At 36.5% G+C, this 72,089-nt stretch overlaps 1 protein-coding gene and 1 long non-coding RNA gene across 2 annotated transcripts; one reads left to right on the forward strand and one right to left on the reverse strand.

Annotated features, from left to right (window-relative positions):
• The first annotated feature begins 21,666 nt into the window (after positions 1–21,666).
• Positions 21,667–26,616, forward strand: LOC141402956 (uncharacterized). Its single transcript, XM_073985083.1, has 4 exons — positions 21,667–21,855; positions 22,756–24,385; positions 25,127–25,534; positions 26,216–26,616. The coding sequence occupies exons 1-4, from the start codon at positions 21,667–21,669 to the stop codon at positions 26,614–26,616; spliced, it is 2,628 nt and encodes an 875-aa protein (XP_073841184.1).
• A 35,429-nt stretch (positions 26,617–62,045) lies between these two features.
• LOC141402139 (uncharacterized) lies at positions 62,046–62,945 on the reverse strand. The gene is made up of 2 exons (XR_012412537.1): positions 62,451–62,945; positions 62,046–62,382 (listed from the first exon to the last, which is right to left on the reverse strand). It is a non-coding gene; the product is annotated as an uncharacterized lncRNA (long non-coding RNA).
• Between the last annotated feature and the right edge of the window lie 9,144 nt (positions 62,946–72,089).

The raw sequence follows: 72,089 nt of genomic DNA on the forward strand, positions 1-72,089 counted from the left end.
TTCTTACAAGGTTCTCCCTCAGAAAATTTTAAGGCAACCACAAAAATCAAGAGTGAACACGAAAAATATTTTGCCAGGTGTCAACAAAAAAAGATGATGACATGTAAAGACGGGAAAACACAGTTCTATTATTGTTTACCGTTGACATAACAAGGGTCTCTTTGAATTGTTGACACACGAAATGAAATTAAATATTGGAAAACTTTTCAATTGACCCTTTTTAAGGTGTGCAGATGATGCAAAATTACCCACTGAGAGGATCATAAAATGTTGGTGTTTAACATTTTAAATTGGGGTAAATATTTTAACCGAATCGGATATTATAAAAATATTAAATATATAATGCTTGACAATTCAAAAATAGGTATTTTCTACCTCACTTCTTCCGTCCATTGTCAAACCGAGGAGGATTTTAAATGTATCCACAGATTTCGTCTGTAACCTTTCTATTCTCATACTGACTTTGTCGAATTTTTTCACCCATTGATGCTGTTTAGGATATATTATAGTCTATGTCCGCTGTCTGTTTACTGAAGCGATCTAATTATAAAAGTTAATAAAATGGTTTAGTCGAATTCTCCAGCTTATTGAGACTTATATGTTTTTCATGGCTGATGGACCGTTGAACCTCACCATTTAAGAAATTTGTAAATATATCGTTTTTCTTGGTAGGAGGCGCAACCACCGTTGCACACTGGTGCCAACCTGCGACAAAAATCAAAAAATCGATATCATCAAATCTTTGTGATAATTCAGCAAATTTTCTCTTAACGTATTTTATTTTAATATTCCAGCAATGTTTTTGTAATTTATAACGGTATTTAACAAAACAAAACAGAAGAAGTTGGCATTTACGTATGATCTCTTAAAAACTTTAAAAACATTAGTAAGGCTGTGAGTTCTTACAAGGCAAGTAACTCAAAATTGAAAGGTTACAATTATTTTTTTCGAAAGGGAAGTTTTAGTACAAGGTTTTCTAAATACTTTAACATAAAAATTTGCATAAAATGTGCTGGAAATCAAATTTTTTATAATACTTTTTTTGAGGATTTTTTTTCCAAGTCCTTAAAATTGAAGTAGAGTTTTACTAATCTCCAAATTTTTGGAGTAGATAAATAAGTAGTTACTCCCTGGTTACTTCAAGTCGTAACTACTTATTTAATTACTTATTTATTTACTTTTAAGTTCCAAAAAATAAGTACTTACTCCCTATGACATGCCTGTGTTAAAATAATGAGAAAGTTGGCCAATTTGTAATGAGTATTTTTGCTTGGTACTGACGATGTCTTTGGTCGTTTCAGGGAATATGCCGTATTACTGTATTCTCAGTTTCTTCATTGTTTTGTGTTTTAATTGTTTGTTTTGATTTTTTCTTTAAATATTTAGACATTTTTGGTTTAGAATATACTTATGAGTGTATTTTTATACCCTATACCACAATGTGGAAAAGGGTATAATAAGTTTGTTTTCCCAAAAATTCATGTAACGCCGCGAAATATTCGTCGTAGACCCCTCATGTGGTATACCAAACTTCATATCTCGACGAGATAAAGCGATTTAGCTATGTGTGTCCGTCCGTCCGTCCGTCCGTCTGTCCGTCCATTAAAAATTGTAATCAAGCTACAGGCCGCAATTATGGACCGATTGTCACGAAATTTAGTATGAAGGTCGGGGTTGTACCAGAATAGAACTGATTAGTTTTTGGCGATGATCGTGAAATATTAAAGGGATGAAATGGACCAAAAACAAAATTTTTGGTCGATTTTGTAGCCGCTCTGTAGGTCGCAATAATAGTTCGATCGCCGCGAAATTTTACACAAAAGTTAAGTTTATGATGGAGAAGGCGTCTGAAAAGCAACATGAATATCGGATAATATTTAGCGGGTTAAATGGACCAAAACTTTTGTGTGAAAATTGGTAAAATTTGTAATGTACAGGTTATATTTATCCATGGAGGAAAGATATTGCAAATCTATAGTGGTATAGGGTATCACATGGTCGGCCCTGTCCGACTATAGCCTGCTCTTACTTGTTTTACATTTGTATATTGTTAATATATGTATGATGCTACATATAATATGAAAAACAAATAAAAATAAAAAGTTCGGTCGCACCGAACTTTATTATATCCCCTACCATGAAATATTCTGAACTCAAATGGAATAATTTGTTTCCTTTCCTGTCCACGATACCAGTCGGAGACGTTTATTGATCACTAAGAACTCCAAATAGCAAATTACAACCAATTCGAACCGAAAATGTAGATAAAAACCTCAAAATAACTGAAATAATAATATAAGGGCTATACCGAAACCTGGACCTAAGACCAGGGTGTCGGAGTCGAGCAATTTTGCTGGAGTCGGAGTCGAGTCGAAAAAAATAACTCGACTCCGGGCATAATTTTTTCCGCGTTATAGAAATGTAACATTAAAATTGGAACAAGAACATTTTTTTAAAATCATTACTTATTTTAAAGGTATAAGAAAACATATATGCAAACGGTATATTATACTAAGTTAAAGGACTATTCACAGGATATTTACTATCCTCTGAAGTGTAGTCTATTCATCCCTATTTTGTTGATTCAATTGGATTTACATTTTTGCAAACAAAAGTAAAGTTCTATGACAATCGAATTTGGATTGGACCTTTAACCTCTTTCGTCAGAAGTCTCCTTACGAAGGTCTATTGGTGTTCTCATCTTGTTTTCTATGAGAAGTCATCCTTGTCTTCTATTAAAAACATTGTGGTCTCTATGGGAAGTCTTACTGAATACCGTGTGTAACAAAATGAAAGTCAATATCTGGGAGTGAAAAAAATCCTTTTCGGAATGAAAGCCCCAATTTAGAACCCCAAAGGATGCCATAGCTGAAATTTCTGAGTTACGGCACAATGAATTTTTTGATTGATTGAGAAAATAGCTTTATATCACTGTTTGGAGATATTGTTTCATCATTTTAAGATGACATGTTTTCTGTTAAATAGAATGAGGAACCTTTCTGTCGAATACGCTGTTCTTCTCGCTCAGTTCCTTCCATGTTCTTTTTGTTCTTGAACTCAAAAAGTAAAACAATGAAAGTAAAAATTAAATTTTCTACAAAAATTTTCCACCGAAAATTATATATGTATTGTCACGTCTTCATTGTCCTTTATCAGTTTTACCCGATAATTTCTCAAGAAACCATACATTTATGTATTTCGGTAAATTTCACATAATCTATTAACTATATATGGAATTCGGATGGTTACGCTTCTGAATTAGGGCATCATAAATTCGTTGTTGGTCAACGAAAGATTCATCCCGGCATAACTCAGAAGTCTAACAAACGGCGAATCTTTCTTCTAGGATTAATTATATACTCAATGGGGGCTTTAGATGTAGACATTCAAATAACCGGGTATATCCGCCAGGAACAGATATAGTTTATGTGTATCCGAGTTTTCTACACAATCAATAGCATATACAAAATTCAATGAAATACATAATCATAGAATTTTCATGAAAAGGATCGGGTAAAAGTGATAAAGGACAATGAAAACATGACAATATCGATTACTTGTACTAGTGGATCGACCCTACATAAAATTTTCCTAGCAACATTTTTGTAGAATATTTTCATGCACGAAATCTCATTGCGTGCTAATTTTTCAGTTTTTCTCGAAATCGGCCACAAGAATATATGACAATTGGTTCATTAGTTTTTAGCTAGAGTTGGCACAGCAAAATGCTTTAATAAAAACAGGGTTTCGTAGACGGCCTCAAAACTGCGTAATATTTTTCTCTTTCAGATAAAGAAAAAATCTGCCAAAAAGTTACGTAGTTTTCTCGGAAAAAAATCATGAACAATAGCTTTTATTGAAATTTACAACTGGGGGTCTCCTTTTAAGGCTGAGCACACTAAAATGTTGGCTTACATCCAGTTTGAAACTTGGCCATGAATTGCTTATAATTTTTATTTCACGTAGTCCTTTTAATTTGTATTGCCCCTTCATTTTAACATATTTTGAAAGTTTAAAGATTTTCTAAAAAAATGGGAAAACCGACAAAAACTTACTAACTTTGCTATTTTTCAATGTAAGATTCGGCAAAAACAATATTGATATGTTCGAATGTATTCGAACGAATACCCTTTCTAATGAATATGTAAGGAAAAACTAACACTTTACCATATATATAGGCCAAAATATAGGAAAAAATTAAAAAATTGTGCACATTTTATTCATTTTAGTGGTATAGTAATTCACTCTCGGAGTCGACCCGGAGTCGGAGTCGGAGCCGGAGTCGTGAAAAAAACTCGTCTGGAGTCGGAGTCGAGCCAAAAATACCTCGACTCCGAAACCCTGCCTAAGACCACAATTTTTGGCGCAGAAGGTTTTTGATCATTGAGAACTCCAAATCGCAAATTACAACCAATTTGGGCTGAAAATGTTGATAAAATCTTCAAAATACCTGAATTCGGGAGGTATACCGAAACCTGGACCTAAGACCACAATTTTTGGCGCAGAAGGTTTTTGATCATTGGGAACCCCAAATACCAAAGTACAGCCAATTAGGGCCGAAATGGTAGATAAAAGCTTTAAAATACATGCAATCGGGTGGTACCGCTACACGTGGGCTATATGAAAAACTGGACGCATATTGATGTTTTTTTTGGCTAAAGTATTTTTTACTTATTTTTAGCATATACTGAAAAAATCAGATTGATCCGACGATAATAGATATTTTTGTCGCATTTTCCCATACAAGTGAGACCACTGTGCGTTGTCTCGAAAATTAATTTGCAAGCCGATTAATTTGGACCACGGGACATACCTGAACATTTTCTGAAAATAGCATGAACTTTGGTTCAGCTGTTTTCAAAAAATAATGTATTGAAAAGAGTGGGCGTGGTCGTTAGTTTTCAATATATGACATATTTAAAAAGTGGGTGTGGTCCGGTAATTTCGCTCCAATTATGTACCTAGTATACACACTACCCTATTGTCTACCAACATTTATGCTGAAACTGATATAATCATAGAAAGGGGTGAGGAAGGTACTCCACGTCCTCCGAAATTCATAAAATATACACAACAACGTCAAACCTTGAGCATTTCCTGCAAATTTCATGAAAATTGGTTCAGTGGTATTGGAGATATAACATATTTAAAAAAAGTAGGCCTGATTGGATCTTTAGGCCCCTAAGAAGTACCAGGATTTAAACCGATACATTCTTAATATTTGCAAATATAGAATTTTTATACCCTCAGCACTTATGCTAACGAGGGTATATTTACTTTCATACGGGCAAGAAGTTGCTTATCGAAACAATGGTTTTAGACCCCAAGTATGTTTGAACGAAATGCACGGTGCTCTTGAATCAAATTTAAATGGAAGGTGCTTACACCTGGGAAGTTTTTGCGGATTCTGAAACTACAATGTTCATAGATGAGAAAAATCGAAAAACAAAAATAAAATCGCCGGAGCGCTTTTTAAATAAATCGCGATTCAAGTTGACATTTTTAGGGGTTGTTTAGGTTTTCCTTAATTTGCTTAGAAACCGAAAGTCCTATCAAAATAACGCTGAATAAAATAATGTAGCTATGAAAATTCTCTACAAGATTAGCCTTTACGGTATTTTCGTAGGTTTACCATTTTCGAGATATTGAAGTTCAAATTGGGACAATGCACTGACTGTATCGCCCCCTTATGAAACAACGTAATGAAGGGTGCGCCTTAACTAACTTTTAATGAAACCCGTTTACACAGGGGAAGTTTTTGTGAATCTGAAACAGCAATGTTCATTGATGAGAAAAATCCAAAAACAAGAAAAAATCTCTGTAGAGATTTTTAAATAAATCGCGGTCAAAATTCATATTTTTAGGTGTTTTTTAGGTTTTCACGATTTTGCTTGGAAACCGCAAGTTCAATCGAAATGGAGCTAAAGAAAATGTTGTAGCTGTGAAAATTCTCTACATGATCGACGATTACGATTTGTTCTCAGGCTGTACAGTTTTTGAGATAAAGAAGCTCAGTTTTACATTTTTAGGTTTTTTTTGTTAGGGTTTCGCGATTTTGCTTGAATACATCAAGTCTTATCGGCATGGGACCTGAGAAAATCTTATAGCTAAGAAAATTCTCCACAAGACTGGCTTATGTAATTTTTCCTAGGTTGTACCATTTTTTTAGATATATAAGTTCAAGTTGGGAAATTGCAGTCATGACATTGTTTTATAAGGAGACGATACAGAATTGAATTTGAATTGTCCGAATTTTAACTTCTATATCTCAAAAGTTGTAAAACCTACTAAAATATCATTAAGGTCAATCTCGTAGAGAATTTTGATAACTACAACATTTCCCTTATTCCCATTTTGATAGGGCTTGCGGCTTCCAAGCAAAATCGCAAAAACCTAAACAATCCCTAAAAATGTCAACGTGAATCGAGATTTATTTAAAAAGCGCTCCGGCGATTTTTTGGTTTATTGATTTTTCTCATCTATGAACATTGTAGTTTCAGAATCCGCAAAAACTTCCCAGGTGTAAGCACCTTCCATTTAAATTTGATTTAAGAGCACCGTGAATGTGTTTCAGGCAATTTTGAGTTGATTTAGCCATGTCCGTCCGTCTGTCTGCCTGGCTGGTTGGAGCGCACGATAACTCTCGAACGGATCAACCAATTCGGTCTAAAATTTGGCTTTCGTAATATTTTGTCCAAACTTAGTTTAAGTTCGAAAATGGGCCATATCGGTCCATTCCTTCGGGTACCTCCCCCACAAAAGTTAGAAAATGTTCGGACATTTGTGCGCACAATAACTCTTGAAAGGAGTAACCGATTTGGTCCACACTTTGCACATCGTTAAATTTCAAATAGACTTAGACGAGGTTCTAATATGGACTCAATCGGTTTCCTCCTTCGGGTACCTTCCACAAAAAATTGCGGAAAAGTTCAGTTTATGATCTGCTCTCGCTTTGATTTTTGTTGTAACTACTTCTATTCACTGTCTTCTATACGACGGTGCAAGTTTCATCGGGGGCAAGTCCATACTTCCTAAGAAAATAGCCGCAAAGTTGCAAAAAACCCCTATGACACAGTGTGTAGTGGTTGGGGCGCAAGGTAACTCTCGAACGGATAACCCGATTTAGTCTTTGGCCTTCGTTAGATTTTGTTTAAACTTAGTTTACGTTCGAAGATAAGCCATATCGATCCACTCCTTCAGGTATCTTCCCCACAAAAGTTCAAAAATGTTCCGAAAAAATGTGCGCAAGATAGACCTATTTGGTCCATACTTTCTTCTTCTTTCGTTTTACGAATTTATGGCGATCAGTGCAATTACATAAAATATATTACATTATATTAAGTGCATATATGTATTTATAAGTTGTTTATTATTTCAGCAAAAGATTGTCGATTTCTGTACCAGCTGAGTAGAGTTGCAGCATCATTTATGCCGGTCCATTCCTGAATATTGTTAATCCAAGACTTCTCTTTTCATCCCCTGGACTGTCTGCCTTCTATTCTGCATCGGATAATGTTTTGGAGTAGTTTGTATTTGCTGTTTCGCATGATGTGTCCAAGATATGCTGTTTTTCGTTTCTTTATTGTACGTATAAGCTCCTTTTCTTGGTGTATTCTTCGCAGTACTTCATTGTTCGTTACAAACTTGGTCCATGGTATTTTTATAATTCGTCTGTAAGTCCACATCTCGAAAGCTTCAAGTTTTTTCATGTCAACTGCCTTCAGGGTCCACATTTCGACTCCATATAGCAAAACAGACCATAGCACAGAGGGGAAATTTGTGTTAAAAGTTGATCAAAAGCCCTAGAAAGCTCATTTATAGTCCGATTGATATAAAATTTTGCACAAAGCATATTTTCTGTATAAGGATTAATCCTATGGAAAATAATGAAAATCGGTCCAGATTTGGATGCAGCTTCCTTATATATTCGCATCTGATATGAGATAAAAATGCACCAAAATCACTAAAACTTGACACATGCAACCTGAACAAGCCTAAAAAAATATTGAGCCAATTTTCAAACAAATCGGTACAGATGTATATATAGTCCCATATACATATATTTCATTCCAAATTTTAATTTTTGAAACTTACTTAAATTAAATTTTTCTCAATTCACATGAGAAAAGCCGTGAATGTTTCTGAATAATGCAAACATATTTGATAGGTGTTGGTTTAGTCTGATAAATAAGAGCCCCGGTTATAAGGCGGAGCAAAATTTAGTGTGAGTAAACCTTGCAATTCCATATAAAAATATTTCATATTTTAGTTGAGAAAAATTAGATTTTTTTCGGAATGGCGCAAATATGCGCAATTTTTTATGATTGAATCCGATATTTGAGACTCAAGCGCATAAAACATTAGAAGAAACTATGGTCGGGAAACGACGGGGAAATAGACTTTTTCACTATTGAAAATTATTATAATTATTAAAAATTATCATAAACAAATTTCATAAAGAGGATATGTATCACCATTATTAAAGAGCAAAGATGTAAAATCAATCTGAAAATTTTAAATGCTAATCTTGTTCGGAGACTGTACAAAAATAATAAATCTTGAAAAATATAAAATTCCGCGAAAAAATGTCATTTTAATAATCACCTAATTTCTTAGTTTTCGAAAATTTACTTTTTGTTTTCAGTATGGCTGAGTTCAATCGACTGCTGCATTGGATTGATTAATCTTACAAAGTCGAGGATGGTTATAGCAAATGTAGAAAAGAGTCTGGTTGCCGTTTATCAACATTTTTTCATAAAAAACGATTTTCATATTTTGAGTTTTGAGCAACTTTAGGCCTATGTTTCTCCTCTGTGCATAGATATGTTTTCAGATATCTTAGTTTTGACTTTATAGTAATATCATGACTTAAAAACATTTTCTTGTATTTTACAAAAGCTTCTCTCGCCATTTCGATTCTGCTTCTTATTTCATTTGAAATGTTCCATTTGTCATTTATTGTGACACCGAGGTATTTAAAGCTATGTACTCTTTCCACGTCCATATCTTTAATTTGTAATTGTGTTTGATTACCCATACTTTCTTTGGAAATAACCATGTGCTTAGTCTTTTTATACCCTACACCACTATGTGGTAAGGGGTATTATGTGTTAGTGCATTTGTATGTAACATACAAAAGGAAGCGAGATAGACCCATAGTTCCTTCTAGGGATATACATAGAATCACTTTCTGAGTCGATTTATGCATGTCCGTCCGTCCGTTCGCAACATACAGGTCGCATTTGTTGGCCGACTTCGCTGAAAATTGGGGAATACCATTTTTTTAGCCGTCGGAAGATCAAGTTCGAAGATGGGCTATATCGGTCCAAGTTTTGGTATAGCCCCCATATAACGGTACCTCCCGATTTAAGGTATTTTAAGGATCTTAGCCGCATTTGTTGCCCAAACCAGCTGAAATTTTACATTTGAGGTTCCCAATGGCCGCGAAATTGCTCCACTAAAAATTGTCAAGATAGGTCCACGGTTCGGTATAGTCCCCATATAACGATACCTCCCGATTTAAGGTATTTTAGGGATCTTAGCCATATTTTTTGCTTGAACTAGCTGAAATTTTACATATGTGGTTCCCAGTGGCCACGAAATTTCGCCACTTAAATTGAGCCAAATTATATCGAAATCGGTTCAGATTTGGATATAGCTCCCATATATATGTTCGACCGATTTCACGTATTTGCTGCACCAAACACGCTATATACGTCCGATTTTGATGAAATTTGGAATGTTTGACTGAATTCGGTCTAGAAATAAGTGTGCCAAATTATATCGAAATCGGTTCCGATTTGGATATAGTTCCCATATATATTTTCGGCCGATTTCACGTATTTTCTGTACCAAACACGCTATATATTTCCGATTTTGATGAAATTTGGAATGTGTGACCGAATTCAGTCTAGAAATAAATGTGCCAAATTATATCGAAATCGGTTCAGATTTGGATATAGCACCCATATATATTTTCGGCCGATTTCGTGTATTTTCAGCTGCAAACACGATATATAAGTCCGATTTCAATGATATTTGGAATGTGTGACTGAATTCGGTCTGGAAATAAATGTGCCAAATAATATCAAAATCGGTTAAGATCTGGATATAGCTCCGATTTATATTTTACATATTCACAGTGGTGTAGGGTATTATATAGTCGGCCCCGCCCGACTTTGATCCTTTCCTTACTGGTTAATATTTATCTTTAGACCATAGCTTTCACTGTGCGTTGTTAGTCTAGTAAGTAGGTATTGCAGCCCTGCAATGCTATCGGCTAGTATGGTTGTGTCGTCGGCATATCTAATATTGTTGAGAAAAGTACCATTAACCAGGATTCCTTTTTTGACATCATTGAAAGATTCTTGGAATATTCTTTCGGAGTATACATTGAACAATAAGGGGGATAATATACATCCTTGTCTGACACCTTTTGATATTACTATGTCTTCCGTGCATTCTCCGTTTACGTCAACATGTGCAGTCTGATGCCAATACAAGCTTTTTATACATCGAATTTCATTCTGCCCTATACCAATGGACATAAGAATCTCTATTAACTTGTTGTGCTGTACTGTATGGAAAGCCTTTTCGTAATCAATAAAGCATATATATTAGGCCGGGGCGATTTGAAAACCTTAATGGGCCCTTCGCGTTTCTGATTCCTGGGGTTGAACTGAGCAAAAAAGTCCACTGGACCATATATCTACCGTGAAAATCGAGCCTCCCGATTTTGACTTTAAGTTTTTTATTGACGTTTTTTTGGATATTTTGGCACATAACAGCCAAACCATTGAGACTTTCGATCCAACACAAAGACAAACATTGTAGCCAAAACAGTAATTGAAAACTCTCTAATACATCGCAAAAGCATTGGAACGCTCCTTCAGGCAGTTTTGGCCTTAAGAATGTGCAAACTTTTCGGAAAATGTCGATAAATGACATTGTGCTACAAAATTTGACCCGAAAAATATTCAAGTGTTCTGATGCAAAATTATATCGTGTTGGACAACGACAATGCCTGTATTTCGTTTGGGTCACTTCGTTTTATTTTTTTATAACGGTAAAAGTAGTGAAAATCTGGGTTTCTTACATTTTCAAATTTAAACGGGCATATCTTATTTTTTCCACAACGGATTTCTTTTGATCCTTCTTCCTTTTAAAGGGGTGAATAATGTATTTTGAATATGCTATTATTGTTTTAAACCCCACAAAAAACCTATAAAGCAATAAAAAACTTAAAGTCAAAATCGGGAGGCTCGATTTTCACGGTAGATATATGGTCCAGTGGACTTTTTTTCTCAGTTCAATCCCAGGAATCAGAAACGCGAAGCGCTCATTAAGGTTTTTTTCCTTCCACCAAATCGCCCCACCCTAATATATATACATCTTTTTGAAAAGTTTTGCATTTTTGAACTAGGATTTGTAGGGAAGAAAAAGCTTCGCTGGTTCCCATGCCTTCCTTAAAACCAAATTGGGAAGCACCCATAGCTTTTTCACACTTCTCATATATTCGTCCATGAATTATTTTTAGGAAAATCTTCAATGCATGGCTCATTAGGCTGATAAGTCTATAGTCACTGCAGTGTTTCGGCTGGGTTTTTTTTGGTATAGTTATAAACTTTGATCTCAGCCAGTCATTTGGGTATTCCCCGGTCTCATATATGTATTTAAATAGCTTGATCAGGATATTAATGTTATCTCCGTCTATTAACTTCAATATTTCCGATGGAATCTCATCAGGACCACATGCTTTTTTTAAGTTTTAAGGATTTTACTGCTGACTCAATTTCTTGTTTGGTTATAGATGTTCCTTCTGGCGGTTCATTCGTCATCATCACATATATTGATCGTTTCTGATCGGCAAAAAGGAGCTTTATGTACTCTTTCCATATTATCATCTTTTCTAATATATCAAAAATAGGTTCATTTTCCTTATTGTATAGAATTTTAGGTATTGATTTGCGGAATACATCTGCCATTTCTTTGATTTTTTTTGTGAAGATTGAAATCGTCATTTAATTGTTGCAATCTTTCAATCTCCTGGCATTGCCTGTTTATGAGATAATTTTTCGTAATTCTGATTGCGGATTGTATTTCTCTATTTAATTCGTAATATAATTCGTAGTTTCGATTTTTATGTCTTCGACGTTCCTCCATCAGATCTAGTATCTCCTTTGTCATACATTCATTCTTTTGTGGTTTTGTTGTGATTCCTAGATTATTGTCCGCTATGGATTTTAGCGTATTTTTAACAGAAGTCCACATCTGCTCAATATCAGCAGCTTCAATTTTTCTAAATTCTTGATCAATGATCTCCCTCATTCTTGTCCTAATCCTTGGTTCCTCCAGTTTTCCAGTATTGAGTTTTCCACGTGTTTTTCAATTTGAGTTTCTCTTCAATTTTGCTCTTATTTGTGTCATTAACAGGATATGGTCTGATGGAACATCTGCCCCTGGATATGTGGATGTCTTCATTACACATGAAGAAAAGCGTTTATTGATCAAAATATAATCTATCTGGTTCCGTATTATATTTGTTGGTTTGTCCTGAGGGGATTTCCAGGTAAACAATCTTCTTTTTGGCAGGCAGAACATTGTATTTGTAATTTTCAACCCATATTCTTGACAGAATTGAATAAGTCTGTCACCTCTATCATTTCCCTCGCCTAGTCCAAATTTGCCTGTTATGAATGGTAGAATATCTTGTCCAACTTTGGCATTAAAGTCTCCTTGGATGATAGTTATATCATGGGGTTTTGTCACATTTATTAGGTATTTTACGTTTCGTAAAAATCTTCCACTTCTTCTTTGCTCTTGTCTGCAGTGGGCGCATATACTTGTATAATATTTAGTTTTAAGGGTTTTGTTTCTTTATAAGCATTGCTCTGTCAGATTTTGGTACAAATCCTATTACGCATTGTGCTATGTGTTTTTTTTAAATGACACCGTTTCTATGAGTTCTATTCAGGTTTCCTGAGTAAAATGTTTTGACGTTTTGAGATGCAAATTCTCCATTATCAGCCCACCATGTTTCGCAAACTCCAAGTATATCAATATTCAGTTTATTCATCTCATTAATGGTGTTAGCTACTTTTCCAGATTCATATAGGCTTCGTACGTTCCAGGTACCAATATTCAGGTTATTTTTTGTTTTACCTCCGGGTGTTCTTAGCACCCACGTTTGGCCGGAGACTGAGGGCCGTTCATTATTTATATTCATAAATTGTATGATTTTCATGGGATAGTACTCCAGGGGTTTCCCGTTGCCATCTGAAGGGTTTTTAGTTTTCCTTCTCCACTTTACACATCCCAATATATCTTCCAGGTATAGATCAGGTTCGAAAATGGACTGCATTTGTCCACTCCTTTGGTTACATCCCACAAAAAATTTCCGATAAGTTCACTTTAAGACCTGCCATCGAATCACTTTGATTTTTGTTGAAGCACTTTGCATTCGATGCCCCAATTACGACGGTAAAACTTTTTTCAGAGGCAAGTTCATACTTGAGAAAACAGCCATAAATATGTAAAAAACCCTATTGCAACATATGTAGTGGCTGGAGAGCACAATAACTCTCGAACTGATCAACCGATTTGATCCAAAATTTGGCCTTCGTCATATTTTTTCCAAATTTAGTTTCAGTTCGAAAATGGGCAATACCGGTCCACAACTCCCGGTACTTTCTTCCAATATTTTTTTTTTTTTAATTTAATTTATTTTATTAGCCCACGGGGCCAAAACGGTTCCAAATACAACAATAAAGTTACTACTACGAAAAAGAAAAAATGTCACTTTTGTGGTATGCACAATACCTCTTGAACGTGGCAACCAATTTGGTCTAAACTTTGGATCTCCTAATATTTTGTCCAAATTTAGTTTATCTTCTAAAATGGCCCATATCGCTCCTCTCTTTAGGGTACCTCCCCCACAAAAGTTCAATATTTGTGTCTAAATGCAGTTTAGGACTAGTGGACGCGATATCTATCGAAAATATATGACTAACAAAATTAGATCCACTTCCATATGGACCAAGTAGGTCCATTCTTAATCCTCCTCCGCAACTCTTTTGAATTTTAATCCTATTCCACATTTTTGCCGCCAAGTTCAAATGTCCAACAATTATATCTGTCCGTAGATGAAAGTTTAAATTCACATAGGCTGAGGGTATATCTCTGCCGGTAAAGCCGACTGATATTTTTAAATGGGTTTTTAAAATATCGAAGAGGGGAGGTACCGCGCCGAGGCTGGAATTACATAAAATATGTAGCCTGTTTCCAGAGCCATCCCTGTACATTTCCTGACGACTTCAAGAAAATCGGTTCAGTAGTTTTGTATGTAGATGTAACATATTTTAAAAAGTGGGCGGGGTCAAAATTTGTTTTGTCCCAAATAAGTAGGTAAAGTCATGGACACAACGACAATTGTCTCGCAAATTAATTTCCAAACCGATACATTCGTAATTATTGTAAATATATCATTTTTAAAGAAATTGGGTATAGGAAAAGTACCCCGCTCCTTCCCAAATTTTACAAATTATGTAGCCTATTTTCATCGGGGGTATGTATCCCTGTACATTCCATAGCAATTTCTGGAAAATCAGTTCAGTAGTTTTTGTAGAAAAGATTAAAATTGAAAAACCTAAGTTGCGTTATGACAAACATTTCAAAAAAAAAAAAAAAAGAATTATTCAAATGGGTCCAGCCGTTCTCAACTGATGCCACTACCAACGAACGATTTATGCGCTTGATTTGTGTTTCCCCATTTTAAAAGGTTTGTGGTTATAAAATTTCCTCATAGTATGTAATTTTATATGTACCTTTAAAATATGTTGTTGGATAATATATATGCACATATTTCAATAACACTTTCCCATTGCGATATTTAACATTGTTCAAATAATATTAAAAATAAAATCATTTGTTACAAATTAGCACAATTGATTTATGCGTTTGTCATTTTGCGATTTTGGTTATTGTAAAACCAAACTTTCGAAATCTCGTGTTTCTAAAATACAATTGAATTGAATTTATGGCGTGTCATTGACACACAACATTTTCGGCGACAAAGCCAAACGCTGTATCAGCAGCATCTCTATCGATTCGGACGGAAATATGCAAACAATTCATTTATCACAATTTACCAATTAGACAACACGTACAAACATGTACTTACAAACGAACGAACGGACAAACAAACGTACAATCGATACAAATCCGTATATAATTGCATTATAATTCCTAATGAAATTAAATTCTGTTCTATAAATTCGTATTTAGCAAATACAAACAATTAAGCTTGTAATTATACAATTTAGAAATATATCCAAACACACACATAGAGATTCTATTTTATTGGCGAAGGATAGTTTGGCATTTCAGGTCAATAGATGTCAAATATGAACATACTCGTACATATGTACGTTTTGTTTATACATACATTCATATGTACATACATATATACATATTTATGTTGTCACTGTAATATTGACACATATTTAGATAATCCTTGAAAAGTGTGTGTGGAGTGAGTATTCATAAATTGTTAGTGTTGAATGAAATACAGGACTGTCAATGTCGTAAGAGTGCATAATTTATACCTAAACCTACAAATTCCATCCACGTAAGTTACATTTGGAAGAAGAACGCTGGACCTCTCCATTGACACTAAATATGTTGATGTATGTACGTGCTCAGATAATAGTTTTATAAATACCATAAATACCAATCACGCAAAAGGCTGCAGCAAAAATTAAATTGTGATAACATTTTCCACGAGGTAATAGTATAGGCCAAGGAAGATGCCAATAAGGTAGAACGATGATTGGATTGTGTTTGGCTGGTAAGTTTAACCACATCTTTTGTGTGAAAAATGAGCAAGTTTGAGAGGAAAGCCTAAAACTGGAGATGGATACATGAGTCAAGCAACCAAAGAAAGGGAGTTTATAACGGGGGTTTTGTCTAAGGCTGAGGTGAGTTCAGTCGCAGCCAGGGTCAACTCAAGGATCCACGAAACCTTAAGTGAAAACACGAGTGATGACAATTCAATTCTTTATTATCACCCCTTGGTGCTTAATTGATGATTAACATGTGATACTTATGTAGTAAATGCAATTATATATGGTGGTTATTCGTCTCAGCTGGGTGGAGCCTTACTGTGGGCTCGTAGTCAATCGTCTTCGGGCGACACGAGAAAGAGTGATGTTGGTAAAGTTGTGATTGTAGCGGTGTTGGCTTGATCGTAGCCAGTGGTAGTGGTCGTAACGTTGATGCTCGGCTGTAATACTCGCACCCAACGACTCGGCTTGTTTGGCTTCTGGGTTTTGTTGTCGTGTTGAATCGACTCGGGTTGATGGTATTCGGCTTGGTGTAGTCGTGTTGAAGCGACTCGGGTTGATGTTACTCGGCTTGGTGTATGTCGTGTTGAAGCGACTCGGCTTGTTATATTCCGGTTGATGTGGTCGTGTTGAAGCGACTAAGGTTGATGTTACTCGGCTTGGTGTAGTCGTGTTGAAGCAACTCGGGTTGATGTTACTCGGCTTGGTGTAGTCGTGTTGAAGTGACTCGGGCTGATGTCTTCGGCTTGGTGCAGTCGTGTTGGAGCGATTCGGGTTGAAGTTACTTGGTTTGGTGCAGTCGTGTTGGAGCGACTCGGGTTGATACCCTCGGCTAGGTGAAGTCGTGTGGTGACCCTCGGCTCTGGATTCGGTTGTGGTAGTCGGGTTGGTGGTTCTCGTTGGGACCCTTTGGTTTATTCAGCCTGGAACGAGAAGACGATCGTATTTAGAGGGAAGCGAACGAGTCGCGGAAGCAAACGAACCGCGGAAGCGAACGAATCGCGGAAGCGAACGAATCGCGGAAACGAACGAGCCGCGGAAGCGAACGAATCGTGGAAGCGAACGAATCGCAGTATATACAAGAGAAGCGAACGAGTCGCGGAAGCGAACGAATCGCAGGAAGCGAACGAATCGCAGGAAGCTTCGTTTATGTTGGGTACCAGGCGACTGCAGACACTGCCACACGTCAACTTCGTGTATCTTCGGTTAACTCCAGCACTTCACCACTTCTGGTGTCCAAAACCGAAATACTTATAGGGATAGCAAAAGGAAGCGAATGAGAATTATATTCACACACTGTGGAAATGATTATCATTTATATGCACCGAAGTAAAATAATTCCATTACATCGAGTGTTATGACTGAGGGTATTTTATGAACATTGCAGAGTATGTATTGACCAATGGTAAATTCATAGATAGCGGGACTCGTAGAAATATGCACATTAAGGTGGGGCATATAATGAGGTGGGTTAACCACAAAATAAAATATTTTTAAGGAAAAAGGAATAAATGTAATGGTCACGTTACAAGTTTAATTGAAATTTGTTGCCGAAAGTGATGCACATCGATAAAATCAGCAGCTTAACAGCTACTCAGATCTGTATCGAACGGAGGCTTAATAAGTTAGTAATGATGAATATGAGAAGACTACTCTTAAATTTTAGCTCCTATCGAAAGTCCGTGACGACGACAGGCTTAAGATTAACAAGTAAGAACGGCGTTAAGTTCGGCCGGGCCGAACTTTTTATTCCCTCCTTTTTGACTATACCAAAATATGGACCTATGTTGACAATGTTTGGTGTAGCATGTTTGTGGCCACTGTGAACCCTAAACATCAATTTACAAGTAGTTCGGTTAAAAATTGTAGCTAAAATCCGCCATATACCAAAAATCGGTTGGAACCGTTATATGGGGCTATAGCATAACATGGACCTATGCTGACAAGTTTTGGTGGTTCTATAAGTGGTTCGGTTAAAATCCTCAAAATACCGAAAATCGGTAGGTGCCGAATTTGGAGAGCTATACCAAAACATGAACCTATGTTCATTTTTATACCCTACACCACTATGTGGTAAGGGGTATTATGTGTTAGTGCATTTGTATGTAACATACAAAAGGAAGCGAGATAGACCAATAGTTCCTTCTAGGGATATACATAGAATCACTTTCTGAGTCGATTTATGCATGTCCGTCCGTCCGTCCGTCCGTACGTTCGCAACATACAGGTCGCATTTGTTGACCGATTTCGCTGAAAATTGGGGAATACCATTTTTTTAGCCGTCGGAAGATCAAGTTCGAAGATGGGCTATATCGGTCCAAGTTTTGGTATAGCCCCCATATAACGGTACCTCCCGATTTAAGGTATTTTAAGGATCTTAGCCGCATTTGTTGCCCAAACCAGCTGAAATTTTACATTTGAGGTTCCCAATGGCCGCGAAATTGCTCCACAAAAAATTGTCAAGATAGGTCCACGGTTCGGTATAGTCCCCATATAACGATACCTCCCGATTTAAGGTATTTTATGGATCTTAGCCACATTTATTGCCCAAACTAGCTGAAATTTTACATTTGAGGTTCTCAATAGCCGCGAAATTGCTCCACTAAAAATTGTCAAGATAGGTCCACGGTTCGGTATAGTCCCCATATAACGATACCTCCCGATTTAAGGTATTTTAGGGATCTTAGCCACATTTTTTGCTTGAACTAGCTGAAATTTTACATATGTGGTTCCCAGTGGCCACGAAATTTCGCCACTTAAATTGAGCCAAATTATATCGAAATCGGTTCAGATTTGGATATAGCTTCCCATATATATGTTTGCCCGATTTCACGTATTTGCTGCACCAAACACGCTATATACGTCCGATTTTGATGAAATTTGGAATGTTTGACTGAATTCGGTCTAGAAATAAGTGTGCCAAATTATATCGAAATCGGTTCTGATTTGGATATAGCTCCCATATATATTTTTCGGCCGATTTCACGTATTTTCTGTACCAAACACGCTATATATTTCCGATTTCGATGAAATTTGGAATGTGTGACCGAATTCAGTCTAGAAATAAATGTGCCAAATTATATCGAAATCGGTTCAGATTTGGATATAGCACCCATATATATTTTCGGCCGATTTCGTGTATTTTCAGCTCCAAACACGATATATATGTAAGTCCGATTTCAATGATATTTGGAATGTGTGACTGAATTCGGTCTGGAAATAAATGTGCCAAATTATATCAAAATCGGTTAAGATCTGGATATAGCTCCGATTATATTTTACATATTCACAGTGGTGTAGGGTATTATATAGTCGGCCCCGCCCAACTTTGATCCTTTCCTTTCTGGTTTTTGGTGGAGACGTTTTGTGACCACTGGGAACCCAAAATGTCAAAGTACAGGTACCGTTGTATAGGGGCCATACCGAAACATGTACCTGTATTTACGGATTTGGGTGGAGATATTTTGTGACTACTAAGAACCTTGAATGCCAAATTACAGCTAGTTTTGTAAAAAATTGTAGCTAAGATCCCCAAAATACCGAAAATCGAGAGTACCGTTGTATAGGGGCCATACCAAAACATGGACCTATATTGACTGTTTTTGGTGGAGATATTTTGTGACCACTAAAATCTTCAAAATACCGAAAATCGGGAGGTGCCGTTAAATGGGGGCCACACCAAAACATGGACCTATGTAGGGTATAAAAACAAGTGGTTTAGATGGAACTCAGAAAAAAATGTGTTGTTCGAAATTAGCGATGCGGTAAAATCCTTGTTAGATTTGTACAGCGATGATTTTAAGATAAATCTTTATTATAATATTGTAAAAAATATTTGGATTTCGTCGTTATAAACGATATGCCATTAAAACGATGACGTTCTAAGCGATTTTGACTGTACTAAGCTTTTCGAAACGTCAACGAAGAATATCACTTTGTTGTAAAACATTGAGACTTCGATGTTTTCTACCCATTCATTATCCGAAATACCATGTTTCCGTCCATTCCCTTTGGACCCGAGAAAACATCATATCGGCCAGGGATTGCCGCAGAAACAACTAAATGTTCGTGAACGTATTTATTTTTATTTTGGAAGCTGTATGTACTGGAATGCCTGCTCCAGATTCCTATTGTTCACGTTCGTGAAGGGTCAAAGTTTGGGACTCCCTGTTAGTTATGTGAAACCATCACATCATGGATGGATCTGGCCACTCTGTGCGAAGCTTGGGACATTTTTTCATATGGTTGCTGAAATGGCGCACTCGCTAGTTTAGATTTAGCGAATTTAAGCATTTTTTGGATTAAATAATCACTCGTTGTCTTTTTGTTGAACGGAACATACGTCCGAGTATTTAAATCGAAATAAAATTGTAACATTTGTGAATTAAATCGAAATCGAAATTTTTCGTTTGTTTTAATTTAAATAAAAAAGTGTTTGCTTTGAAATCGCAAGTGCGGAAATAAAAGTGTTTTTTTATTTCTTTAAAAATTGCCTGATTTTAGCTTTCGTTGGCTCCAGTTGTGCTCCGCCGGTGATTTTCTTTTTTGTTGTTGTTGGGATTTTACCCAAAACGGTTTGAAACAAAACATAGTCCTTCGAGCCGGATCGTGAGTACGAGGATCATTTTTTTTTCTTTTGTTGGATATTGCGAAAATCAGGTAATACTGTCAATTTTTGGATATAATTTATCTAATTTGTGCATAAAATTAACATTTTTTGCAAATAAAAATTATTTGGAAAATTCCCAAAAAATATTTAATTACCCCAGTTTTTGACCAAAAGGTGTTGATCTGGCAACGCCGTCACAGCTGATCGCCGTATTGGCAGAAAACACTAACAACTAACAGTGGATTACTCGTTGGTCTTCTTCTTGTTAGTTATTTAGTTGTTTGTTTTGATTTTTTCATTTTCCTTTTTTATTTGCAAGATCATTTTTATTATTTTAATAAATTAAAATATTTCTTATAAAGTGAAAAGGCTAAATTAAGGAAAAAATATAAAAATAATTTATGAATACATACATATATAAATAATTGTGCCAGTGATCGCCAGTGTTGTTGTTAAGAAATAAACGAATATTTGGAATCGAAACAGACGGACGGACATTTGTCAATATCTGTTTCTAATAAATTGTGGCCAAATATTTTATCGACATTATAAAAAGTGCGTGACTGCTACCTAACTATAAAGGACAATTTCGTTCGTGCTTTATTTTCTTTTAATTGCAATAGCGATATTTTTTGTGTTTCTCTTAAAAATTTTATGGGTTGTTTGTTGTTGCTCATCGCTTATTGCCAGTGACAGGTGCAGTTTATGGTAAAAGGAGACTTGTAATAACAAGGTGAGTCGTCCTTCACTTAACAATAACAGATTATTGGTGTTAGATTATTTAAAAAAGGATATTTTTTGTGGTTATTTCCTGTTTTAAGCGGTTTGTTGACACCGTTAAGATATTTTGCGGCGAGTGATTTATTTTCTGCACAAAATTAAGTGAAGTTGTTGTGGTTTTTATAAAATTCAAAGGCAGTTTCTTAAATTTATATTGAAAGTTTGTGATTTTTTTTGGAAATTATGGCAGAGTCGAAAGTTTTATTGAAATTTAAAGCACTTGCGGGGTTGCTGTTAGAATTTGAGACAGATTTTAATGCTACAAAGAGTAGTGTCACGTTGTTTGATGTTGAGCCTCGTAAGGCTGAATTGAAAAGGCTATGGGCTAGAATTAATTCTACACATGAACATGTATGTATTGAGTGTAGTGGGTCCAAGGACGAAGTAGCCATTCTCTATAGGCAGTGTAGAGAAGCTTATATGAGTTGTTCTGCGCAAATGGGTGAATTATCCCAAACCTTTATGGACAATTCGACTTTGTCGTCCACAATGACTAGCCCAAGCCAAAGAAAGCGGTTCTCAGAGAATAATGTTGCCGATCATCGTTTGCGTTTGCCTCCGTGCACGACGGAAATTTTTCATGGTGATTATTTGTCGTGGCCGTCTTTTAGAGACATGTTCACCGCGGTATATATTGAGTGTAAATCTATTACGCCGGTGGAAAAATTATTTTATTTACGCCAAAGTACTCAAGGTGAGGCTTTGGAGATTGTTAAAAAATCACCTCTGACAAACGATGGGTTTGCAAACGCATGGTCCAATCTAAAAGATCGATATGAGAACAAGCGAATCTTAGTGAACAGCCAATTGAAGATTCTTTTTAATCTAGGGTCTGTCAAAAATGAATCCGCTGGAGAGATTAAGCGACTCCAAAGGGATGTTAACAATTGTATCACGGCCCTGAAGTTGCATCAAATTAACATAGATAGTTGGGATCCAATTTTTGTGTTTTTATGCTCGACCAAACTACCCACAAATACTTTATCGCTTTGGGAGCAGACGGTGAGTAAGAAAACAGAAGTTTCTAAGTGGTCTGATCTTGATGAGTTTTTGACAGCCAGATTTCAATCATTAGAGACAGTGTATGACTTAACGCATTCCCAGGTTTTTAAGTCTACTGGAGGAAAAAGGGATCATGATGCTTCTCGTTCAAGCAAGAAAGTAAAGTCATACCAGGCAAATATAAACAAAAATGTCTGTTTTGTTTGTTCACAAGATCATTGGTTGAAATCGTGTCCGAAGTTTTTGAAAATGACGCAAGAGCAAAGATTTGTTGCTGTAAAGAGGAATAATCTCTGCATAAACTGTTTCAGTAGCAACCATAAGTTGAACCAATGCACAAAAAGGATGAGTTGTTCAAAATGTAGTTTAAAGCACCACACTCTTTTGCATAGAGACTCTAAACAGAGTGGTTCTGATGTGATTATCGATTCTGGTGATCAGCCTAGTACTAGCCGACAGGCCGCACAGACAGGACCTAATACTGAGTCCAGAGTTCAAAATTGTTTTGTTGCTACTCGAAAACAGGTTTTATTGGGAACAGCCATTGTTCAAATTGACGTCAATGGTGTAATTTTTGCTGCCAGAGCTTTGATTGATTCGGGATCTCAGGCAACATTTATTTCTGAGAAGCTTCAGCGACGACTTAACCTTCCAATTAAGAAAGTTAACGCACGAATATCAGGCCTCAATGATGCTTTAGCGGGATCTACTGAGAAACAATGTACGTTTTGGTTGAAATCGCCTCATAGCGATAGTTTTGAAGTCCAAGTTTCTAGTTTGGTTTTGCCAAGATTAACTGGAAAGTTGCCTAGTTACACTTTGGACATTCCAGATATTTATTCGTTGGGCATTGCGCCTTTAGCTGATCCCAAATTTGCTAAGAGTGACCAAGTTGACATTTTGCTAGGTGGAGATATTTATCCACAGATATTGTTGGGTGGTGTGCAACGGAATGTGCTGGGTTCTCTTTTGGCACAAGAAACTATTTTCGGTTGGGTTCTCACAGGTCCGATTGCTAGCCCGAACTCAGGGTCATTTACGACCTGTGTCTCTTTTTGTACGGCAGTCGAAATGGACAAATTGTTAGAAAAATTTTGGAAGTTAGAGGAACCACCGAAAATTTCAGAATACAGTCCTGAAGAAGTATATTGTGAGGAAGTTTATCAAAAGACCAAGAAAAGATTATCTGATGGTCGTTTTGTGGTTTCGTTGCCTTTTAAGCCTCAGTATGAGGATGGAAAGGGTCTAGGCCTGTCAAGAACTAGAGCTTGTAGACAATTTTTGCGAAATGAAGCATCCTTGTCTAAGAAACCTGAATTTAAGTCGGTATATGATTCAGTATTGGAGGAATATGAGACATTGGGTCATATGACAGAAGTGGTACAAGATGAGGAAGACTTCAGTTGTTTTTATCTGCCCCATCACGCTGTCATTAAACCTGAAAGTTCTTCAACCAAGGTTAGAGTGGTTTTTAATGCCTCCAGTAAGTCCACTACAGGTTTGAGTTTGAATGATACTCTATATCCTGGTCCGATTTTGCAAAACGACTTGATGTTGTTGATAATTCGTTGGCGTTTTTATCGTTATGTTTTCAATGGTGATGTTGAAAAAATGTATCGCCAGATTTGGTTGAATGAGGATCACACAAGGTTCCAAAGATTGGTGTTTCGTAAGGACCCTAAAGCTTCCTTAAAAAGTTTTGAATTGAAGACAGTCACGTTTGGTGTAAATTGTGCCCCTGTTTTGGCCATTAGGACTTTTCTCCAGTTGGCGTCAGATGTTGAAAAGGACTTGCCTTTAGCGGCGAAAATTTTGCGCAGAATGATGTACGTGGATGATGCCCTAGCAGGCGCTCATGAATTAGCATTAGCAATAGAAGCTAGGGATCAATTGGTTTGCGCTCTGTCTTCGGCTGGTTTTTCTATGAGGAAGTGGACCTCTAACGAAGAAAAAATTTTGCAAGGGTTACCACCAGATCATCTTCTGTCGGAAAAGTTTCTTGAGATTGAGGATGAAAGTAACGCCAAAACCTTAGGCATTAGATGGAATGCCAAGAATGATTTTTTCTATTTTTCGGTCAAGCCCATCCAAATGAAGTCGAATTTTACGAAGAGGGAAGTTTTGTCCATCATTGCCAGTTTGTTTGATCCCGCAGGTTGGTTAGGCCCTGTGATCGTCGTTGCTAAAATGTTAATGCAAGAGATTTGGAGTGAAGGGATTGGATGGGATGACATAGTGCCCGAGAAAATATGTCATAAGTGGCAACAATTCGTTGCCGACTATGTTTCACTAAATAATATTAAAATCCCTAGATGGGTTGGTTTTCGGCCGAGCGCCCAAGTTGAAATTCATGGGTTCTCAGATGCTTCTGAGAAAGCTTATGGGGCTTGCGTTTATGTACGGGTAGCATCTGATGATGGTTCAGTGCAAACTCATTTGTTGTTGGCAAAGTCAAGAGTGGCTCCTATGAAAGTTGTTTCGTTGCCCAGATTGGAGTTATGCGGAGCTCTTTTACTGTCAGATTTAATGGGATCTATAAGAACCGATTTGTGTCTTGATGAGAAGAACACAAAATTTTATTGTTGGTCTGATTCCATGATCGTCCTCGCGTGGCTACAAAAACCACCAAGTTCGTGGAACACCTTTGTTGCTAATAGAGTGTCGAAAATTGTTGATAAGGTTGGAAAACACAATTGGAGGCATGTTAGATCAGAATTTAATCCTGCAGACCTGATCAGTAGAGGTATTCGACCTCAAAATCTTGTTGATGAGCCGCTCTGGTGGTCTGGACCCTCATGGCTTAAAGATTCGAGTAGTCAGTGGGAAAGGGACATTGTTGATTTTGATACGCAGGAAGAAGGGAGAAAAGTTAAAGTATTCTCTACTTTTATCAAAGATTATGATGATGTCTTGGGCGAATTTTCATCGTATGCGAAAGCTTTGCGTCTTATGTCATATGTGTTCCGCTTCGTTGACCGTCTCAAGGGACAAAAAAGTTTTTCCAATAAATTGATTGGTTCCGAAGAGCTTCAAAGGACAAAGGAACGTTTAGTAATTATTGCTCAAAAGGTTTACTACATTGATGAGTATCATTGCTTATTGAATGGCAAAGAACTTTCTTCGAAAAGTAATTTGCTTAGTCTACATCCATTTATTGACTCGAAGGGTTTAATGCGCGTTGGTGGCCGGCTGTCAAATGCTACAGAGTTAGCTCTTAGCGAAAGGCATCCACTGATTTTGCCCTATAATTGCAAAATGTCACGGCTGCTTATTAATTTCATTCATCAGGTGACTTTGCATGGCAGTAATCAACTGATGCTGCGGGTTCTAAGAACAGAATTTTGGATACCCAGAGCAAAGAATTTAATTCGATGGTCTATTGGTCGGTGCCGAATTTGTACCATAATGGCCAAACAGACTCGAAGTCAATTGATGGCCTCATTGCCGCTTTCTAGAACTATATTGGACAGACCTTTTACTCGAACTGGGGTTGATTTTGCGGGCCCCTATGATATCAAGAATTATACAGGTCGAGCGTGTTTGATTACCAAAGGGTATGTATGCCTTTTTGTGTGTTTTGCCACACGTGCCATTCATTTGGAAGCGGTAAGCGACTTATCGTCAACTACTTTTTTGGCTGCTTTTTCCCGCTTTGTTTCTCGTCGTGGTTGTCCAAAGGAAATGTATTCGGACAACGGAACGAATTTCACAGGTGCATCAAAGGCTTTGAGAACGGAATTTTTAACATTTATTCATTCAGTTGGTCCTGAACTTCTGAAGACTTATTCCACCAGAGGTCTAAATTGGAATTTTAATCCAGCCGGCGCACCACATATGGGTGGCTTATGGGAGGCTGGTGTGAAATCGTTTAAGCACCACTTCAGAAGAATAGCAGCAAATCTGAAGTATACTTTCGAAGAGTTTTCCACGCTTTTGGCTCGGGTAGAGGCATGTTTGAATTCAAGACCTCTTTGTCCTTTATCAGATGACATATCTTCCCTTGACGTCCTAACTCCGGGACATTTCTTGGTGGGTGGGCCTATTTTGTCGCCGCCGGAACCCGAAATCTACGAGGCACCGGAGTCAATTATAAATCGTTGGCAAAGGGTTAAAGCTTTGAATCAACGCTTATGTATACGTTGGAAGAATGAATATTTAAAGGAGCTCACAAAACGGAACAAATGGAAAAATCCAGACGAAAATGTTAAAGTTAATGACATGGTGGTTATCAAAGAAGATAACATTCCACCTAATGAATGGAGATTAGGTCGTGTCACTAGCGTATTGCCAGGCGCCGATCAGCTGGTGCGGGTTGCAGAGGTCAAGACCGAACGCGGTCTAATTGTCAGACCAGTGGTTAAATTGGTCGTGCTACCCTCTAACTAAAGATATTTTGTTTGTTTTAGAATCATGGTTAAAGCTAAAAAGTACAATGCCGAAAATCGTGTGAGCAAGAAACGTATTGTTTGTCGCGTTTGCATCAACGATCATCCGCTTCGGTTTTGTAAAAAATTTTTGAGCATGGAATACGCTGAGAGGATGAAGATGGTGTCCATTTACCAACATTGTGCGGGTTGTCTGGGACACGACCACACCTGGCGCACATGCACGAGTAAAGGGGAGTGCAAAACATGCGGAGATACGCACCACACTTTACTTCACAAACCTGGACCTCGTTCGTCTAAAGAGTTAGTGAGGAAAGGCTCTGATGAGAAAGGACCTAGTTCGTCCAAATCTCAACCGAAGAAAGGACCTCGTTCGTCTAATTCTTCAGATAAGCCAGAACCATCGCATAACGGACCTAGTTCGTCCAAAAATGCATTTAAGAAGGGACCCAGTTCGTCCCAAACTTCAAAGCATAAGGGACCTCGTTCGTCCCAACATGCATCCTCAAAGGAGTCTTCTAATGAAATGGTGCCGTACAAGGGTCGAAAAGGGAAATCTCACTGGAAGAAGGAAACATCTACGGAAGTGATCCCAACATATAGCCTTCAGGAGACTGTATTATTGAAAGCGACAGCCGTGGTGAAAATTATCTGTGGCGATCGATATATTCACGAGCGAGCCCTGATTGATCCCAGTAGCGAGAGCTCAATTGTCGCTGAGTCTTTGGTCAAACGAATGGGCCAGAAGGTGGTTCGAGTTGGAGACAAGACCAGATGCTTACTTCAGCTCAGAGGCAATCATGGGATGTCGACAACAGTGGAGACATATGCAGAAGTTCGTCGTAACCATACAGTGGTAACTCCGAAGAAATCTGTAGATATTCGGATTGTAGAGGAGTTCCCAGGTCTACAGCTGGCTGACGAATACTTCCATACATCGGCACCAGTACATATAACGTTGGGTGGAGATTTGTATGCTAAAATTATCCGAAATGGGGTTAGCGGAGGTACTTTTGGAAAACCCCTGGCCCAGTTTACGATATTCGGATACGTTATCTCCGGGACTTACATTCCCTGAATTTTCGTAAGGCAGCATGGATTTTTGCTTTAACCATGACACGTTTTTATATAATTCTTTTTTGTAGCCTCTCCTTACTTGGATTTTTTTGAATTGAATATTGAATTATTGGAATGGATTTATTTATATATGTTGATGATTGAATTTATCATTATTTTTTTGAATTGAATTTATGGTTTCAAAACTGAATTAAAATTGAAATCAATGTGCATACTATGCACTGTGTTTTAGCAACACACTAATGATTTTTATTTCGTTTTTTTTCTTTATCTTTATCTTTCCATGGTTTTCGAGTTCTTTTCGGGACTTTCTGACTCCGAAAGACTGAAAGGTGGCCGGGATGTTCACGTTCGTGAAGGGTCAAAGTTTGGGACTCCCTGTTAGTTATGTGAAACCATCACATCATGGATGGATCTGGCCACTCTGTGCGAAGCTTGGGACATTTTTTCATATGGTTGCTGAAATGGCGCACTCGCTAGTTTAGATTTAGCGAATTTAAGCATTTTTTGGATTAAATAATCACTCGTTGTCTTTTTGTTGAACGGAACATACGTCCGAGTATTTAAATCGAAATAAAATTGTAACATTTGTGAATTAAATCGAAATTTTTCGTTTGTTTTAATTTAAATAAAAAAGTGTTTGCTTTGAAATCGCAAGTGCGGAAATAAAAGTGTTTTTTATTTCTTTAAAAATTGCCTGATTTTAGCTTTCGTTGGCTCCAGTTGTGCTCCGCCGGTGATTTTCTTTTTTGTTGTTGTTGGGATTTTACCCAAAACGGTTTGAAACAAAACACCTATGGTCTGTGCCGGGATAGAGATTAACCCTGGGTCATGGTTTTGCTACGTTGTTCACCTGACTGTTAACACCTTATAACAGAGACCTGATTTCAAGCGAATAACGCTGGACACAGCTATTAATCGGGTGCTACAGGTACTTCTGTTGGACAGATTGCGCGAGAGTTTCATAAACCGATGACGAGGACTCACTGGGTATCAAGTTGGCGCAGCACAAAGCGAAGCAAAGTCAGGCCATTCGCTACATCCATCTGACCTGACTTTGCTTTGTGCTGCGCCAACTTGATACCCAGTGAGTCCTCCTTATCGGGTTATGAAACTCTCGCGCAATCTACCCAACAGAAGTACCTGTAGCAGCCGCTAAATAGCTGTGTGCAGCGTTATTCGCTTGAAATCAGGCATCTGTTATAAGGTGATAACCGCCCGATCCTAGGAAATTTCAATGTACATCATGAGTTATGGCATTCAATCCTAGAAAATGACCAGAGAGGCACAAGCACTGGCTGAGCAAATATATAGCTTCACATTTTGCGCCGTGAATGGGTACGCATTCAACAAGATTAAATGATACTGCCATAGTTCGACTGACATATCCATCGTGTCACTTGGTCGGACCCGACTTCATAACCTCTGAACGCCGTTAATTCTTTAACCAAGGGAAAGCCAATTTACAAGGTTTCAGAGAATTCACCAACCACTGCTGGGACCACTCGCCAAATTCCTCACTGTGCGCCTTAACTAATTTTAAATGGAAGGTGCTTACACCTGGGAAGTTTTTGCAGATTCTGAAACTACAATGCTCATAGATGAGAAATATCTAGAAACAAAAAAATCGCCAGAGGGATTTTCAAATAAATCGCGATTTAAGATCACATTTTTAGGGTTCTTTGGGTTTTCACGATTTTGCTTCGAAACCTCGCGTCCTATGTAAATGGGGCTAAAGAAAATGTTGTAGATTTACCTTTATGATACTTTCGTAGGTTGCATCGTTTTTGAGATATGCGATACAGTCGGTGCATTGTCTCAATTTGAACTTCTATATCTCAAAAACGGTAAAACCTACGAAATTATCATAAAGAACAATCCAATCACAGCTACAACATTTCCAAGCAAAATCGTGAAAACCTAAAGAACACCTAAAAATGTGAACTTAAATCGCATTTCTTTTTTTGAAAATCCCTCCGCCGATTTTTTTTGTTTCTTGATATTTCTCATCTATGATCATTGTAGTTTCAGAATCTGCAAAAACTTCCCAGGTGTAAGCACCTTCCATTTAAATTTGGTTAAGGCACACCGTGTCCTTCTGGTCGAATAACTGCGTGATGAACATCGCCGTACAAATCTCAGAATCAGAGAACTGCCAATGAACTTTAATATGTTAGTCGAAGATCACAAGCGGAAAAAGTTGCCAGAGCATCTGAATTGCTAAAACATTGGTAAAAAGGATGGTGTGGTATCTGTCACGTTTAGCGGCGTGGTTGTGACAGATCCAAATAGATGCGCGGTATGTATTTAGGGTGTCTTCAGAATTTTGGGCGTATGAACTTGCCGAAAAAGATATGAATTAGGTTAAGATCTCAAAAGTTTTGCGGGGGAGGTGCTTAAAGGAAGGACTGACATAGTCCAAGTGTGTCTTATTTCGGGAGTCATATCTCTCGATTGGCCCATTTAAACATGGACTTGCCCACGAAAAACATCAAAGCGCTGTAAATAGGACTACTAGGAGTACCTTCGGTAAAAATTTCCAAATAATTCTCTCACAGACCCTTAGCCGCACTTAAACATACATGTTGATCATTTGTGTGGGTGGTATCCTAAGGAATGGACTGATAGGGCCCACTTTTAAACATAATCTAAATTTGGACAGAATATTTCTAGATCCAAAGTTTGGACCAAACTGGTTGCTCCGTTTATGAGATATTGCGCTTACCAGTATAGCGAATATTTTCGAACTTTTGTGGGGAAGGTACCGGAAGGAGTGGGCATTTAAGCACCATCTTCGAATTTCATCTAATATTCGAAGAAATATTACGATATGTAAAGTGTGAACCAACGCAGTATTCGGTTCGGGAGTTGTGTGTGCCTGCCACTACACATGCTGGCCTTAGGGGGTTTTTGCAGTTTTCGGGTAATTTTCTCAAGAAGTATGGACTTGCCACTGAAAAACCTTGTACCATCGTACTAGGAGCCCTGAGTGCAACCAGTTGCAAGAAAAATCAAAACTATTCGAGAGGGGGTCCTAACGTGCACTTTTCCGAAATTTGGAAGGCATTTCCAAAGGAATTGACGTATATAGTCCATATTCTAACCTGATCTATGTATCTTAGAAATATAAGGATGCCCAAAGTATGGACCAAATCAGTTACGGCCTTCGAGATTTATCGTGCGCACCATTTAAGCGAAAAGTTTTGAACTTTTTTGGGGGAGGTACCCAAAGGAGTGGACCGATAAAGCCCATCTTAGAACTTAATTTAACTTTGGGCAAAATATTACGATTACCAAATACAATTTTGGATCTAATATGTTTATCCGTTAGAGAGTCACCGCGCGCTTCATCCACAACACATGCTGCCATTGCGGGGTTTTACAGCTTTCAGGTCATTTTCTCAGCAAGCATAGACTTGCCCCAGAAAAAAACTTGCACCTTCGTAATGAGAACAGCGAATACAATTTGCTACAACAAAAATCAAAAGGATTCCGAAATTTTGTGTGGGAGGTAACCGAGGGAGTGAAACCATATAGTCCATATTCGAACTTTGTCTATGTCTGGTAGAAATATTAGGATGTTAAGGAGTATGGATCAAAATGCTTAGTCCCTCCGTGCGCAAAATTTTTGCGAAAAATTTAAACTTTTGTGGGGGAGGTACCCGAGGGAGTGGACCGATATGGCCCATCTTCGATCTTAAACTAAGTTTGAACAAAATATTAATAAAGCCAAATTTTGGACCAAATCTGTTAATTGAGAGTTATCGTGTGCACCGGACAAACAGACGTACGGACATGGCTAAAACATTCTTGGGGAATAAAGCCATTATTTCGATGAGGCACATTTTGCCAGTATGAATGTTTATATACTCTCGTTAGCATAAATGCTGAGGGTATAGCAAACGTGGTTGATCGGACTTGATATGTTTTCCCACTAAGATGCTTGTAGTATCAGTTTCCAATTTAACTGAGTCAATCTGGTCTGTCCATCTAAACGCTAAACATAATAACGCTAAAGGTCAAAATATTGACCGGATCATCACGAAATATTGGCGGTTGATGGGAGTTCTGGAGGGGAAGAAGCTTAATTATTGATTATTGATTAATTATTAAAAAAGCGCGAAGTTCGGCCGGGCCGAACTTTTCATACCCTCCACCATAAAATATTCTGAACTAAAATGGAATAAAAAGTTTTCATTCCTGTCCCCAACTTTAAGTGGGTACGTTAAAATGTCAGTTTTTGATGGGAGCCTTTAATGTCAAATAACTCCTAATTCGGTTAAAAATTGCAGCTAGAATCCTCAAAATACCGAAAATCGGTACATAACTTGGGAACTTCAAATGTCATTAACAGCTACTTCGGAGGTATGTGGGCTATACGAAAATATGAACTTAAATGAACAATTTTTGTTACAGAACTTTTATTGGCTTTTAAATTTCAAATTACAGAAAGTTCGTCCAAAAAATAAAGCTAAGGTACGGAAAATTCGGATGTTTGTTTTGGGGCTATATCAAAACATGGTCCTACGTTGGTTAAACATTTTAAATAAAATCCTCAAAGTACCGAAAATTGGGAAGTATCGTTATATTGGGGCTATGTTGAAAATCTTGATGCAGATGTGTGGTGACCACTACAACCTTCAAATGTCAAATTACAGTTAGTTCTGTTAAAAATTGTAGCTAAAATTGCCAAATTACTGAAAAGTGGGAGGTACCGTTACATGGGAGCTACATCCGAACATGGACCTATGTTGACAATTTTTGATGGAGAGGTGTTGTGACCACTAAGAACTTCAAATGTCAAATTACTGCTTGTTCGGTTTAATATTGTAGCTAAAATCATCAAATTACTGAAAATCGGGAGGTACCGTTATATGGGGGCTTTCTTGACAATTTTGGTAGAGATATGGTGACCATAGGAATTTTAAATGTCAAATGTTCAAATTACAGATAATTCGGTTAAAACTTGTAGGTAAAATTCTCAAAATATCGAAAATCGGGAGGTACCGTTATATAAGGCTATTCCAAAACATGGACCTATGTATGTTCATAATTTTTCGAATATAAGTTTTTTGGTCACTAAGAACCCAAATTCGGTTTAGAAATGTGACTTAAAACGTCAAAATACCCGAAATCAGGCGGTAACGTTATATGGGGGCTATTCCAAAACATGGACCTATGTCCACTAGTTATATAAGTTTATAGACATTTAAGAACCCTAAATGTCAATTTATAGCTAAATCGGTCTGAAAATGTAGCTAAAAACGTCAAAATGCCGTAAAGCGGGGGCACCGTTATATGGGGATATACCAAAACATGGACCTATTTTCATAATTTTTTCGAATATAAGTTTTTTGGTCACTAACAACCCAAAGTCCGTTTAGAAATGTGACTTAAAACGTCAAAATACCTGAAATCAGGCGGTAACGTTATATGGGGGCTGTTCCAAAACATGGACCTATGTCCACTAGTTATATAAGTTTATTGACATTTAAGAACCCTAAATGTCAATTTATAGCTAAATCGGTCTGATAATGTAGCTAAAAACGTCAAAATACCGTAAATCGGGGGGTACCGTTATATGGGAGCTATACTAAAACGTGGACCTATGTCCACAAGTTTTCTTATATAAGTTTATTGGCACTTAAGAACCCTAACTGTCAAATTATAGCTAAATCGGTCTGAAAATGTAGCTAAAAACGTCAAAATACCGTAAATCGGGGGGTACCGTTATATGGGGGCTATACCAAAACGTGGACCTATGTCCACAACTTTTGTTATATAAGTTTACTGACACTTAGGAACCCTAAATGTCAAATTATAGCTAGATCGGTCTTAAAAATGTAGCTAAAAACGTCAAAATACCGTAAATCGGGGGGTACCGTTATTATGGGGGCTATACCAAAACGTGCACCTATGTCCACAAGTTTTGCTATATAAGTTTACTGGCACTTAAGAACCCTAAATGTCAAATTATAGCTAAATCGGTCTGAAAATGTAGCTAAAAGCATCAAAATACAGTAAATCGGGGGGTACCGTTATATGGGGGCTATACCAAAACGTGGACCGATATAGCCCATCATCGAACGTGACCTGCCTGCAAACAAAAGGCGCATTTTCCCAAAATTTCAGCGTCCTATCTTCATTTTTGTGGATGCTAGAGTGATTACCACAGACGGACGGACGGACGGACGTGCACAGATCGACTCAGAATTTTACCCTAATCAAGAATGTATATACTTTATAGGGTCGCAAATGAGTATTTCAATGCGTTACAAACGGAAAAACAAAGTTAATATACCCTCCATACTATGGTGGAGGGTATACACATGGCTCATTTTAAAGTAAAACAAGTAAAAAAGTATCAGTCGGCTTTGCCGACAGAGATATACCCTCAGCCTGTGCACATTGAAACACTTTTTTCACAAAAAACTTATGCATTTAGGGAGTTTCAAAATTTTGGTCGTATGAACCGACAAAAATGTTGATAAGGATTAAAGTTCAAAAATTTTGCGGAAAAGGTACTTAAAGGAATGGACCGACATAGACCATGGGGGTGCCATAGGGGGTTTTTACACCCGTCGGGCTGTTTTCTCAAGAAGTATGGACTTGCCCCTGAAACAACTTTTACCTTCGTAATTGAGGCAGCGAATGTAAGTTGCTTCAGCAAAAATCAAAGTGATTCAGTAGCAGGTCTTAAAGTGAACTTATCCAAAATTTTGTGTGAGAGGTTCGGGATGGAGTGGACAAACATAGTCCATATTCGAACCTGATCTATATCTGGTAGATATTATGAGAATGTGTAAAGTATGGACCAAATCGCTCACTCCCATCAAGAGTTATCGTGCGCACAATTTATCCGAATATTTTTTAACTTTTGTGGGGTAGGTACCTGAAGGAGTGGACCGATATGGCTTATCTACGAACTTAAACTAAGTTTGGAAACAATATTACGAAGGCCAAATTATGGCGGGAATCGGCATTTCCGTTCGAGAATTATCTTGCGCTTCCACCCATAAACATGGTGTCCTAGGGTTTGTTTTTTAACTTTCAGGCTATTTTTTCAGGAAGTATGGACTTGCCCCTGAGGAAACTTGTACCTTCAGGAAGTATGGACTTGCCCCTGAGGAAACTTGTACCTTCGTATAGGGGACAGTGAATACAAGATGTTACAACATACACCAAGGCGATTCGAGAGCCGGTCCTAAACTGATTTTTTGTGTGGGAGGTACTTGAAGGAGTTTACCGATTATGTCCATATTGGAACCTCATCTAAGACTGGTAGAAATTTCATAATGTGCAAAGTATGGACCAAATCGGTTACTTCCTTCAAGAGTTACCGTACGCACAAATTTTTCCGAACATTTTCGAACTTTTGTGGGGGAGGTACCGGAAGGAGTGGACCGATATAATCCATCTTTGAACTTGAACTAAGTTTGGACAAAATAATACGAAAGCCAAATTTTGGACCGAATCGGCAGACCCGTTCGAGAGTTATCTTGCGCTCCAACCACTACACACGGTGTCATAGGGTTTTTTTGTAACTTTCAGGCTATTTTCTCAGGAAGTATGGACTTGCCCCTAATGAAACTTACAGCGTCGTATAGAGGACAGCGAATACAACTTGCGTAAACAAAAAGTGTATATACCCTATATATATATGAAAGTGTATATACCCTTCATAGCCTAAAGGCTGAGGGTATAAAAACGTGTTTTTCTCGAAATGATATTTTGAAATCGGTGCCAAGTCTGGTTTCAAAACTATTGAACCGATTGTCATAGTATTTTGTGGCATTATCAAGGACATCAAAACCTAGTCCTCCATTGACCGATTTTATTTTTAAAATTCTTGTAACCCGTTTTTTGACCAGACAACATCACATTTTAAACCAAAAATTGAATTTAGACTTTTTATTATTTTTTAAAAATCTTTCACTTTTACAACACAACGAAGATATTGTAATTAAAAGTCAAAGCAAAGCCTGTCAATGCAAGAAGAAAATATCAATAGTCGGTATTACATCCCATTTTTTATACCCTCCACCATAGTATGGAGGGTATATTAAGTTTGTTTTTCCGTTTGTAACGCATTGAAATACTCATTTGCGACCCTATAAAGTATATATATTCTTGATCAGGGTAAAATTCTAAGTCGATCTGAGCACGTCCGTCCGTCCGTCCGTCCGTCCGTCCGTCCGTCCGTCTGTGGTAATCACTCTAGCATCCACAAAAATGGAGATAGGACGCTGAAATTTTGGGAAAATGCGTCTTTTGTTTGCAGGCAGGTCAAGTTCGATGATGGGCTATATCGGTCCACGTTTTGGTATAGCCCCCATATAACGGTACCCCCCGATTTACGGTATTTTGACGTTTTTAGCTACATTTTCAGACCGATTTGGCTATAATTTGACATTTAGGGTTCTTAAGTATCAACAAACATATATAACAAAACTTGTGGACATAGGTCCACGTTTTGGTATAGCCCCCATATAGCGGTACCCCCCGATTTGCGGTATTTTGACGTTTTTAGCTACATTTTTAGACCGATTTAGCTATAATTTAACATTTAGGGTTCTTAAGTGTTAATAAACTTATCTATTAGAAGTTGTGGACATAGGTCCACGTTTTGGTGTAGCCCCCATATAACGGTACCCCCCGATTTGCGGTATTTTGACGTTTTTAGCTACATTTTCAGACCGATGTAGCTATAATTTGACATTTAGGGTTCTTAAGTGTCAATAAACTTATATAACAAAAGTTGTGGACATAGGTCCACTTTTTGGTATAACCCCCATATAACGGTACCCCCCGATTTACGGTATTTTGACGGTTTTAGCTACATTTTCAGACCGATTTGGCTATAATTTGACATTTAGGGTTCTTAAGTGTCAATAAACATATACAACAAAACTTGTGGACATAGGTCCACGTTTTGGTATAGCCCCCATATAACGGTAGCCCCCGATTTACGGTGTTTTGACGTTTTTAGCTACATTTTTAGACCGATGTAGCTATAATTTGACATTTAGGGTTCTTAAATGTCAATAAACTTATATAACAAAAGTTGTGGACATAGGTCCACGTTTTGGTATTGCCCCCATACAACGGTGCCCCCCGATTTGCGGTATTTTGACGTTTGTAGCTACATTTTCAGATCGATGTAGCTATAATTTGACATTTAGGGTTCTTAAATGTCAATAAACATATATAACAAAAGTTGTGGACATAGGTCCAAGTTTTGGTATAGCCCCCATATAACGGTACCCCCCGATTTGCGGTATTTTGACGTTTGTAGCTACATTTTCAGACCGATTTAGCTATAATTTTACATTTATTGTTCTTAAGTGTCAATAAACTTATATAACAAAATTTGTGGACATAGGTCCACGTTTTGGTATAGCCCCCATATAACAGTAGCCCCCGATTTACGGTATTTTGACGTTTTTAGCTACATTTTCAGACCGATGTAGCTATAATTTGACATTTAGGGTTCTTAAATGTCAATAAACTTATATAACAAAAGTTGTGGATATAGGTCCACGTTTTGGTATAGCCCCCATACAACGGTACCCCCGATTTACGGTATTTTGACGGTTTTAGCTACATTTTCAGACCGATTTAGCTATAATTTGACATTTAGGGTTCTTAAATATCAATAAACTTATATAACAAAAGTTGTGGACATAGGACCACATTTTGGTATAGGCCCCATATAACGGTACCCCCCGATTTACGGTATTTTGACGTTTTTAGCTACATTTTCAGACCGATGAAGTTATAATTTGACATTTGAAGTTCTTAAATGTCAATAAACTTATGTGACAAAACTTGTGGACATAGGTCCACGTTTTGGTATAGCCGCCATATAACGGTACCCCCCGATTTACGGTATTTTGACGTTTTTAGCTACATCTTCAGACCGATATAGCTATAATTTGACATTTAGGGTTCTAAAGTGTAACTAAACTTATATAACAAAAGTTGTGGACCTAGGTCCACGTGTTGGTATAGCCCCCATATAACGGTACCCCCGATTTACGACATTTTGACGTTTTTATCTACATTTTCAGACCGATTTAGCTATCAATTGACATTTAGGGTTCTTAAATGTCAATAAACTTATATAACTAGTGGACATAGGTCCATGTTTTGGAATAGCCCCCATATAACGTTACCGCCCGATTTCAGGTATTTTGAGAATTCTACCAACAAGTTTTAACCGAATTATCTGTAATTTGAACATTTGACATTTGAAATTCTTAGTGGTCACCACACCTCTCCACCAAAAATTGTCAAGAAAGCCCCCATATAACGGTACCTCCCGATTTTCAGTAATTTTATGATTTTAGCTACAATATTAAACCGAACTAGCAGTAATTTGACATTTGAAGTTCTTAGTGGTCACAACACCTCTCCATCAAAAATTGTCAACATAGGTCCATGTTCGGATATAGCTCCCATGTAACGGTACCTTCCAACTTTCAGTAATTTGGCCATTTTAGCTACAATTTTTAACAGAACTAACTGTAATTTGACATTTAAAGGTTGTAGTGGTCACCACCATCAACAATTTTCAACATAGCCCCAATATAACGATACTTCCCGATTTTCGGTACTTTGAGGATTTTACTTAAAATGTTTAACCGAACGTAGGTCCATGTTTTTGTATAGCCCCAAAACAAACCTCCCGATTTTCCGTACCTTAGCTTTATTTTTGGACGAACTTTCTGTAATTTGAAATTTAAAAGCCAACAAAAATTCTGCAACAAAAATTGTTCATTTAAGTTCATATTTTCGTATAGCCCAGATACCTCCGAACTAGCTGTTAATGACATTTGAAGTTCCCACGTTATGTACCGATTTTCGATATTTTGAGGATTCTAGCTAAATTTTTTAACCGAATTAGGAGTTATTTGACATTAAAAGCTCCCATCAAAAACTCTCAACATAGACCCATGTTTTATTATAACCCCTATATAACAGTACCTCCCAATTTCTAGCCCACCAAAAATTGTCAACCTCCCGAATAAAGCATTTTATGTACATTATCTGACATTTTAACGTACCCACTTAAAGTTGGGGGCAGGAATGAATATTTTATGGTGGAGGGTATGAAAAGTTCGGCCCGGCCGAACTTAATGCTTTTTTACTTGTTTAATGTTTTTGTAGTCACGCTATAGGTCGCAGTTTTCATAGGATCGTAAAGATGATAGAGGTCCCAGAGAGGAAGCATGCTATTGATTATGGTGATGGACAGATACTATTCAGGGGTCGCGATGAGCAAAAAACCTGCATATGTGGAGGATAATTCAACGTTTTATTCGTATGCTAATATCGCCGTATTACAAAGCAAGGTCTGTCAGTGGAAGAAGACAAGATCCTCTTTAAAATTATGTAAGGTAGGTAGCGTACAGTTTTTATACCCTCCACCATAGTATGGAGGGTATATTAAGTTTGTTTTTCCGTTTGTAACGCATTGAAATACTCATTTGCGACCCTATAAAGTATATATATTCTTGATCAGGGTAAAATTCTGAGTCGATCTGTGCACGTCCGTCCGTCCGTCCGTCCGTCCGTCTGTGGTAATCACTCTAGCATCCACAAAAATGGAGATAGGACGCTGAAATTTTGGGAAAATGCGTCTTTTGTTTGCAGGCAGGTCAAGTTCGATGATGGGCTATATCGGTCCACGTTTTGGTATAGCCCCCATACAACGGTACCCCCCGATTTACGGTATTTTGCCGTTTTTAGCTACATTTTCAGACCGATTTAGCTATATTTTGACATTTAGGGTTCTTAAGTGTCAATAAATTTATATAACAAAAGTTGTGTACATAGGTCCACGTTTTGGTATAGCCCCCATATAACGGTACCCCCGGATTTACGGTATTTTGACGTTTTTAGCTACATTTTAAGACCGATTTAGCTATAATTTGACATTTAGGGTTCCTAAGTACCAATAAACTTATATAACAAAAGTTGTGGACATAGGTCCACGTTTTGGTATAGCCCCCATATAACTGTACCCCCCGATTTACGGTATTTTGACGTTTTTAGCTACATTTTCAGACCGATTTAGCTATAATTTGACATTTAGGGTTCTTAAGTGACCAAAAAACTTATATTTGAAAAAATTAATAAACATAGGTATATGTTTTTATATAGCCCCATATAACGCTACCTCCCGATTTTCGGTATTTTGAGATTTTTACCTACAAGTTTTAACCGAATTAGCTGTAATTTGAACATTTGACATTTGAAGTTCTTAGTGGTCACCACTCCTCTCCACCAAAATTGTCTGAAGTCCGATGATGGGCTATATCGGTCCACGTTTTGGTATAGCCCACATATAACGGTACCCGCCGATGTACGGTATTTTGACGATTTTAGCTACATTTTTATACCGATTTAGCTTTAAATTGACATTTAGAGTTCTTAAATGTCAATAAACTTATATAACTAGTGAACATAGGTCAATGTTTTGGAATAGCCCCCATCCCAAAAACTTATATTCGAAAAAATTATGAATATAGGTCCATGTTTACAAGTTTTAACCGAATTATCTGTAATTTGAACATTTGCCATTTGAAATTCTTAGTGGTCACCACACCTCTCCACCAAAAATTGTCAAGAAAGATCGATGTATTGATAAAGCCCCCATATAAAAGTACCTCCCGATTTTCAGTAATTTTATAATTTTAGCTACAATATTAAACCGAACCAGCAGTAATTTGACATTTGAAGTTCTTAATGGTCACAACACCTCTCCATAAAAAATTGTCAACATAGGTCCATGTTCGGATATAGCTCCCATATAACGGTACCTCCCAATTTTCTGTAATTTGGCAATTTTAGCTTACTGTAATTTGACATTTGAAGGTTGTAGTGGTCACCACACATCTGCATCAACAATTTTCAACATAGCCCCAATATTTTACTTAAAAATTGTAACCGAACGTAGATCCATGTTTTGGTATAGCCCCAAAACAAACCTCCCGATTTTCCGTACCGTAGCTTTATTTTTGGACGAACTTTCCGTAACTTGAAATTTTAAAGCCAACAAAAATTGTTAATTTAAGTTCATATTTTCGTATAGCCCACATACCTCCGAACTAGCTGTTAATGACATTTGAAGTTCCCACGTTATGTACCGATTTTCGGTATTTTGAGGATTCCAGCTACAATTTTTAACCGAATTAGGAGTTATTTGACATTAAAGGCTCCCATCAAAAACTGTCAAAATTGGTCCATGTTTTATTATAACTCCTATAAAACTGTACCTCCCAATTTCTAGCCCACCAAAAATTGTCAATATACATAGTTAGATATAGGCACCATAAAAAAGGGACTCCCGAATGTAGCATTTTATGTACAGTATCTGACATTTTATCGTATCCACTTAAAGTTGGGGACAAGAATGAAAACTAATTATTCAATTTTAGTTCAGAATATTTTATGGTGGAGGGTATGAAAAGTTCGGCCCGGCCGAACTTAACGCTTTTTTACTTGTTTTTACTTGAATTGTAATGACAAATGTCCCAGTTGTGTGCATTTCAACAAAAGTGACCTATTATAAGAAATTCTGAGGTTTAAATTGGTCAAATAAATATAGAAAAAGAGGTTCAAATATCCTATTTTCAAATTTGTGGAATTTTATTTCCAATGCGGATGTCTCTGCTTCTATTAGACATATACTAAGTGGAGAGATTGAGAGTGAAACTAGGCGATCTTAGCTTGAAATTACTCGTAATACCAAATGTGTTGGCATTGATGGTAAAATATCAGAGTTAGTCCAAACTGCGATGAGCTATTTTAATGACAAATACCTCTGATTCTATTTTGTGTATTCGAAACATATAAAAGAAATGTTTACCAATGAAAAGTCTATGCACAGGTGTAGTGATGTAGGGTATCACGTAGTCGGAGCATTCCGACTATAGCCTTTACTCAAAAGTTTCAATGGAGCATATTTGTGATTGTGGCAAAGTGTGTATGCCCTCTTTAGTAATGTGTAGAGCTAGTGGTTGCATCATTACAATGCTAACAATTCCTTTTTTAATTGATTAAGTTTGCCATAACCTACCCTCTACTGTTCTCCTATTAAAAATGTTAGAAATGTTTCTATAAGAAATCTCAGCTCATGGTCGTCAACTAACAGTTGTGTCATAAATGCTATTGTTCTTGGGAACAAATGGCTTTAATCCCCTTCATTCAATCCATTCTACAAACAATTTTGTTTAAAATCAGTTCAATAAATTTCCCATTTACGGTCAATTGTCTACAAATGATGGCAATGGCATTCACTATTGAAGAAGAATTTCAAATTCTATAAAAGAAATTCTCATATCATTTCATCAATAGATGAAGTGAGTTTTTTTGTTGTTGATTCAATCTTGTTTTTTTCTTCTTTATGTGTAAAACAAGCCGAAAATGTTCACAGGCCATTTAGGTTTAAGTGGAGAATGCCAAGTATTAAGTATGATTACATTTTTAGTTTTTATTTTCAACTTCAACTTTCAACATTTCTGGATATTGAAAGCGTCAGTTGGTTAGACGAAGTTCCGGCAAAAATTGAAAGTATTCAGTTTTTTTGCAATGCGGTAAATGACCCTCGAGAAAAAGAAACTAAAAACAAAACAAGAGTTTGCTTTTGAAACTTTTTAGGGGAAATATAAAATAAATTTAAGCCGCTCAATAGGGATTTATTAAGGAGATGAATGGATGCATAAAGAATGGCTTATGATTAAAAATGTGGAGATTTGTATTATATTTGACGAAGAGAAAAGCAGAAGGCCCAAACTTAAGTTTGGGTTTTATTACCACGTTATTACCACCAAATCTGTGTCATGACAGCACAATCATTTGAAAGGTTATGACCAACATAAAGCCAATGCAAATATTAGTAATAATAAATATGATATGCACGTGCATTGATACAGAGTGAATTCCGAATTACTATCCAATAGATACCAAAATATGTATACTTTGGACTTTACCAATTTCAATCTGGTCAACATTTGGCACCTTGAAACTTAGCTTTCGGTCAGAAAGAAAGTACCCAAACTACTCTCTTCGCATAAATGAAATAGTTTATAAAAAAAACTCTTCAAAAAACAAGTGAGCAAAGGCTATAGTCGGGATGGCACCGACCATGTGATACCCAACACCACTACCCCTGTGCGTAAGCTTTTCACTGGTAAACATTTCTTTTAGGGAATATAATCCTACTACCACCAAATATAATATGCCTCTTTCTCTCTGGGACCCCCATAAGCAACCAAAATTTCGTGACCATCCGATAAAAATTACGACCTGTAGCTTGATTGCAAAAAATGGAAGAATTGGATGCATTAACCACTATTGTGGTATCTCCCTTGTTTGACTACCTTCGCCAACCTGCTTTACACCAATGTAAAGGTAATATTTTCTTCTTCCATTGACAGGTTTTGCCGTTGGAATACCACTACTAGAAGCCGATATATTGACAAAGAATAAAACTTTGAATTTGTCTCCAAATGAGTTTTTCCCCATTCCGACCCCTAAATATTATCCGACTATCACCAAAATCAATAGGCTTCTTCCTCTGTGGGGCCCCCATCTACGCCCAAAATTTTGTCACTATCCGATCAAAATTCCAACTTGTAGCGTAATTACAAAAAAATGGAAAAATTGGGTTTATTACTGAATTTTGCAATATCTCGGTTTGCTCACTTACGCCAACATACTTTTCATCAATATAAACGAGATCTTTTCTTCTTCCATTGACGGGTATTCCTTTTGGAATACTCCAACCAGAAGCGGAGATATTCGCATAAGAAAAAAACGTTGACTTTCCTCCACATAAGCTTTTCGCTTATTCCGACTCCTGAATATTATCCGACCATCACCAAACTAAATAGGCTTCTTCCTCTGTGGGACACGCATCCACTCCCAAAAAATTCGTGACGATCCGATCAAAATTGCGTCCTGTAGCGTGATTACAAACAAATCAGAAAATGGGATGCATTACCGACTATTGCGATATCTCTGTTGTTTGAGCAGCTACGACAACCTACTTTACATCGTTGTAAAGGTGATATTTTCTACTTTCCTTGTCAGGTTTTGCTCTTGATATACCTCTTAAAGAAACAGAGATATTGGCTTTGAGATAAAACGTAGACCTTTTCTCCAAATAAGTTTTTGCCCATTCCGACCCCTGAATAGTATCCGACCATCATTAAAATCAGTAGGCTTCTTCCTCTGTGGGACCCCCATTAACCCCCAAAATTTCGTGACGATCCGATCCAAATTGCGACCTGCAGCGTGATTACAAAAAAATCGGAAATGGGATGCATTATCGACTATTGCCATATCTCTGCTATTTGACCACCTACGACAACCTACTTTACATCGTTGTAAAGGTGATATTTTCTACTTTCCTTGCCAGGTTTTGCTTTAGATATACCTCTTAAAGAAACAGAGATATTGGCTTCGAAATAAAACGTTGACCTTTTTCCAAATAAGTGTTTGCCCATTCCGACCCCTGAATATTATCCGACCATCATCAAAATCAATAGGCTTCTTTCTCCTTGGGACCCCCATTAACCCCCAAAATTTCGTGACGATCTGATCAAAATTGCGACCTGTAGCGTGATTACAAAAAAATCGGAAAAAGGGATGTATTATCGACTATTGTCATATACCTGCTATTTGACCACCTACGACAACCTACTTATATCGTTGTAAAGGTGATATTTTCTACTTGCCTTACCTAGTTTTGCTTTTGATATACCTCTTAAAGAAACAGAGATATTGGCTTTGAAATAAAATGTTGACTTTTCTCCAAATAAGTGTTTGCCCATGATATACCTCTTAAAGAAACAGAGATATTGGCTTTGAGATAAAACGTAGACCTTTTCTCCAAATAAGTTTTTGCCCATTCCGACCCCTGAATAGTATCCGACCATCATTAAAATCAGTAGGCTTCTTCCTCTGTGGGACCCCCATTAACCCCCAAAATTTCGTGACGATCCGATCCAAATTGCGACCTGTAGCGTGATTACAAAAAAATCGGAAAATGGGATGCATTATCGACTATTGCCATATCTCTGCTATTTGACCACCTACGACAACCTACTTTACATCGTTGTAAAGGTGATATTTTCTACTTTCCTTGCAGGTTTTGCTTTAGATATACCTCTTAAAGAAACAGAGATATTGGCTTCGAAATAAAACGTTGACCTTTTTCCAAATAAGTGTTTGCCCATTCCGACCCCTGAATATTATCCGACCATCATCAAAATCAATAGGCTTCTTTCTCCTTGGGACCCCCATTAACCCCCAAAATTTCGTGACGATCTGATCAAAATTGCGACCTGTAGCGTGATTACAAAAAAATCGGAAAAAGGGATGTATTATCGACTATTGTCATATACCTGCTATTTGACCACCTACGACAACCTACTTTATATCGTTGTAAAGGTGATATTTTCTACTTGCCTTGCTAGTTTTGCTTTTGATATACCTCTTAAAGAAACAGAGATATTGGCTTTGAAATAAAATGTTGACTTTTCTCCAAATAAGTGTTTGCCCATTCTGACCCCTAAATATTATCGGACCATCACCAAAATCAATAGGCTTCTTCATCTGTGAGACCCCCATTAACCCTCAAATTTTCGTGACGATCCGACCAAAATTGCGACCTATAGCGTGATTTCCAAAAAAATAGAAAAATGGGATGTGTTACCGACTATTGCGATATCTCCGTCATTTGGTTACCTACGCCGACCTAGTTTGCATCATTGTAATGACGGGATCTTCTACTTTCATAGTCAGGCTTTGCTTTTGGAAAGTTTACAACTAAAGCTGTCATATTCGTCAATATAATTAAAATCGCATAAATGAAAATTGGCGTTTTATTTGCTACTATTGTGATATCTTCGTTGTTTTATCAACTACGAGCAGCTACTTTACATCATTAGAAAGGTGATATTTTCTACTTTAATTCTCAGGTTTTGCTTTTGGTATACTCCATATAGAAGCTGAGATATTCGCTTTGGAAAAAACCGTTGTCTTTTTATCCACCTAAGTTTTTTGCCCTTTCCGACCCCTAAATATTATCCGACCATCACCAAAATCAATAGGCTTCTTCCCCTCCGGGACCCCAATCAACATGCAAAATTTCCTGACATCCGATCAAAATTGCGACCTGTAGCGTGATTACAAGGTTTAGATGGACAGACGGACAGACGGACAGACGGACGGACTGACGGACGGACACACATAGCCAGATCGACTCAGCTCGTCGAGACATTCATTTTGGTATATATAAGTATGGGTCTACGACCATTATTTCGATGCGTTACAAACTTTTTTGGCAAAACCAACTTATAATACCCTCCCACATAGTGGTGTAGGGTATAAAAACGTTGACTTTCCTCCACATAAGCTTTTCGCTTATTCCGACTCCTGAATATTATCCGACCATCACCAAACTAAATAGGCTTCTTCCTCTGTGGGACACGCATCCACTCCCAAAAATTCGTGACGATCCGATCAAAATTGCGTCCTGTAGCGTGATTACAAACAAATCAGAAAATGGGATGCATTACCGACTATTGCGATATCTCTGTTGTTTGAGCAGCTACGACAACCTACTTTACATCGTTGTAAAGGTGATATTTTCTACTTTCCTTGTCAGGTTTTGCTCTTGATATACCTCTTAAAGAAACAGAGATATTGGCTTTGAGATAAAACGTAGACCTTTTCTCCAAATAAGTTTTTGCCCATTCCGACCCCTGAATAGTATCCGACCATCATTAAAATCAGTAGGCTTCTTCCTCTGTGGGACCCCCATTAACCCCCAAAATTTCGTGACGATCCGATCCAAATTGCGACCTGTAGCGTGATTACAAAAAAATCGGAAAATGGGATGCATTATCGACTATTGCCATATCTCTGCTATTTGACCACCTACGACAACCTACTTTACATCGTTGCAAAGGTGATATTTTCTACTTTCCTTGCCAGGTTTTGCTTTAGATATACCTCTTAAAGAAACAGAGATATTGGCTTCGAAATAAAACGTTGACCTTTTTCCAAATAAGTGTTTGCCCATTCCGACCCCTGAATATTATCCGACCATCATCAAAATCAATAGGCTTCTTTCTCCTTGGGACCCCATTAACCCCCAAAATTTCGTGACGATCTGATCAAAATTGCGACCTGTAGCGTGATTACAAAAAAATCGGAAAAGGGATGTATTATCGACTATTGTCATATACCTGCTATTTGACCACCTACGACAACCTACTTTATATCGTTGTAAAGGTGATATTTTCTACTTGCCTTGCCTAGTTTTGCTTTTGATATACCTCTTAAAGAAACAGAGATATTGGCTTTGAAATAAAATGTTGACTTTTCTCCAAATAAGTGTTTGCCCATTCTGACCCCTAAATATTATCGGACCATCACCAAAATCAATAGGCTTCTTCATCTGTGAGACCCCCATTAACCCTCAAATTTTCGTGACGATCCGACCAAAATTGCGACCTATAGCGTGATTTCCAAAAAAATAGAAAAATGGGATGTGTTACCGACTATTGCGATATCTCCGTCATTTGGTTACCTACGCCGACCTAGTTTGCATCATTGTAATGACGGGATCTTCTACTTTCATAGTCAGGCTTTGCTTTTGGAAAGTTTACAACTAAAGCTGTCATATTCGTCAATATAATTAAAATCGCAAAAATGAAAATTGGCGTTTTATTTGCTACTATTGTGATATCTTCGTTGTTTTATCAACTACGAGCAGCTACTTTACATCATTAGAAAGGTGATATTTTCTACTTTAATTCTCAGGTTTTGCTTTTGGTATACTCCATATAGAAGCTGAGATATTCGCTTTGGAAAAAACCGTTGTCTTTTTATCCACCTAAGTTTTTTGCCCTTTCCGACCCCTAAATATTATCCGACCATCACCAAAATCAATAGGCTTCTTCCCTCCGGGACCCCAATCAACATGCAAAATTTCCTGACGATCCGATCAAAATTGCGACCTGTAGCGTGATTACAAGGTTTAGATGGACAGACGGACAGACGGACAGACGGACGGACGGACGGACTGACGGACGGACACACATAGCCAGATCGACTCAGCTCGTCGAGACATTCATTTTGGTATATATAAGTATGGGTCTACGACCATTATTTCGATGCGTTACAAACTTTTTTGGCAAAACCAACTTATAATACCCTCCCCACATAGTGGTGTAGGGTATAATCACTCGTGGAAGTTATATAATAATACTTTTTTGAAATTGTAACTGCTAATTACGAACACTTAAATGAAAGTGCTCTACGTGTAAAAACTAGTGAGATTTTTCTACTCGAAAATCCGGAAAAAGAAAAAGCCAATCAGATTGTGAAAGTAGTGCTAGAAATATGGCGTTTTTAAAGTTTACATCAGGATGTAAGCCAACCTAGAGACAGATGCATAATTTCATCGTTTTGTAAATTAATATTCCTTAAAATCTTTGCCTTTTAGGTGTATAGTGCATTTGGCAACTTTAATGACAATATTGCGCGAATATTTTTCTTAATATATTTATTTATATCCTATACAACAAGACTAATGTGTCATGAAAGGTTTGTCCTTGTACTCGATAATTTTTACTAAATGTTGCTGAAACAATTTTTTTACCAACTTCTCCATTAAACAGCTGTCAAAATTCAAAGCATTGGTAATAATTAGTACAAATTATCGAGTACACGGACAGGTATAAATTAAACAATTGTGTATACAAAAGGTTATGACTTTTCGACTGTGTTATCAAAATTGTTTTCCTGTAGCAGGAATGAATGAACTATATTTTTTAGCATTCCAAATACTTTTCTAGCAGAAATATGTGAGTGGTTTTGCCATTTTAAAGACAATTCCAAGGTTTTTGACTTATTTTACCACTACCACTCTATTGTATGGTTTTTCTAAGTGATGTCATATTGCATGGATGGGTTTAACAATAGTGCATTACTTTTCGCCGAGGAGTGAACATTTTCCAATTCTGCATTATAGACCGAAAATATAAAATTATGTATTTTTAGTGCATTAAACTAAAACCATGTCATCAATATTAAAGCGGCAGTTAGAGCATTTTTCCAAAGAAGCTTTTTGACCACAAAGAACAAAAATTGCCACTTTATGTCTGTATATACTGAATAAAGGACTAAACACTATAAAATATATTCAAATCTAATATGTGGATATTCAAAACGTATACTTCTAATTATAGTTATATTCCAGAACCTGGAATCGTAAATGGTACTTTAGTACTTTTTCCCATTTTTCGCTAAAAAACTAACCCTTTTTCCAAAAACTAGAAAAAATTGCGCTTATATCTAAACAAAAATAGCGATGACTAACTCTAGCTCCTTTTTTTCTGCTAGACAATTTTGGCCGATTAGAAATTATCACCATATTTGGACACGTTGATTTTGACATTTCTGATTGAGTTTTTGAAGTTTTTCCATTATCTATCTACATTTGTATAGGAAGCAAATTATGTTGTAATAGGAATTCTGGGTTATTTGACATTTTCTTACCTTGTGAAAACTGATTTAAGTCTTGTTAGTCTAGATTTATTGCTGTGGCGGAATATCTGGAGAGTCTCAATAACATAATAATCTGCAAAAAACTATGTTAAACGTCAAAAAGCTTAATTTAGAATGCTTTTTTGATGATTTTCCAAGTTTAATTGACGATTTTTGTCAAAAAAACACTTGCATATTTAGCATATTTTTTGCATATTTTGCATATTTTTTGCATATATTTTGCATATATTTTGCATATTTTTTTGCATATTTTTTGCATATTTTTGATATGACCCCAAATATCGAAAAATTGACCCTCAAAACGCCTAGATCCAAAATTTGAGTCCAATCGGATAAGAAATAAAAAAAATGCTAAAATCCGATGTCTACTAATAACATATTCCATTTCCAAAAACAAATAAAATTTTTCTTTTCGCCCTACATTAACTATTTTTGGTACATAGGCCAAGACATTATTCTCCAGTACGAATCCGCTCGCAAGCCTATTTTTGGTTGTTGAGGACAAAGAATACGCGATTCAGTTTTTGATTTTAGAAAAAAATAATTATAAAAACTCTAATAATTTTAATGAACACAAATGTCGATAACAAGTTATTAAGAACTGACTAGAGCGACTAGAATTCATGACATTTGTAAAATGTTAAAAACTTTCGTGGAATTTTCAAAAAAAAAAAGTTTCCAACTTTTTTCAAAAACTTATTTGGATAAAAAGACAACGTTTTTCCAAAGCAAATATCTCAGTGTCTATAAGGGGTATAAAAAAAAGCAAAACCTGGCAAGGAGAGTAGGAAATATCACCTTTACAACGATGTATAGTAGATTGTCGTAGGTGGTCAAACAACGAAGATATCGCAATAGCCTCTAATAGCAGCCCAACTTTTCATTTTTACGATTTTCATAATAATGACGGATATCACAGCTTTGGTTGGGGACCTTCCAAAGCCAAAGACTGAATATGAAAGTAGAAAATCCCATCTTTACAATGATGCAAAGTAGCTTGGCGTAGGTGGTAAAATAACGGAGATATCGCAATAGTCGTTAATACATACCATTTTTATACCCTCCACCATAGTATGGAGGGTAAATTAAGTTTGTCATTCCGTTTGTAACACATCTTGATCAGGATAAAATTCTAAGACGACCTAGCCATGTCCGTATGTCCGTCTGTCCGTCCGTCTGTCCGTCTGTTGTAATCACTCTAGCGTCCGCAATAATTGAGATAGAGTGCTGAAATTTTGCATAGGCAGGTCAAGTTCGAAGATTGGCTATATCGGTCCACTCTTTGGTATAGCGTCCATATATCGGTACCTCCGGATTTGAGGTTTTTTGGCGTTCTTCGCCACATTTGCAGACCGAATTAGCTATTATTTGGCACTTAGGGTTCCTAGTCATCAACAAACTTATATCCCAAAGGATGTGGGCATAGGTCCATGTTTTGGTATAGTTCCCATAAAACGGCACCTCCCGATTTTCGGTATTTTGAGAATTTTAGCCACAATTTTTAACCGAACTATCTGCAATTTGACATTTGAGGTTCTCAGTGGTCATGAAACATCTCCACGAAACATCGTCAACATAGGTCAATGTTTTGGTATGGCCCCCTTATAACCGTAGCTCCCGATTTTCGGTTTTTTGAGCATTTTAGTTAAAATTTTTAACCGAACTAGCTGTAATTTGACATTTGAGGTTCTCAGTGGTCACGAAACATCTCAACCAAACATCGTCAACATAGGTCCATGTTTTGGTATAGCCCCCATATATCGGTACCTCCCGATTTTCGGTATTTTGAGCATTTTAGTTACAATTTTTAACCGAATTAGCTGTAATTTGACATTTGAAGTTCTCAGTGGTCATAAAACATCTCCAACGAAACATCGTTTTGGTTTAGCCCCGATATAACGGTATCTCCCGATTTTCGGTATTTTGAGAATTTTAGCTGCAATTTTTAACCGAACTAGCTGTAATGATCGGTATTTTGAGAATTTTAGCTACAATTTTGTCTAAGCAAAAATAATCGTAGATATAGGTCCATGTTTTGGTATATCCCCCCATATAACTGTACCTCCCGATTTTCGTGAATTTTCAGTGGTCACGAAATTTCTTCACTAAAATTCGTCAACATGGGTGCATTTTTGAGGGTCTACATTGTTTTCATGAAACTACCCTCAATTTGACTCTTGAAGTTCCCTGCAGCTATAAAACTTTTCCGCCAAACAAATTAAAGATAGGTTTACTCTTTGATATAGCCCCGTAGCTGGTACCTTTCACCTAGCTGAACACATTTTTTTAGATTAGATTAGATAACACTGTGCAACAAAATGGAGGTGAAAGTCTGGGGCACGGAAAATTCCTCTTGGGGAAGAAAGGCCTTGGTATATTATGTATATTATGAACCCCGAAGGACAGATCCGCCGTGAGTCGAACTTCCGCGTTATGGAGTGATGGAATTTTTGTTAGAGACCCAGTGGGCCATCAGGAATTAGCGTTATATCTTTGTTCACTGTTGCTTAAGGGATCTACAAAAACAACAAACAAAGATATAATGCTAATTCATGATGGTTTACAGGGTCTCTTGCAAAAACTTCATCACGCCATAACGCGGAAGTTCGACTCACGGCGCATCTGTCCTTCGGGGTTTTTAATATACACACACCAAGGGCTTTCATCTCCAAAAGGAATTATCTCTGCCCCAACATTTGTGTTCACAGTGTAATTTAAGCAATAGTGGGAGGCAGTAGGTGTCTATCCATTGTCGAAAAGTTGTTACACCTAAAATTGTGAAAGGACCCTAATTATTCCATTTTAATTATAACTATTTTATGGTGGAGGGTATAAAAAGTTCGGCCCGGCCGAACTTAACGACTTTTTACTTGTTCCATTGTTTTTTTTTTTTGTAATCAGGCTACAGGTCGCAATTTTGATCGGATCGTCACGAAATTTTGGGGGTTAATGGGGGTCCTACAGAGGAGGAGGATTCCTATTGATTTTGGTGATGGTCAGATATTATGCAGGTGTCGGAATATGAAAAAACTTATTTGGAGAAAATGTCTACGTTTTATTTCAAAGCGAATATCTCTCTTCTGTAAGAGGTATATAGGCGGTCAAACAACAGAGGTATCGCAATAGTCGGTAATGCATCCGTTTTTCCATTTTTTATTTGATTTGTACTGACGATGCACTTAAATGCGTTTCAACAAAATTGAAGACATTCAATGCAAAGGCGCTAAGCTATTCCAATTTTAATATTTTGAATGTTACCAATCAAAAGTTTATGCACAGGGGTAGTGGTGTATGGTATCACACAGGCGGCCCGGTCCCGGCTATAGCCTTTGCTCACTTGTTTTTTTTTAAGTTTGACAGTTTATAGCCTAATCGTAATGAAGACAGTTTGTCATCCGACCATGTGTTTTGTTGTTTGCAGTGACTTGAAAAAATTACTTTGCAAAAAATGGAACTTACATTTGGTCCCATAATATTTCACAACTTCCGGCGTGGATAATCACGGCGAGAGTACATCGATCATCGATAAAGGTTTAATAACTGGTTTAATGAATTCAATCGTGCCCGACACTCGCCAAAAACCGAGGGTCGTGAGAGTCGTCCAAAATTCACCGTTGTGCCAGAAAAAAATTAAGCCTGAACTGATAATGCACGATCCCCATGTTATATACCGTGAGATAGAGGCATCCTTTGGCATTCCTTCTACCAACTAACATTTGATATTGCGTGAACACCTGGCCATGAAAAATGGATTTTTCTCGTTTGATTCAGCAAAATTGTGCAATCGCTCAGAAAAGCTCTTGTGGATTGGTGCAAAGAAAATTGTTTGTAAGACCGCCACATATGGCGAATCTTAGATCTATGCTTAGGAGCCCGAAACAAAACAGGAACCGACCGTTTAGGTCTTAGAAAGCGAGCAAAATCCTACAAAAGTTGTTCATGTAAGAACGACTTGGAAACAAATGGTCGCCTGTTTCTACGGCAAAACTGACTGTGTGGCGAAATGTAGGCTTCAGAAATGTAGTACGGTTAATTTTGAGTGGTACACTATAATTTGTTTGCCAGAAGTCTCCTGAGAAATTCGGAAAACGAGCAAAAGAAGACGAAACAATTAAAAAGACGTTAATTTCGGCCGGGCCGAACTTTTTATACCCTCAACCATAAAATAGTCGTAATTAAAATGGAATAATTAGGGTCCTTTCACAATTTTAGGTGGAACAACTTTTCGACAATGGATAGACTTCTACTGCCTCCCAATATTGCTTAAATTACACTGTGAACACAAATGTTGGGGCAGAGATAAAAACCCCGAAGGACAGATGCGCCGTGAGTCGAACTTCCGCGTTATGGCGTGATGAAGTTTTTGCAAGAGACCCTGTAATCCATCATGAATTAGCATTATATCTTTGTTTGTTGTTTTTGTAGAGCACTTAAGCAACAGTGAAAAAAGATATAACGCTAATTCCTGATGGCCCACAGGGTCTCTAACAAAAATTTCATCACGCCATAACGCGGAAGTTCGACTCACGGCGCATCTGTCCTTCGGGGTTTTTATCTCTGCCCCAACATTTGTGTTCACAGTGTAATTTAAGCAATATTGGGAGGCAGTAGAAGTCTATCCATTGTCGAAAAGTTGTATCTGTCCTTCGGGGTTTATAATATACTCACCAAGGCCTTTCTTCCCCAAGAGGAATTTTCCGTGCCCCAGACTTTCACCTCAATTTTCTTGCACAGTTTTATCTAATCTAATCTAAAAAAATGGGTTCAGCTAGGTGAAAGGTACCACTTACGGGGCTATATCAAAGAGTCAACCGATCTTTAAATTTTTTGGCGGAAAAGTTTTATAGCTGCAGGGAAATTCAAGAGTCAAATTGAGGGTAGTTTCATCAAAACAATGTAGACCCTCAAAAATGGACCCATGTTTACGAATTTTAGTGAAGAAATTTCGTGACCACTGAAAATTCCCGAAAATCGGGAGGTACAGTTATATGGGGGGGATATACCAAAACATGGACCTATGTATATTGACGATTATTTTTGAATAGACAAAATTGTAGCTAAAATTCTTAAAATACCGATCATTACAGCTAGTTCGGTTAAAAATTGGAGCTAAAATTCTCAAAATACCGAAAATCGGGAGATACCGTTATATGGGAGCTATACCAAAACATGGACCTATATTGACGATGTTTCGTTGAAGATATTTTATGACCACTGAGAACTTCAAATGTCAAATTACAGCTATTTCGTCTAAAAACTGTAGCTAAAATTCTCAAAATACGGAAAATCGGGAGGTACTGCTATATGGGGGCTGTACCAAAACATGGACCTATGTTGACGATGTTTCGTGGAGATGTTTCATGACCACTGAGAACCTCAAATGTCAAATTACAGCAAGTTCGGTTAAAAATTGTAACTAAAATGCTCAAAATACCGAAAATCTGGAGGTACGGTTATAAGGGGGCCATACCAAAACATGGATCTATGTTGACGATGTTTGGTGGAGATATTTCATGACCACTGAGAACCTCAAATGTCAAATTGCAAATAGTTCGGTTAAAAATTGTGCCTAAAATTCTCAAAATACCGAAAATCGGGAGGTACCGTTATATGGGGACTATACCAAAACATGGACCTATGCCCATATCCTTTGGGATATAAGTTTGTTGATCACTAGGAACCCTAAGTGCCAAATTATAGCTAGTTCGGTCTGCAAATGTGGCGAATAACGTCAAAATACCTCAAATCCGGAGGTACCGTTATATGGGGGCTATACCAAAGAGTGGACCGATATAGCCCATCTTCGAACTTGACCTGCCTATGGAAAAAAGACCTTCGGGTGCAAAATTTCAGCACTCTATCTCAATTATTGCGGACGCTAGAGTGATTACAACAGACGACAGACGGACATGGCTAGATCGTCTTAGAATTTTATCCTCATCAAGAATATATATACTTTATAGGGTCGCAAATGATTAGTTCGATGTGTTACAAACGGAATGACAAACGTAATATACCCTCTATACTATGGTGGAGGGTATAAAAAGGAAAAAATAAAAAAGGAGTGGTCAATTATTTTCCCCGCCAGAAGGTGCTGTAAAAACAAGTGTTTTGGAGGTGTCTGAATCGGAGTGCAAAAAGTAATTCAAGAATTGGTTTGAGGGCATGAAAAAGTGTGTAAATTATGCTAGAGACTACTTATGAAAACAATACAACTATTTTTGATGGTATATATTCGCGTTTTCATTGTTAGGCCAGATAGTCATCGTGCAGCCATTAAATCGAAGTCACACAGTGGTTCATAAATTTTGCAATTTTGTGTCTATGTTTGGAAAAAACTTAATTTTTATGCGGAAGGTATCCGAAAATGTGGAACGATATGACCCATTTTTTGATCTGTGTGGTGTAGGGTATGTCTTTGCTTACTTTTAATTCATATTTTCGTTTCTGACAAAAGTTTAAAAATTCCAACTTGCCGATTTTATAGTTTTCTTATGTCTCATTGTAGCCTTATACATACTATAAGAATATATACGACCACTTAATTTAAAGTTAAAGTTATACTCACACTTCCTCATACCCCTCTTTCTTCGATCATTCAGGGAATATGCTAACGTTTGCATTTCTTACGCTCTATATAGCACATTATTTGTTCGATGAACGTCAAATTATTTTCGACGCATACGTTGGTGGTTCACAATTATGTCATAATTTTCATGTATGTATGTATGTATGCATGAATGCAAATTATTCTGATGTTTTGCTTTAAGAAAGTATTGCTTTAAGTGGACATCTTCACAGGCAATCAGTTATGTTTTAAGGCATTATTGATAAGATAAAAGAAAATACAATTTCATCGCAATGTGGATTTCTGGAAACGCATATTAATTAATTGCTATTATTAAGTGTTATTATCATTATAAATAACAAGTAAAAAATAACCAGTAATATCCGCGGTGGAATGGTTTCTTTTTCATCGATTTTTTTTATCTTTTAAATACAATTTTGTTTTTACAGTAGTGGATATTTGTCCATTCAATCTGCATGGCTTCCATACCAAACGCTCAGCGCTGCCTTTGGAATTTATGAGTTTTGGCTCTAAACGCTAAGATGCTGTGATAAATTTTTTTTTCAAATGTTTTTTAAGGACGTGGATTCAAATCCCAGCCTGGCTCAAGTTAATTGTTATTTTATTTGACATTTTTGTCTATTAGGGCGAAGATCTGATGAGCCGCTAAACCAACGGTTTCACTTGCAAACATCATGGGTCATTAAGATCGCCTCCAACGATAAATTAATATTAAAATGGCGCTGCCTTTGGAAGTTATGAGTTTTGGCTCTGAACGCTAAGATATATATATATATATATATATATATATATATATATATATATATATATATATATATATATATATATATATATATATATGTCCAGTAGATATTTTGGGGACAGTGAAATATTTGAACTTTGAACCGAAATTGTATTTCGTTGTAGTCTAAATTATATGTATTTTCCTAACTTTGACCAAAATTTGTATTATCCTTGCCCCCTGACCATTTTATATATCTTCTGCTTCATTTGAGGACATCATGGATGTCGTGGTAACTTTGAGACATAGTCCTCAAAATAATCACAGCAAATACTTAAAAATGGGTTGCCACCACATTCTTAATAATTTCTCGCTGAACTGAACGGCGTCAATTTGAAGTAAGTTGGCCTTTGAAATTATTATTATTTTCTTCTGTAAATTAATAATAAATGTGTCCCCGTACTCCATAATTTGCAATAATTATTACAAATTTTTACTAAAATTTAGTTTTTACTTTTTTCTTGTTGCAAGAAATTTTGATGCTTCAGATTTTAACGAAATTGTTGCAAAATATCTAACATTACATATGTTTAATTGTTAAACGAAACAAAGATAATTTGTATTGATAGGGGTTGGTGTAAGTCAAATTAAAAAAAGTAAGAACGTCGTTAAGTTCGTCTGGGCCGAAATCGTGATACCCTCCTACGAATACCCTACCACGAGTTGTATTGAAGTTTCCTTAAGTTTATGAAGAAGCTAAATAACAAATTTCAGCAATTTCGGTAAAAAATACCGAAAATCGGTAGTTACCGTTCTATGGGGCCTACATGAAGGCGTGGACATATACAGACAAAATTCTGGGGGAAAGTTTAATAACAAAATGAAGACTAAATACCAAATGTCAGCCATTTCGGTAGATTTTTGCGGCCACAACCTTCAAAATACTGGAAATTGGGAGGTACCGTTCTATGGGGACTATATGAAGGCGTGGTCCTATACGGACAAAATGCTTTTTTATCCCCAACGTAGACTATGTACCGAATTTCAGCTATTTCGGTGAGATAATGAAGCTAAAACCTTCAAAATACAGAAAATGTGGTGTACCGTACTATGGGGGCTATATGAAGCAGTATCCATATACAGACAAATATATGGAAAAAAGTTTTGATCCCCAAATGAAGACTAAACACCAATTTTCAGCCATTTCGGTGGAATATTGAGGCCACAACCTTTAAAATGCCGAAAATTGGGAGGTACCGTTCTGTGGAGGCTACACAAATGCGTGGGCCTATAACGACAAATTTAGGGGGGAAAGTTGAACATCACCAGCGAAGACCAAAAACCAAATTTTAGCCATTTCGGTGGATTATTGAGGTCAAAATCTTTAAAATACCGAAAATCGGGAGGTACCGTTCTATGGGACTTGTATGAAGGCATTGACCTACATATATCGGCAAAGTTAGAGGGGATAGTTGAATACCCTCAACAAAGACTAAATACTAAATTTCACTTAAATGAATTATTGTGGCCACAACCTTCAAAATACCGAAATTTTTGAGGTACCGACCTACGGGGGCTATATGAAGGCGTGGACCTATACCAACAAATTTCAGATTGAAAGTTGTATGCCCCAAGTGAAGGCTAAATACCAAATTCCAGCCATTTTGGTGAATTATGGCCGCAACCTTCCAAATACCGAAAATCGGGAGGTGTCGTTCTGTGGGGGATATATAAAGGCGTGAACCTATACCGAAAAATTTCTGGAGGAAAGTTTTGTACGCCCAACGAAGTGTAAATACCAAATTTCAGCCATTTCGGTGAGGTAATAGCTAAAAATTGCGAGCTGTATCTTGATTTCAACAGACGGACGGACGGACATGGTTATATCGACTTAGAATTTTTACCCGATCAGGAATATATGTACTTTATGGGGTCTCCGATGATTATTTTGATGCGTTACAAGCGGAATGAAAAATTTAATTATATCCTCCTTTGTGGAGGGTATAAAAACTAGACGTACATAGTTGTATAACAAAAAAATTTCAAAAATGATTACTTTTCCTGTATTTTTTTAGTGGAATAAATTTTTGTTGAATGGAGCGTAACTAAAAATGTAATGTCTAGACCAATTTTTTACGAATTAATTTGGAACTTATAGATTAGATGCAACTAGCCGCAACTCTTGCTGACAAATGGTCTGAAAAATAACTTAAATCCTCAAAATCCCCAAAATCTGGCGGTACAGTTATATGGGGACTATATCAAAACGTAGAATATGATCACACTTTTTGGCTGATAAGATGTATGTCCACATAGAACCTCCAATGTCAAAATTCAGCTTATTTGGTCTGAAAATGTGTATATGAGGGGAAATGCTAAAACGTATACTTATGTCCACAATATTTGGTGGAGAAAGAACACCAAATTACACCTAATTTGGGAGCTACACCAATATATTATCCGATGTTGTTCACATTTGTTCCATTATTTCCCACAAACACATACTGAGTTTGTCAACATATCTCAGTTCGGTGCTGCTAGACCAGTGATTTCGACAACTGTATGTCGTAAGCATCTCCAAACATGGACCAATATTTACAATTTTCCGTATAGGACTGACAACACGCAGTACCAAATTACAGCAATATCGCAATCGTGTTCTTTCGTACCGGATTGACCCGAAACCATAGTCTTTTTGTTCGATAATGGCACTGAAATCTCAAAAAATACCGAAAATCAGGAGGTACTATTCTATGTGGGCTATATGAAGATTTCTGGTGGAAAGTTTTTACCTCCAACGAAGAAACCCTTCAAAATACAGAAAATCGGAAGGTACAGATATTAGAACGGGGATCAGTATAGCCCATTTTCACCACAAAACATCCTAGAAGTTATAGAACTTCTATACCAAATTATAAAGCTCTATTCTAAATATTGCAGGCTTTATATTGATTTCAACAGACAGACGGAATGACGAGGCTATATCGACTTAGAATTTTATCCGGATCAAGAATATAGCTAATGCCAAATTATAGTTAATTCGGTCTGAAAATTGAGCTAAAAAAACTTTCGGGCGTTCCGCTATATGGGAGCTATTCTAAAAAGTGGGCCTATGTTAATTGTAATGGAGAAGTTTCTTGACCACTAGAAAATTCTGTCAGAATATGTAGCGAAAACTTCAAAATACTTGTACATAGGTACTACATAGATGCAATACAAATCGTAGGCCTATATAGCAAATTTTCGAACTTGACCTGCCTGCAAACAAAAGAGGCATCTGCGCAAACTTTTAATCTTCTATAGAATCGAAGACCCATTAAAAAGACTTCTATAGAATATAAGGCACCATAAGATGTCTTCTGTAGAATAGAGGACGCCTTAAGTGGTCTTCTATAGAATAGAAATCACCTTAAGAAGTCTTCTATAGAATAGAAGACGCCTTAAGAGGTCTTCCATAGAATATAAGACGCCTTAAGAGGTCTTTTATAGAATAGTTGACGCCTTAAGAGGTCTTCTATATACGCCTAAAGGGGTCTTTTACAGAATAGAAGATGCCTTAAGAGGTCTTCTACAGAATAGAAGATGCCATAAGAGGTCTTTTATGGAATAGAAGACTTATTAAGAGGTCTTCAATACAATAGAAGACGTCTTAGGAGGTCTTCTATACAATAGAAGACGCCCTAAGAAGCCTTCTATATAATAGAAGACGCCTTAAGAGGTCTTCTATAGAATAGAAGACGCCTTAAGGGGTCTTTTACGGAATAGAAGATGCCTTAAAAGGTCTTCTATAGAATAAAAGACACCTAAAGAGGTCTTTCACAGAATAGAAGAGATCTTCAATATAATAGAAGACGTCTTAGGAGGTCTTCTATAGAATAGAAGACGCCTTAGAGGTTAGAGGTCTTCCATACAATAGAAGACGTCTTGGGAGGTCTTCTATACAATAGAAGACGCCTTAAGAAGCCTTCTATAGAATAGAAGGCGCCTTAAGAGGTCTTTTATAGAATAGAAGACATCTTAGGAAGTCTTCTATACAACAGAAGACGCCTTAAGAACCCTTCTATAGAATAGAAGACGCCTTAAGAGATCTATAGAATATAAGACGCCTTAAAAGGTCTTCTATAGAATAGAAAACGTCTTAAGAGGTCTTCAATACAATAGAAGACGTCTTAGGAGGTCTTCTATACAATAGAAGCCTTCTATAGAATAGAAGACGCCTTAAGAGGTCTTCTATATAATAGAAGACTTCTTAGGAGGTCTTCTATACAATAGAAGACGCATTAAGAACCCTTCTATAGAATAGAAGACGCCTTAAGAGGTCTTCTACAGAATAGAAGACGCCTTAAGAGGTCTTCTATACAATAGAAGACGCCATAAGAGGTCTTCTATAGAATAGAAGACGTCTTAAGAGGTCTTCTATAGAATAGAAGACGTCTTAAGAGGTCTTCAATACAATAGAAGACGTCTTAGCAGGTCTTCTATTCAATAGAAGACGCCTTAAGAAGCTTTCTATAGAATAGAAGACGCCTTCATAGGTCTTCTATAGAATAGAAGAAGCCTAAAGGGGTCTTTTACAGAATAAAAGAGGTCTTCTATAGAATAGAAGGCGTCTTAAGAGGTCTTCAATACAATAGAAGACGCCTTAAGAAGCCATCTATAGAATAGAAGACGCCTTAAGAAGTCTTCTAGAGAATAGAAGACGCGTCAAAAGGTCTTCTATAGAATAGAAGACGTCTTAAGAGGTCTTCAATACAATAGAAGACATCTTAGGATGTCTTCTATATAATAGAAGACGCCTTAAGAGGTCTTCCATACAATGGAAGGCGCCTTAAGAGGTCTTCTGTACAATAGAAGACGCCTTAAAAGGTCTTCTGTGCAATAGAAGACGCCTTAAGAGGTCTTCTGTGCAATAGAAGACGCCTTAAGAGATCTTCTATACAATAGAAGACGCATTAAGAAGTTTTCTATACAAAAGAAGACGCATTAAGAGGTCTTCCATACAATAGAAGGCGCCTTAAGAGGTCTTCTGTACAATAGAAGACGCCTTAAAAGGTCTTCTGTGCAATAGAAGACGCCTTAAGAGGTCTTCTGTGCAATAGAAGACGCATTTAGAGGTTTTCTATACAATAGAAGACGCATTAAGAGGTCTTCTATATAATAGAAGACGCATTAAGAGGTCTTCTATAGAATAGAGGATCACTTAAGAGGTCTTCTATAGAAGGCGCCTTAAGAGATCTTCTATAGAATAGAAGGCGCCATAAAAGTTCTTCTATACAATAGAAAACGCCTTAAGAAGTCTTCTACAGAATAGAAAACGCCTTAAGAGGTCTTCTATAGAATAGAAGACGCCTAAAGAGGTCTTCTATAGAATAGACAGAATAAAAGACGTTTAATTGGCATCTTCTACAGATGCCAATCTACATAAGATTCTAATAATAAAGATCACAACACCAAATAGTTATATAAATTTATTTAAAGGGTCTGAGATGCTTCATACTTCTGCCCATCGCCCGAATTCAAGTCCACCTCTTGGATCGGCTGAAATTATTGCCATAAAAAGTCCTTGGGGCCCAGGTCACAACAATACTTCCGGAAATATGGGTTTTGATCGTCAACAGCTCTCCAAAATATCTTTAGAATGAATGGCTAAGTCTCGTTTTCGGCACCCCTCGGATAGGTCAGCAAGATTTACCATAGGCATCTCAACAACAAGTCCATACTTCACTAGATATTAGAGCGTATTTCCTTAAGAGTTTCCTTTGTGATGTAATCCGTTGTATTGATTTTCTTCGCTTTAAGAAAAGAATGAAATAAGAATTATGTTAGATATATGCCAGTGCCAACCAATCATACACTTTACCTGTAGAAGATATGGATTCCCTTCAAAAATGCCTCAAAACAAATATATATACCCAAAGTGACAACATACATGTAAAAAAGCAGATGGTCTGATGGCGACCTTAATTGAAATCAAAAGAAATAAACTTATGCGCTTTTGTTTTGACACTTGAGAGAAATTCAGAGCCATTTACATTTGTTTATTTACGTCGTCACAAAAATTACACAATAAACAAGGTAGTTGTATCGGCAAATTGCAACAAAAATGTGCAAAAATTTTAAACAATAGCTCAGTTCCTTTACGTGCAAGAATCTTCAAGTTTTACAACTTTTTACTCGAAAAGCGTTCCTTTACTTCAGATACCATACAATTCATATGGAAGTAGATTACAACTTTTGCTACTTTTGCCAGTTTTACCATTTTCAAAAGTAAAGGAACATACCAAATATGAAAAAATAATTTGGCTTTTCAATACAAAGTTCATCCTAATAAAACAATTATTATTAGTTATGATCAAGGCATATTTATAGATAGTAGATGCACAAATTACAACAACTAACAAATTTACAAAAACAACATTGTTGTTATTGGAAATAAAATGTCAAGGAAAATATGGAATAATAGGATCGCTCTGAAAATTTGTTCAGGAAAAACATGAATACATTTTGAAAATCCTGTAAAGTAGAACAAATTTGAATCAAAATGTAAATATAAAGCATACAGAACTGTTTATAAAACGCATATATCCAGTTTACATTTACTCAATTTCAACTGTAAATTCCATTGCTCAAACGTCAAATGAAATCCAGTTGATTTCAGATGAGTTTTCACTTTACGTATAGGCAAAGAAATTGACAGATGAAATCCGTAATTCGTAATTCAAACCAGCTATGAGGATGAAAAGAAGTATTTTATTTTTAAGTTTAATGTCCAATTTACATTAGCAACTTTTTCGTCATTTAGAGCTGTTTCGTCATTTATTTGCTAAAACAGGCAACATTTTGCGTCATTTACCATACAAAAATAAATGACGATAGCTGCGTCATTTATTCTAAACAACGCACGAAAACACCATACTATTATATGCAACCCAGCTTTTTCGCCATAAACTACCAAAAAATGCAACTGTTTTACGATGTCTTTGTTTGTTTGTGTGTGTTGAAGAAAAACAAAAAAACTCAAACGATGACAAAAGTAAAAATAAATGTTTAAAAAACTTGCGAAAATTATGTTTTTTGTGTTTAGAATTAATTTAAGTTATTTGATACACATTTGTGTTGTGAAATTCCTATTTCTCTGAATAAATATATTGCGTGCGTGTGTTTGTGTTATTGTATAAGTGTGTATGTGCGATTGTGTGCGTAAGCAAATGACGCAAAAAAACAGATGTAAATACACTTCATTTGATTCTAGGATTTCGTAAAACGAAATCATTTAATGTGCATATGTAAATTGGACTTAACAGTCCATTCGTGAATATTCTGGAGAAATTCAATTCTCGCGGAATAGCTTTCTCTCGAGAAGACATTCCTCCAATCTAATGCTAAGTTTACGTTTACGAAATCCACTCGATTTCATCTGTCAATTCCATAGCTCAAACGTCAAATGAAGTCTTATCTGAAATCCATTGGATTTCATTTGACCTTTAACCTATGGATTTGACAGATGAAATCGAGTGGATTTCGTAAATGTTAATAGTGCGGTTACACTACAGTTTTTTGCCGGGTTAACCCACTTTATGAGGATTTATTGCTTAATCTGGTCAAATCTGACCAGATTTGCCAAACAAAAATTAATTCCTCTCACGACTGGGTTTATTTTAAATCCGGCACAAATCCACCAAAAATACAGTGTTGTATTCGGTATTTGTGCAAAAAAAATCCAACTCTACTCAAAAAGTACCATAAGTTGCAACTGTTTTTGCAACAGAATTTGTCGTGTTTTACACGTTTACGATTGGTAGCATGAGATTTTATGGAGTTAATAAATCTAAAGTTATTTGAAAATCATAAAATTATTTATTTTTTAAATTAGACACTTTTTTAACAATGAGTACGCTTGATACCATTATACAAACATGTATCCCTGTGTGTAAAATATACCAATATGAGCAAAGAGGGGACGATGTCTCATACGAAAAATTGTAAAAGTGTAAAACACGACTTTATTAGTTATTTTGTATGTATACGTAAACAAACATCAGCTGACAGTTTATATCCTCGAAAAGTTAAGTGTAACCAGCAAAGATTAACCCACTGGATCTATTAAACCCAGTGGGTTAACCTTCAATAGTGTAACCGGGGTATAACTTAGCATAAAATGACATGCCTAAAATAATTATTGTATTTTACAGCACTGGAGTGCCTATTGTTAAGAAAATGTGAAGTGTTCGCATTTTTTGGACAAAGTAAACAAATTAAATGAAATAAACTACATCGTTATGTATAAAACGGCGTTTGCACGAGAGTTTTTTGCGCGTTAATCTTTTTTATGAGGATTTATTTCACGTTTATAGCTCATTTAGACTAATACCCCGTTTAGACTATGCTTGGTTTAGCAAATCCAGTGGATTGAAGTTGTCATTTTCATACAATATATGTCAAATAAATCGGGAAAATACACTTAATCATCGTGTAAGTGCATAGTCTAAACAAAGTTTTACCATAATCCTCAATCGGATTTAATAAATCCAATGCAAATCTCGTTGCATTTAGATATACCTTTGGAGGATTTAAATGGCAATCAGCTAATTTTAGTTAGTCATAGGACAATTACCAAGGTAGATGCATTAGACCATCTGATCGAAATGAAACGTCAAAAGATGTTGTTGTAATACTACATTTACAATATCAAGTAGATTTCAACTGTCAATTCCTTTATGTATACGTCAAAAATCGATTGGATTTCATTTGACGTTTAAGCAATGGAATTGACAGTTGAAATCGAGTGGATTTCGTAAATGTAAACCAAGCCTAAGTTAAATTCGCTTCAAAAAAGGTTAAATTTCAAATTTAAGCTGTAAACTGATACAACGTTTGGGTAAAGTTTTGTGTCGTTTTGGCCGTTTTTACACTGTTGGGCATGATGCCGAAAAATTCAAATTCATTTGAAATATATGCCGACAAACAGATAAACGCTGGACTTTGGTGTCGTCGTCGCCCTGTTGTTGTTGTTTTTTTATCGACGCCCAACGCAAAACTTTAATCAAACGTTGTATCTGTTTCCAGCTTTATTGTTTGGTATTGAAAATGTTAGCATATTATGCTGTCTATGCTAACTAATTACCAAACAAATAATTGGCCTGTTCCCGTACTTTATAAAGTGGTAAAAGTCGTAAAAGTTGTAAAAGTCGTAAACGATTTTCATATAAATTTTGTGTACGGGAACGCAAAATGTGTAAAAGTGGTAAAAATTGTAAAAACTTTTTAGTTCTGGAACAGAGCAAGACAAATTTATAGAAGGTATGTGCATGAATTACAACAACTAAAAAATTTTCAAAAACAACATTGTTGTTATTGAAAATTAATTGTCAAAGAAAATATTGAATATTAGGGTCTCTCCAAAAATGTTTTTCAGGAAACACATAAATACATTTTGAAAATCCTCTAAAATAGAACAAATTTGAATCAAAATTTAAATATAACGCATTCAGAACTCTCGTATGCAATTTTTATTACTCGTTTACGATGAAAATAAGTATTTTATGTTAGCAAATTTCGAAGTTTCAAATTTCATGAATAGACCCTATTACATTTTGAAAACTAAATTTACAAAAAAGTAAGAATACAGCTGGTTGTCACTTCTACCTTTAATAAATATGCCTTGGAACAGAGCTAATTATTTTATCGTTTAGAGATCGTAAATATTATGCTATGTTTACATTTACGAAATCCACTCGATTTCATCTGTCAAATCCATAGGTTAAACGTCAAATGAAATCCAATGGATTTCAGATGAGATTTCATTTGACGTTTGAGCTATGGAATTGACAGATGAAATCGAGTGGATTTCGTAAATGTAAACTTAGCATTGTACTACGTTTAGACTTATAAATCCACTCGATTTCAAATGTCAATTTCATAGTGTACAGGTCAAATAAATCACAATTTTAAATCCACTCGATTTCTTTGACATATACGATATGGAATTGATATTTTATATCGAATGGATTTCGTAAGTCTAAACGTACTATTAGTCTTGGTTGATTAAAACTAGCTTTGTATATCAAAGTAAATTTAATTTTTCCTCCTTGTTTACAAATTTTGAAATGTTAAATTATTTTTATTATAGCAATTCACCTATGCATCTACCTAGTTTCTAGTACCAGCTTGCAACTTTTTGTATTTTCTAGCAACATGTTGTAAAAAACAGAGTTGTATACGAGGATTTATGCCGAGTTTAAAACAAATCCACTCAACACGAGGATTTATTATTGTTTGGTAAATCTGGTGGATTAGGGCCGGATTTAGCAAATAAAACTTGATAATGAGCTAAATCCGGCTAATGAAGCCTAAAACGCCTGTAAGACTATGTTTACATTTACGAAATCCACTCGATTTCATCTGTCAATTCCTTTGTGTATACGTCAAATGAAAACTCATCTGAAATCGATTGGATTTCATTTGACGTTTGAGCAATGGAATTGACAGTTGAAATCGAGTGGATTTATAAGTCTAAACGTACTATTATGCTTTATTTAGCAAATCCAGTGGATTTAAGTTGTCATTTTCATACAACATATGTGAAATTAAACCAGATAATTGCTAAATCCAGCCTAGTCTAACTGGACTTTTATAGGCTGTTTATATTATAGCTGTTTGCACGGTTAACCTTCTTTATGAGGATTTATTTGAAATATAAGCGATGGAATTGACATTTATGGAATTGACATCTAAATGGTCTATTACGCTATGAAATTGACATTTGAAACCCAAACTCACTGGGTTAACCCGGTTAAATACAAACGGGGTATAATACTCCGGTTACACTATTGAAGGTTAATCTTTGCTGGTTACACTTAGCTTTTCCAGAATATAAACTGTCAGCTGATGTTTGTTTATGAATACATACAAAATAACACATAAAAATCAAAAAAAAAAAAAATACTTTCCAAAAATTAAAATGGTAATGGTACAACACGTATTTAAACAGTATTGTGATTGATTGGAAAACAAAAATATGTGATTAAATGCATAAATAGCGAGCAAAGAAAACATTTACGGAAAATGTAATAAAGTCGCGTTTTACACTTTTACGATTTCTCGTATGAGATATCGTCCCCTCTTTCCTCATATTAGTATATTTTACCCACGTACAAATTTTTCAATAAAGAAAATTGTATTTTTTGTATATTTTTATAATACAAGCAGCTATGTTTTGTTCTTTCATATTTCTGTGAAGTACTAGTGTAAAATGTGAACAAAGGCATAGAGATTTCCGTCATATTTATTCCCAAAATAGTGGTGACAAATTACCGATAATATCGATAGCAATCTATATTTTTAAACATGATATCGAAAATATCTAAATCTGGGTACACATTGTCAGTTTTAAATGACAGCTTTGTTGTTGCTTGCTAGTGTGACCGTTCATTTTTGTCATTCATCATGTAACCACAAAATATTTTGTGGTTGCTGGACGGTTGGACAGTTTTCGATAATTGCAAAAAAGCATCATTCAAAACTGACAATGTGTACTGTACTTAATGTTGAGAATATCGATGATTTACCAGCTCTAATATGTGCAGCTGATCGAACATAAGCTGTGTTCCTTGACATGGTCTCGGGCCACACTATAGTAATTTCACTGAAATTTTGATACGAAATTATGAGTCTCTAGATCGAGTTCCATAGTGGAGTAAAATCATAAAAATACAGTAGTGAGGAATTCGAGCTAAGAACGCATAATTTCATAAATTTTTTAATGAAATTCACACTAGTGTGGACTTGGACTTATAGGCCGGATTTAGCGCATTTGCAGGTTTTATTTGCTAAATCCGCCCAAAATCTACCAGTAGTGCGATTCTGTAACTCTCTACCGATGGAATTAACGACAAATGTCGATATTTGTCGGTAATAGCTATTCTGTACACACATTTTACCGATTTTTATGTCGGTAATTATCGAAAATCATCGGTCAGTTACCGACGAAAAAAAAGGAATCGCACATACACACATATACAATAACACAAACACACGCACACAATAGCCCTGTTCCTTTACGTGCAAGAATCTTCAAGTTTTGCAACTTTTTACTCGAAAAGCGTTCCTTTACTTCAGACACCATACAATTCATATGGAAGTAGATTACAACTTTTGCTACTTTAGCCAGTTTTACCATTTTCAAAAGTAAAGGAACAGACCAAATATATTCATTCAGAAAAATAGGAACTTCAACACAAATGTGTATCAAATAACTTAAATTAATTCCAAAAACATAATGATTGCAAGTTGTTTAACTATATATTTTCGCTTTTGTCATCGTTTGAGTAATTTTGTTTTTCTACAACACACACAAACAAATGTTTGGTTTACATTCGGCGTCTTTTCGTGATTTCGAAGGCGTTTCGTGATTTCGCGCGGAATCAAGCAAAAATTATCATGATTTCCCATACAAAAATGAAATCATCTCATTTCGTGATTTCAGCGAAATCAACATCGAAATCACAGTACACATGATATACAACCCTGCTTTTGCCTGAAAAAGTACCAAAAGTTGCAACACTTTTCACGTATCACAATAAACAAGGTAGATGGTCAGTTGCTGCAACAAAAAATTTTATTATCAAAATTTGTAAGCAATGTGAAAAAAATATGAAATTACTTTGTTAAAATGCTGTTTTTCATTGTGTTCCCGTACTTTTTAGTGGTTATGTTAGAAAAAAGAGCGAATTTTCATAAATTTCTTCCCCATACAAATTTCTTAAAAAAGACGGGAACGGAAAAATGACGGAAATTGCAAAAACTCCAGCAGAAATGTCAAAATCAACGTATCAGCTATCGTAGTTAGATGCCAACGAACATGCTGCTAGTTTCTAATAAGCCAAAATTGTATGACAGAAAATAGGAGAAGAGAGTGTTATTCGGCGCTGTTATTGTTTAAAGAGAAGTGCAAGTCTTGCAAGATTTCGGAGTACGGGAAATCATTTTTAGCACTGAACGAGCAAACTACATCAAGTAATAATATTTTGCAGGTTCTGAGCACAAATTTTATCTATCAAAATTTATTATTATGATGTCTCAACGATAAAATAATTTTTTATTTTTTAGTACTATACACAATTAATACGATATATAGATAATTTTACGGTAATTTTCGAAATAAAGTTGTAAAGTTCTATATTGTCGTATATTTTTGATGACTAATTAAATATACAACAACTTGTTTTGAAAATTCATGTTCGTTCAGCTGCGCATATGCATCTACCTTGAAAATTGTGATATGTTTGAAATCAACAAAAAATAAGTATAAACACCGGGGTGTATTTCAGGATTTCGTAAAATCCAGTGGATTTTGGAGCGCAAGTGTAAACTTGGCAAAAGACATCATAAAACAGCAGGGTTGCGTATAATAGTATGGTGTTTTCGTGCGTTGTTTAGAATAAATGACGTAGCTATCGTCATTTATTTTTGTATGGTAAATGACGCAAAATGTTGCCTGTTTTAGCAAATAAATGACGAAACAGCTCTAAATGACGAAAAAGTTGCTAATGTAAATTGGACATAAGTATTAGGAAGCTTATGACAAATCATGAAATGTAAACCATGCATAAGTTTTGAAATAAAAATAATTTAAACTGTACGCATATCGAGCGTTTTTCATCAGTAATGAACCGGAATGTTGTATCCGAAAATTGTTCTCATCCTATTGTTGATCGCTACCAAGAGTTGAAAGTGGCTGAGTTTACAATCTAACATTATTTTGTAAAATATGTTCAATTTTTAATACATTTTCAACTGCAAGTAGAGCCTTTTGTTCTAAAACCCCACTAATGCTTGGGTTACATTTACGAAATCCACTCGATTTCATCTGTCAATTCCTTTGTGTATACGTCAAATGAAAACTCATCTGAAATCGATTGGATTTCGTTTGACGTTGAAATCGAGTGGATTTCGTAAATGTAAACATAGTATAAAAGAGCTTGTTTTAAATGTTTTGTACTAAATTGTGTAAATAGGTCTGTACGATAACCCAAAAGTTTTTACAAATTTGCACAAACTTTTACAAAATGCTGTTCGATAACAAACTTGTAAAGTAAAAGAGAGCGAATTTGGAGACCATTGTGAGAGAATTTTGGAGAGTTTTGTAGAGTTCTATTTACAAGTTTTTGCAAGGAAAATAGGTGTGTACGATAACTTCGCAAGTGAAAAGTACTTGCAAGCACTCAGTAAGTTCTCAGTAACCTCTCTCCAACAATTTTACTCTCTCGAAGCAAAAAATTTGCAGATTGTTATCGAACAGCAATTTGCAAAAAACTTGCAAGAAGTCAGCTGATTTGATAAACAAGAAGAAGTGAGCGGAAAAGATTAAATTTAACAATTGAAAGTGTCTACCATTTCTTTTTTATTTTCCATTTTTTATACCCTCAGCCTTTAGGCTAAAGAGGGTATTTACACTTTGATACGACCAAAAATTTGCCTCATCGAAATAATGGTTTTAGACCCCAAGTATGTTTATACGATATCAGTTTCAGACAATTTTGAGTCGATCAAGCAATGTCCGTCCGTCTGTTTGTCTGGTTGGCTGCAGCGCACGATAACTCTCGAACGGATCAATCGATTCGGTTCAAATGTTGGGTATCGAAGTATTTTGTCCAGATTTGATTTACGTTCGAAGATGGGCCATATGGTCCACTCCTTCAGGTACCTCCCCCACAAAAGTTCAAAAATGTTCGGAAAAATTGTCCGCACGATAACTCTTGAAGGGAGTAACCGAATTAGTCCATACTTTGCACATCGTGACATTTCTACCAGACATAGATGAGGTTCCAATATGGATTCCCGATTCGCTTTGATTTTTGTTGCAGCCACTTGTATTCACTACTCCCATTACGACGATATAATTTTTTCAGGAGCAAGTCAATACTTCCTCAGAAATCAGCACAAAAACTACAACCCATATAATACCATGTGAGTAGTTGGAGCGCACGATAACTCTCGAACGGATCAACATATTTGGTCAATATTTTGTCCAAACTTAGTTTAAGTTCGAAGATAGACCATATCGGTCCACTCCTTCCGGTACCTCCCCCACAAAGGTTCAAAATGTTTCGCCAAGATTGTGGGCATGATAATTCTAGGAGGGAGTGACCGAATTGAGTCAGACTTTGCTATTAGTAATATTACTTTCAGGCATAGATCGGGTTCTAATATGGACTATATCGGTCCACTCATTTGGGTACCTCCCACACAAAATTTGGAAAAAGTATAGTTTAACGACTCCTCTCTGATCTTATTAATTTGTGATGCGGCAGGTTGCAATTGCGGCCCCTGTTACGACGTTGTATTTTTTTTTTTTTTTTTTTTGTGGGCAAGTCCATACTTCCTCAGATAATGACCCAAAAAGGTTCAGAAAATCCTACCGGCACCACCTAAACTGGCTAATGTGTAAAATAACCCTTTAAGAGAGAAATCGATTTAGCTCAAACTTTGTAAATTGAAA

This window comes from Musca autumnalis, unplaced genomic scaffold, assembly GCF_047663935.1.
Source record: "Musca autumnalis isolate F117 unplaced genomic scaffold, ASM4766393v1 scaffold_4, whole genome shotgun sequence".
NCBI lineage: Eukaryota > Metazoa > Arthropoda > Insecta > Diptera > Muscidae > Musca > Musca autumnalis.

Coding starts and splice junctions, on each gene's coding strand:
- LOC141402956 (XM_073985083.1), top strand. CDS start 21,667: ATGGGTGAATTATCCCAAACCTTTATGGACAATTCGACTTTGTCGTCC. Junction 21,856..22,755: donor TTAGAGACATGTTCACCGCG/GTATATATTGAG, acceptor ACTCGAAAACAG/GTTTTATTGGGAACAGCCAT. Junction 25,535..26,215: donor TCAGGTGACTTTGCATGGCA/GTAATCAACTGA, acceptor GTCCTTTATCAG/ATGACATATCTTCCCTTGAC.